The sequence below is a fragment of the Talpa europaea genome (genome assembly GCF_964194135.1).
Source record: "Talpa europaea genome assembly, chromosome: 5".
Lineage (NCBI taxonomy): Eukaryota > Metazoa > Chordata > Mammalia > Eulipotyphla > Talpidae > Talpa > Talpa europaea.
In genome coordinates, this window is record NC_140071.1 from 113,435,668 (window position 1) to 113,507,756 (window position 72,089).

Here is a 72,089-nt window from a genome sequence, read left to right on the forward strand (position 1 = left end):
GTAGGGGGGTAAGAGGATCCACCAGTGACAGAGGGGGAATAGAACCGGCAGACTGACTGAAATACTCTGCTGAGGAGAGCAGTGGGTGAGTCAGGAGAGGTCTGCTATGCCATTTGGGCTGCTCCCTGGCCGGCTGGGGATCGAACTCATGCTGCAGAGGCTGTGGATTGCTTCATAGTGCTGTGCTTAACCCCTTGCACCACCAGGGAGGCCCTCAATACATATTTTTGAATAGAATCATAGTAACAAGATAAAAATACCTATCTCTACACTATGGCAATTTTAGTTTAATTTATTTAATAAGGTAAGTGAAACACTTCCATGTTTAAAACCAATTCTTGTGAGTTGAATAGCAAACAGGAAAAGCCATCTAATCTGATGATCTGCTACTGAATCTTGGACATGGTGAGATTTCCTGTGCATCAGTTCCATTTTAATGTGCCAAATTCATGTGGGAAAGAACATAATGACTGGCCTCGCTGGTGGTGTAAGGGGTTAAGCACCGTGCTATGAAACAATCCGCAGCCTCTGCAGCACAAGTTCCATCCCCAGCCGGCCACAGAGCAACCCACATGGTGCAGCAGACCTCTCCTGTCTCTCCCGCTGCTCCCCTCAGCAGTGTATTTCAGTCCGTCTGCCTGTTCTGTTCCCCACTCTGTCTCTGGTGAATCATCTCACCCCCCACACCACTGGCCTGTACCCCAGTTCTTACATGCATAAATTAATAAAACATAATGAACACATGGACTCCTAGTGAACTTGGCTCTGAAATCTTGGAGGTCTTTTGAAATTTGGCCTCAGGACTACTATAGGGATTACCAATATTTGAGCCAGTGAGTCCCAATATTGTGCCTGCAGAAAGCTTCCTAATGTTATCAGTTGCTTATTCTGATGTGTGGAGTCAGAGATTACCAGTTTCTAAAAGCCTTACATGCAGTAACTTATTTAAAAATCCCTGTGAAGAAATATCTTTTGTGTTCCGTAGCTACATATGACATGGTTGATCATGATCACTTGCACAGAAAGGGGTAGGTCTGGAGTCCAGCCCAGGCCAGTGGCCCAGAGTCCTCGCAGGCAGCCCCGCTCTGCTGCTTCCACCTGAACTGGCTTGAGTGCCACCTCTGGAGCTCTGAACTCACTCAGACACTTTGATAGGTTGTGGGCATCCCCAAATGGCCAGATTAACTCACAGAATCACTCCTTTGCAGTGGTGCCAGATAATGGGAGGGTATTGTACATGGAACAGACCTTTTTGAAAGCAGACTTTGTCATTTTTCATGAACACAAGGCACTTCTAAGTGCTGTGTGGGAGGGAATGTGGTAGACTGATTTCATTGAGACCCTGCCAAATTCTGGTATTGTGGCTATCAAAGACGCATCATTTCCTCCAAGCATTGGAGAGGGGCTATTACCATGGGCCTGCAAGGTTCTGGTTTGTATTCTGAAGAGACACTATCTTCTTAAGTGAGATGGGGAAGAGGAAGTGTTGTGAATTGTAAATAACACTGGGTGAAAAGAATTGTTTGTAGATGGAGATGAGAAAAATAGCCTTCTCAGAACCAGGTTTTACCCCTCCCAGCCCCCACCCCCCCCCACACACACTTACTCACTTTTGCCAGAGCTCATCTTGTTTTATTTGCTAAGTTTACTAGCAGGAAAGAGAGGAGTTTTTTTAAGGCTACCGTTGCCCTTCCACCCAACAAATAAATACCTCCTGGATTAAATATTAGTAAATATATACAGTGGAACACCATGCCATTATAAAAAGAGCAAGATGGAGCCTTAAGGGCTGGTGTAAGATGAGCTTCAAGTTATATTTTGAAGGGGTAAGACTGCTCTTTATAGAAGAGGACAGTGATGTACCTATATCCATGTGTGCATAAATTTGTTTGAGAAAAAGGAAGAAAAAATGCATGCCTCTATCAAAGGATAGAGGCATTAAAAATTTTAAAACGTGTTTATATTTCATAAAGTATTTCAATTGTCAGCTTGGCAAAGTAGAAGAGTAAATGGCAGCAGAGAAGCAATTTCTATTAGTTGTGTATTTCAGGAGAGGGGGTTGGATTAGAGGTAGAAATTATAATTCTACCTGTTCATCTCCCGGAAGGATAATCATCTAAGGTGTCATGAAAAGCACCTGGGGTGTAAGAGAGAGAGAGATCAGGAGGATACCATTTAATGAAGTTGACAGACATTCGATGTCACTCCTCTGGTGTGGGGAGAGATGGAGAGAAAAGAAGGAACAAATACGGCCAAGAAAGGAATCCGAATTCTCCTCCAGGAAGCGCCATAAGGAGTCTGCATGTGCGGAGAGGGTTGTGAGGATGTGCAGAGTGTGCTGGGTGCCCGGGGCTGGGCCAGAGAGCTCGTGCCTCTCTGCTTCGCGGTGCAGCCCACCGCAGCGGGGCCCGCTTCCCACTGGCCTGAGGGTATCTTAGCTGTAAGCTCTGCTCTGATAAGGGGCTTGTTAAAGACCTCAAAACAGTCCTGCTTGGAGATCCTTGTCGGGTAACGCGGTGCAAAGAAAAAAAAAAAAAGCCCTTTCTCAAGGAAAACCTCACTTCGGGGACAGTGGCCCTCCTGCCAGACGCGGCTTCGCTACTGCCCTGCATACCACGCGCTCCCAGTGGCCTCCCGGGTAGATTTTGGTAGAAGCCAGGCAGGGGGTCTCAAATTTAAATGCCTTTGGGGGCTGGGCAGGTAACTTAAAAACATTCGAAACTGCCAGATATAAGAGGAAACAGTGAGAACTTTGGAGAATCAGCAAAGTGTATATTCTGACTAAAGGCATTCAGGTTCTGATTTTTAAACCACGACTGTAAGGCTCGTGCCAGACCCCTGACGGGAGCCACTGCCCAACTGGCCATCCCGCATTGGTCTCGGCAAAGTATCCGCCTCACCCTCGTGGCTTCAACCTGCTCCAGATCCCCAGCCTGTTCGTTCCCCTGCGGGCCAGCGTGGCGCGGGAGACCTCCCCAAACTTTGGCGCGCCTCCTGAAAGCGCAGTTCTCGCGCTGCATGCTCAGTGAGGCCCCCCAATATCTGGGGGTGAGGCATGGAAAACAGTCACCCGTTGACCTCGGAGTAACTTAGAGCCTGTGACGGGCTACATTTTCTTTCCGCCTGATACGTACTTATTGAGCCTGTAACTTTCTCGGCCCGGCGACTCCGGGCTGGGCGCCGTCCACGGCAAGCGCAGAAATACCGGGACCACCAAGTCTGGGCTCCGCACCCAAGCGAGGGATGGGCAGACCGCGGCGGGAAGCCCCGCCCCCACCCCGCCCCGCATGGCCCCGCCCCTGCACGCTAGACCTCAGGTCCCCACTCCCACCCCGCGCAGTCCCGGGACCCCGGGAGAGCCGGCAGTATATGGTGCTGCGTTTTCTCTGCCTGCGCGGGGCGTCCCTTGCGCGCCACCGAAAGCCCAGAGCTCGTCCCGCAGCCGGGATAGACTTTCCTTCCTGCACCCGCAGACGCCCCAGCAGCCGCCAGCACAGCCGAGGCACCTTCGCCCTGCGGGGTCCGGGCTCCTGCGCTGCGGCGCTGCCTCCGCGCCTGGGCGGGGCGGGCGCGGGGAGAAAGGAGCCGCGCGCGAGTTCTGGGCACTGCGCGGGGCGCACGTTGCGGGATGGAAAGCAGGGCGCTGCTGGTCATCGCGTTGTGGCTCTACGTGGAGATCCGGGCTGACTCTGGGGGTAAGGAGTCCACTCCCGAGAAGGAAGGGGTGGAGAATTCGGGTGCGGGCGCAGGCGTGAGGAAGCGGAGAGGACTCGGAGGGCGCATGTAGTTGGGAATTACAGATCTGGAGAGTTGAAAGTGACTGGGCACTTTTTGTCCTTTCACTGACGCATGAGGAAACTGCAATTCTCTGACCGGCTCAGGAGTACCTAGCGAGTTTGTGTCTCCCAAGCTCTCGTCCAGCTGCTAGTGTGCAGCTCTGATCTTGGACTGGGGGCTCAGCTGCAGCCTGTCCCGCGGAGTCCCAACGCCCTGGGGCTCTCCGGAGGAGGCGGTGGTAGGGAGGCGCCCGGGGCGGACTGGCAGGAGGTGCTCCGCAGGCGGTAAAGGAGGTGAAACGTAGCCTGATTGAGCCAACATCCTAGGGCACCCCCCTCCCCCCCCCCAAGCCTTGCGGGGAGCGCAAGGCATTTTCCTGGGATCTTGTGGTGCGCTCAGCTCTGCCTCAGCTGGGGTGGAGCCGAGCCCGGGGTGCTTTTCCTATTGGCTGAAACTCATGCACAGACCCACTGTACTAGGTGCGGTCCACGGGTAGGGAAACTTTTTACCTTGGTGCAGGGCGCGGCTCTCCGCAACGAGAGGGGTCTATCGGGGCTTGGACCCATTGTAAGTGACAACTTCCCTTAGTATCTCCAAGTAACATCACCTTCTCTGTAAATAATTTCATCTCTCAAAAGTGTTTTGATTTTGGGATAAGCGTGTGGTCAGAAGTTCTTGCTTCCAAAAACTTACTGACTTGGTACCTAAAATTAGTGCCACTGACCCCTCTCTTCTTTACCTACCGTTCAGTCTCCTTCAAGTTTAAGAACACACACTCTTGGGCCTCCCCGGTGGCGCAGCGGGTTGAGCGCAGCGCTGTAAAGCCGTCTGCAGCCTCTGAACTGCGGGTTGGATTCCTAGCCAGTCAGGGAGATACCCACATGGCGTGGCAGACCTCTCCTGCCTCGCCCGCTGCTCCCCTCAGCAGTGTGTTCGCTCTGTCTGCCTGTTCTGTTCCCCTCTCTGTCTCTAGTGAATCCTCTCACCCTCCTGTGCCTCTGGCCACCCCAGTTCTTGTATAAATAAAAATAAATCTTAAAAAATAAAAAGAACACACACTCTTGATGCCTCTGTCTGGCTGTTTCTCTTTCACAGTTTGCTTATACTCAGATTTCCAATCTCTGAAGGGTAACACAGTGCAAAGGGCAGAGAAAAGACTAATACCTCTGGGAAAGTTTTTCCTCTATAAAAAGAAATGAACCGCATGTCTTAAAAAAGGACACACACTCACACTCATATACAGTAACATGATCATCTGTCCTATAGTTATTGGATTTTCTTAATAATGGCTTGGTTCATCAGGACTAACTCCATCATGGGCACTCATTTGTCCCTGACAAGACCTTTCTCTCTCCCTTTATGGAGAGAGAATAAGAGGTCTGGAACATGTGGTTGTTTTGTATCCCACAAAGAAGTGAGTTGCTTTTAAGCCTGGGGTGTTTCACAGTGCAGCAGTAGTAACTGTAATCGGGTTGCCCTGAATGTAATGATGAGGTTGCCCTTTTGGAGTGTGTGACTTGCTTAATTGGATTGAGCTGTAATTGGTGCCATCAAATTCTAGAGACAGAGGCACCGTTGTTTTTCCTGCCTATCTTTGAGCTGGAAGGGTAACAGTGCACAAATTAATTAATATTGGTTATGGGGTTTGAACATAGAAGGGCTTTTTATGGAGTAGGAGCATATGTATGTCTTACAGTTATTTATTTAAAACTTTCTGGAGAGTAGAACTCCCTTGCCAATGAAAGTGAATGAAGCTTAATGGAACAGGAAAAATTGAGGGTTGGTCTACAGGTATGAATTTGAAGTTATTATTGATAGCTCAGGTGAATAGATTATTTTTGTTATAGACATGTCTTTAGTATGGTGTCATCTTGGCTTCCTTTGAATGGGCTTTCATGTTTATTTATTTATTTATTTAATGGGAAAGTGTGTCTAGAGTATGAGATAAACTATGGCAATAATTTATGAGAGATCTTCTAGAATTTCTTCTTTTGGTTATAGGGGAGACATAGCTTACTTGGAGGCTAGTCTTTACCATATTTTTTTTTTCTTTTACATAGATGTGCCCAAATAATGGGTTCTTGCTTGGATCATTGTGAATGTTGCATTAGGTCACTGTTTTCAACATGTTTCTAACCTAGTGTTTCTTAGTCCAGTTTGATAGCTGTGCTCATCCAAATAAATTGCTTTCGTTTCCCTTTTCTTAGACAAGTTCCATTATTGGAAAGATTTTTCTATTGCTTTTAGACACTTTGCTTTATTTTCCTACCTTGAGGGCAGTTATTTCTTATTGAAAAGTACTATGATAATTAACTGGACGTGACCACCTAGACAAGTAGCCACTTAGACCTAGAGTGCCATGTATGATGGTCACTTAATGCTTGTAAAAGTGCGAAGTTGTAAGCCTGTAAATATGTTGAGACATTCAGTACCAATGCTAATTCGTTTCTGAGCTCTATTTGATATAAATTAATTTCCAGGGTTTATCTTTTTCTTATTGATGAACAGATCTTCTGTTATTTCGGTAACTTATTTTGCACATTCAGGCGAGTATGTGAGAACATGCAAGATCAGTTGTTCATTTTTCCTGGAACTGTTCACATTACACACTGAATTCACAAATTCAATTCATTGGACATTTGCTCATACTCTCTTGTTTGCCCAGCAAACTAAATGCCAGTGTAGTCTTAGAGAATCATTTGTTTTTATTGATGAAAATTGAAAGCCATATTAAAATTGGGTGCTTACATAAAACAGGCACTTTTAAAGCTGGTGTTTTAGAAATCTTATCAAGTCACAGCCCTCGCATGGTGGACATGCTTTTTCAGCACTTGGTAGCTTTTCACATTCAGTTGACAGAGAACTCAGTTTTCTTTCTCTGGAGAGAGTTGCACATAGTGAGGAATCTGTCCTGTGATATTTTTAGATAGAAAAGTTTCTTGTGTTCCAAGTTTGGTAGCATGTTGAGCTCAGAGCTTCAATGAATAGTTGAGATTCCCTAATTGTAACTCATTACCTTGTTTTCTTAAGTCCCATTTTCTAAGAAGTATAGTGATGTGCATATTCTATGACATTAGACTGTTTTCCTCATTTTCTTGCCTCTAGTTTTAGTGTAGTCTTTCAGTCTTGGCTGTCCTAGTTCCAGAGGAAGTGCCCTAGAAATTGATAAAGGAAAATTAGACGAGGTCATAGATGCTTCCACCCCCTTCAGGATACATAGATGAGCTATATAGAAATCTCACTAAGGAGTATTCATTAATCAGCAATTTAGTGAAATGTGTGCATCCTATGTTTTATAAGAAATGTCAGTGGGTCCTTTCCCAAGGGAGTGAGATCATCAGATGAGGGTTCATTTGGTTTCAATGTCCCATATCCTTTTGTAAGACCTTGAAGTTGGCAATGCAGGAAAACAGGAACTCCACCCTAGCTCTACGAACTGCAGAGCTGTTGTGTCGGTTTATGACCATCTGCCCATTCTTCCTGTTATTACACAGCTTGTGAACTTTTACTGGGAATGGTGAAAAGTAAATTTACAATTTTGCACCATAAATTGCTGAAGAGGCCTTTTAAAATTTAGAGCGTGCATTGTTCATGGTTTCCCATTGGGTTTATCTCCATCACAACTACATTCATTTATTTAATTTGTTTCTAGGTTTGTCTAGTGTTCCTCTCGATCTACCCAGGCTCAGCATACAAAAAGACATACTTACAATTATGGCTAACACAACGCTTCAGATTACTTGCAGGTAAGGATTCGTTTTAGATTTAGATTGTTTTGTGTGCAAGTAGCTCACTGTTTATGGAGGGAAAGTTTGTATTTGCACATCAGAAATACAATAGAGTTGTAGTTATTATTTATACATAGTGAGGTTTCTAAGAAATGATGTAACCATGATAAAGTGAGAAAGATCTTTCTCCCCCCAAATTCTGTACTATTGTGCTGGCACTATTTTCTACTTCCCTCTATCAACACACACATGCGTGCACACGTGCACACTCACACCCAATAATCAGTATAATATCTGATACATAGTTATGGTACATGCTCAGTAAATATTAAATGAATAAATTAAATTGAGGATGTACCCAAAGTTTTGGACCATGTTTATTATCCTGGTCATCTATTTGGTCCTTTTTGAGAACTTCATTTCATAATAAAATTCTGACTGTTGTAGCTTTAGTACTCAGCCATTAACATTGCAGGTGCATATTCTGTGCAGGTAGTGGATTGCATGCTCTGAATTGATGTTCTGGAAGGTTTCTTTTCTCACTTGCTATCAAAAAGTCATGTTATTGATTTTTGTCAACTGGGGAAACAGTTCTCTTCGACAAGAAAATGTCTTTTGATTTTGCCTGCCAACCCTATTCCCCAGGAGGAAAAGTAGAAGACCTTGGTGTTTAATATAGTGATTATGAATGATAGACCTGGAAGCTCTTTGGCACCAGTGTGCCCACAGTAGAGAGCATGGGCAAAGAGACTGGTAAAAGTGATGTTGCCTCTGAGAAGAGTGCTGGGGTGTATATAAAGACCCTTGGGCAGCTTATTGCTGTCCCTTCATGCTGGATGAATACCAAGTATTCAACACAGAGACACAGATCTATTTCAGACTGTAGTTTATAAGGTATACACCTTAGTCCCTTTATCAAGTATAGGTCACCAATACTGAGCCCTTGGGAAATAGCAGTAGCAGGCACTGTTACTTTAGTGTTGCTATTTCAAGACATATTTCACACCCACCCTCAACAACAAAGGTTATTTAAAACCCCCAAAGATTCCATACTCCCTTTTAAAACTCTGCACAAGCATTTCCTATATCCTGAAAAAACTGTTGAGTGTGTTAAAAGTAACTGCATGAATATTGTTACAATTTCATGGAAATTTCCAATTCTTTGAAAGAAGAATCAGAGATGTTGCCTCTTGAGGTGAGCCACCTGCCTTGGGGCATTGTAGAGAAATGCTGAAATCAACATAATCTGTATTTTAAGTAGGTCCGTACAATGTCCTAAAAGGCTCTTAGACCATTGTATTCCCTTCCTTCCTAACCTCACTTCTTACCCTCCCTGCTTGCCCAGTCTTATCTGGTCACTCTGACTTCCCTAACCTTTCCCCAGTGTTCTAGTATCTCCTGCCTGCCCCGGGAACTTTACATTTGCTTTTCCTCTCCCTGGAATACTGTCCCTCCTGATAGTCCTATGGCCATTCAGCAAGCCTCCTTCCTCTGGATTTCCCTCCCTTTTTGCTTTTAATATTTAATATTTCCTCTAATGCATTTTATTTAATTAAAATATTCAGTTTTACTGAGACTTGCTTGCTATTTTATTGCTGTGTGCACCAGCAAGACTGAGGTTCCACAAAGGCATTGGTTTTTGTCTGATTTGTTCATTGCTAACCCCCATGTTGGACACAGAACATACTTAAATATTTGTTGAACGAATGAGAAAGTGAATTAATAGAAAACTGTGGAAACCCTGTAAGGGATCCTGAAGCGGAGTTTATATAGCTTTTTGTCTCTTGTTGATTCCCCGAGTTATTATTGGTGGAAGGCTTTGAATCTGTGTGTTGAGGAATTTTGTAAGTCTGAGAACCAAATCTTTGTTTTCCTTAGAAACAGCCCTGTATTGTGGCTTTTCACATTAATATTTTCTGGGAATTGATTTTTCAGTGGGCAGAGGGATTTGGACTGGCTATGGCCCAACAATCAGAGTGGTTCTGAGAACAGAGTGGCAGTGACCGAGTGCAGCGACTATGTCTTCTGTAAGACGCTTACAATTCCAAAAGTGATCGGAAATGATACTGGAGCCTACAAGTGCTTCTATCGGGACAGCAACAAGGCCTCTGTCATTTATGTCTATGTTCAAGGTAAGTGGTTAAATAGAATTCATTTCCCATGTTGATTTACCAGTTATAAAACACAATAGGCACAAAGAAGAATTGAGTACAACAATGGCTCACTCTAAAGGCTGCTTGCCAACAGGAATATACAAAATTCTTTTCTCCCAAGGCTTCCTGTCACAATCAGACTCATTGATTTGTTCTGGAGCTTGCACCCCCTTATATTTCTTTTGCCCAATTACTTTGGTTCTGATCTTTGTTTCTAAGGGAAATCTGTGTTCTCAATTGGTCATGGAGATTTGTAAAGCCTTCTGATATTTGAGAAAAAGCTCCGAAATCTTGAAAAGGAAGATTCAGGGGGTGAATTATGGAAAGGTTTCTGTGGAGAGATAGGTTATCTACAACAGAGCAGGAGATTTCCCCAAGAATGCACAGGGAAACAGCCAAGGGGTCTGGAGCTTCTTTGTGCACTGGCACTTCTTTTTTCTGCTTAATAGTTTATAAAAGACGGCTCCCATATTACTGTGCAAATGAAGACGCTGCTTCAAAGGACCTTTTGAGGACAGTGTTTCTTCCCTTTGCTTGTGTGACCTGAGCTCACATGCCACCTGTTTCTAGAGTTTGCAATTTGGGACTGACAAACGTGAAGGCTAGCATAACATTCATGCAGGTTAAACATAATGTTACACATACTTAGTATTTATAATATTAATTATTTTTTATTTTGTGTTTCAACAATCTTCTACTACCTTAATTTTCCCGTGAACAACCTGATTTCACTACTGAGATACCTATAATTTGTGTTGTGAGTGTTTTGTTTAGATATACTGAATATTTTCCCTTTTAGTGAAGACAAATTCTTGAGACATTTCTAACACATTTCTTTACCTCTTTATGTGACAGAGGATTTGAGACAGGTAAAGATTGCTAAGACTTCTTTACCAGAAACATCTTTTATAGGATAGGGATTTCATCAGCTTTGGAATACACACTTAGGTATCTCCATCCATTTACATTTCTTTTTTCTTTTTTTTTTAAAGATTTATTTATTTATTTATACAAGCACTGGGTACAGTCAGAAGTGCGGGAGGGTGAGAGATTCACCAGAGCCAGAGCAGGGAATAGAACAGGCAGACGGACCAAATACACTGCTGAGGGGAGTGGCGGGTTGCGGCAGGAGAGGTCTGCGCGCCATGTGGGACCCTCGCTGGTGGCCGGGGATCGAACTGGTGCTGCAGAGGCTGCGGGCAGCTTCACAGCCCAGCGCTTAACCGCTGGGCTCTGGGAGGCCCATCTATTTATATATCACTAGTGCGTATTGTATTTCAACAGTGGGGAACCCATCAAAATAGAGTATGTTACTTCTGGATTGCACAGTATTTAAGAATTATTTTTTACCTAGGATAAGCACAATCCAAGGTAGTATTGTGTGCCCTTCTCCTCCCCTTGCAGAATTTCAAAGAGACAAGACTCAGATCTTTGAGAACTTCTGACTTCTTTTGATCTGGCAGTCTTGGGAGATCAGGCTCTCTCAGAAGACTGCAAGGATTTCCTGCCTTAAGACTGTCTGGAAATATTACAAGATGAACCTCTCCCTTAATATCTCATTATTTCCTTCTCCCAAAGTCAGGAAACTTGGAGACATGTGAAAATTCATTTCAGGAGTTACAGTAAATATTTTATTTTGAGAGGATGGGAGATTGTTTTGGTATCTTTTGTTTATTTCCTTTTTCTCTTTTTTTTTTGAGTTACTGAAATAGAATTGATTTACTGACTACCTTTAGTCTTGCATCAAGGAGTTAATTTAGCTTCCCAAGGTTTGTTCTGTAAGCAAGCTATATACTATCTCATAGCATGTGGGTGAAAGGTAGGTAATTATTAAGAAGTAGCAATCTCTAGCACTGTTTGTTTATTTGTACAATACCTGTCTTTGGGTATACCATCAAAATCTTGTCTAAGCCTAATAATGTTCTAGGAGTTGAACTCTTCAAGGTTTTGGTCATAAAGTTCAAGGTGGGTAAGAAAACATTGAAATATTCCCTGTTGATGGCCCTTAGAATGTCCCCTGTGGTCACTATCTTACTTCCTTAGTTCTCTGACCCATTCCCTCCAGCAATGAATGGAACCAGGATGTGGGTCCTGGCTGCATAAAATAAGGGCTCTGGCTAATGGCTCTGGCATGTGGTAGACTGGATTGACTGCCTTTCTGTGCTTTCTAACTGGGAAAAAAAAAATCAAACTTCTGCTGTCGCAAGGAAATCAGCTGCTTTTCTCCCCTTTGGCTTAATTAACTCTTCACAATGACCAATCATCTTGAAGAGCTCTGAAAATGCCTAATCAGGTGTGCTGGACACAGCAGTATGAGCTGTGATTATGTCTCTGAGATTTCAAGCTTGTCTTCACACCACATCATCTCTATTTCTGGGCCATGGAGTAGTTCCCCAGAAGTATATTAACACTGCATGAACAGTGCTTGATGACATTAAATCTTTTCTTGTTTTCTTCTCATTCTTTGGGATGGTGACTTTTCAAATATTTTGTCATTGAAGATATTAATGACTGCTGAATCTTAATATAATGTAATAATGACAACATTATTTTATAAAGAATATCATATATAATCTTCACAATCTTCACATGTCCACATAAGACTTTTCTTGCATAATTGAATTAAAAATTGTTAGTTATTTCTTGCTTATTTTAAAGATTCTTTGGGATCCATTAATTCATTTTCATGGCATTTACATTATTGACCTAAAGAGAAAGGGAACGTGAAATTTTTAAAAACATCAATAAAACATCCATAATAAGATTTAACTTTAAATTTACATTAAAATTGATGTATATGCACCTTCACATTGAAAAAAATGTAATGATCAATCTGTCTAAATGATTCAATATATTTAGAGAGATTAATATTTATTAATAACATTAATATTTATTAATAATCAATATATTAATTCTTCAATATATAAAAAATAAAAAATATAAAAAATATATACTACTGTCTTATGATTCTTGTGTAGAAGTCAGTCACATTTGAGGAGTTTCCTTTCAATTTCTCTCTCTCTCTCTCTCTCTCTCTCTCTCTCTCTCTCTCACACACACACACACACACACACACACACACACACATCCTTCCTGTAGCATGTCCTTGGAACCAGCAGACTGACCTGTGGATTCCTTTGCTCAGATGTCATTCCCAATCATTCACTTCTCTGGTTAGAGTTTATGCATCTGAGAGATGACCAGCTTTCCTAGTAAATGTCATTAACTAATAGAATTAAATTTTCTTCTAGATTATAGATCTCCATTTATTGCTTCTGTTAGTGACCAACATGGAGTTGTATACCTCACTGAGAACAAAAACAAAACTGTTGTGATTCCATGTCTTGGGTCCATTTCAAACCTCAATGTGTCACTTTGCGCAGTAAGTTACAACTTCTTCAATCATCTCTTCCGTTTTCATAATTTTATCTAATATTAAGATAAGCAGCCTGTTTGTAGCATAATATCAGCAGTGAATTTTAAAGATCCTTTAGGAAGGGTCAAAATGACAATAAATAAAACTAATTTGTATTCTTAAAAGTAAAGATGAATTCTTTAATGATCATCTGACATGGGTTTCATGTTTGGATAGCATTTGATTAAATATTTTATATTTCTTTTTACTACCCAGAGGTACCCAGAAAAGAGGTTTGTTCCTGATGGTAACAGAATTTCCTGGGACAGCAAGAAAGGCTTTACTATTCCCAGCTACATGATCAGCTATGCTGGCATGGTCTTCTGTGAAGCAAAAATTAATGATGAAAGTTACCAGTCTATTATGTACATAGTTGTGGTTGTAGGTAAGAGGACAGTTTCTTTCCATGTCACTAATATCAGGCAATAAATATTGGATTCCTAGAGAAGATCCTGGAAATTCAATTACAGAATAAAGGACAGGGGATTTGAAAAATATATTAACTTAAGATATGGTGTTGGACAATCCATTACATCTGTTCTGTGCCATAAACTTCCATGCAGACAGGGTTTTCTCCTTTCCTGCCAATATAGGATGAAAAAGAATGCTATTACAGAAGTATATTTTATGGAAAATTCAATGTTCAGAGCATTGCTTGGCACCAGTTCTTTTAATTATACCTATTTCATGCAAGTCCAGCAATTTACTAAAGCTGGCCCCATGACTGTTGACTGCATGGCTACATTTTTGAGATCCTTTCAGGTCTGTTTGTAAATATCTACAGGCCATTTTTTTTTTAAAGATTCATTTTTATTTATGTGTACAAGAACTGGGCTGTAGGCCAGAGGTTCAGGAGGTGAGAGGATTCACCAGAGAGAGAGTAGGGAGCAGACCAGGAAGATCTACTGAAATACACTGCTGAGGGGAGCACCAGGTGAGACAGGAGAGGTCTGCTATGCCATGTGGGTCAGCTCCCTGGACAGGGATCAAACTCATGCCTCAGTGGCTGGCAATAGCTTGATAGGGCTGAGACTTTAACCCCTGCACCACCAGAGAAGCCTCTCTACAGGCCATTTTTTGGGGGGGCGGTTACTAAATATTGATTAGGCCCATAGGGAAAAGTGATGTGTCACATTTTAAAGTTGCATCATATTCAGAAAAAGTTGTGCCAACCTATGGATTTGTTTTTCCTCTCACATTCTGTTTTTCAATGTACTTGCTTCAGGATATAGGATTTATGATGTAATTCTGAGTCCCCCTCACGGAGTTGAATTATCTGTTGGAGAGAAACTCGTCTTAAATTGTACAGCAAGAACTGAGCTAAATGTGGGGATTGACTTCCACTGGGACTCTCCTTCTTTGAAGGTAACACTAACAATTCAAAGCCAGACCTCTAAATACTTTGATAATAAAATCAGTGGAGTTTGCTTGAGAAGATAGTGGCCTTTCTGGCCAGATGATCCAGATGATCTGTAAGGGTCTTAACACACACACACACACACACACACACACACACACATTTGAAAGAAATTCAGATTATACAACATGCATAGAGAAAAGGAGACAATGCCAAGAACTCCATCCCACACTGCTATAATCAGGTTGGCAGATTAGTTTTCTCTAGGTGATTACATCTCTCCCAGTTGTATTATTTCTCTGTTCTCTAAAACCCTTGATCTACATTCCTTTTAAGAGAACATCTCTTCAGAAAGTGGCATGAGACACACTTCTAAAGCACTGGTCACATTTACTTCTATTTTTCAGTTCATAGCCATCTCCTTACTCTCAGAGATTTTAAAAATCCTAATTCAGTTGCTTTCACTTATTTCTCCTGAAACCAAATATATTTGCTCTCTACGTAGGTTAAAAATTCTGATATTCCTATCAATAGTATTAAATAGTTCCCCAATGGCCAAGACTTGATTTGGTGGGTTTCTGGAAACTCCTCTTGTGTTATGCAGGACTTTGAAAGTTCTACAAACTCTTTTTCAGCATCAGCATAAGAAACCTATAAGCCGGGATGTAAAAGTCCAGTCTGGAAATGAGATGAAGACATTCGTGAGCTCCCTCACTATAGATGGTGTCACCCGCAGTGACCAAGGCTGGTACACCTGTGGAGCCTACAGTGGGCTGATGACGAAGAGGAACACCACCTTTGTCAGGATCCACGGTAAGCTAAGATGACCTCTGGACTTCCCTTGTGCCTTGAAAAATGAGATCATTTATAAAAATAAGTCAATTAGTGATTCCTACTTTGTTCATCTAGAAGACATCTTTGAGCTCTTGCTAAGCAGCCCACGTTAGCTAGAAGTCAAAAGCATAGCTTTGGATTTAGAGACATGGGTTCCCATCTCAATTTTAACAATAAGGTCAGCTAATATAATAAGCCACTAAATATAAATGTGTTTGTTGGTGCTATTACTATTGCTATCAAAAACAGAGCATTGTCATCTAAGATAGTTTTAAAATTTTTATTTTGTTGCAACACTGAGAGTCTTATTTGAATAAGTATGGACTTTGCAATGGGGGAAAACTGGAAACTCAGAAAGTGTTCTGAGGGGCTTGGAGCAAATCATTTAATTTTTCATTTATTCTCTTTCACTTGAATATATGTTTCAGTTTAGAATAGACATTTGTGTTCTACTTACATGCCTTGGTAGGATTTTGGATTGTATAATGAGAATTCATACAAGGGTTTTGAGGAGAGAGAAACATACTCTGGCTTTTTTTAAAAAAAAAAAAAAAACAGGGTTACTCTGCTTGTTATGTGGAATACTTTAGGGAAGTAAGGGCAGAAGTAGGGAGGTCAGTTAGGAGATTAATTACAGAAATCTAGGAGAAAGATAGTTAGTTGCTTGGATAAGAGGCAGTATCAGTGATAAGATGCTAGATATGTATTTGAAGATAAAGCCAATGGAATCTGCTGAGTGGTTCAGTGGCTATGGGATGCAGTTGATGAAGAATGGAAGATGACTTTTGAGTTTTTAGTATGAGCAAGCAAATGATTTAGGTGGTATTATTTACTGAAATAAGGAAAACTGAGAAGGGACTAAGATTTGGGAAATCTTATGTATGTTAATTTTGAGAAGATTATGTATGTTAATTTTGAGAAGATTTGGGAAATCAGTATGTTAATTTTGAGACACCCTTAATCATCCAAGTGGTAATATTTCATATATAAATGTAGGACTCAGAGAAGTCAGGGTAGGAAATACAAATTTAGAAGAGACATAAGATGATACTTTAAACCTGAGGCTGGAGGAGGGTGAAAAGAGATTTGAGGATTGAATCCTGAGACTCATGGGGCATATATAGGGTGTCATAGGAACAGAGGAAAAGGAGAACCCAGAGGCCTCTGAGTAACTTAGAGAAAGCTTCACAGAGGAACAAATGCTTGAATTGAGAGTTGAGCAGACGCTAGACTTGCAGATTGCACAGGGAGAGGGAAAAGCAAATACAAAGCCTAGAACTGTCACAGAAGGTGAAATGTGACCTATAAAAGGGAATGTGGAGAATCTCTGAATTACAGCAATGCAGAACCCAAAGTCTTTGGCTCTTCACTTGACATGAAAAATTAAACCAAATGACCATTTACAGTAAGTTGACATTTATAAGAATGCTTATTTTTGTTTTCTTTCAGAAAAACCTTTCGTTGCTTTTGATAGTGGTATGGAATCTTTGGTGGAGGCCACAGTAGGAGACCGCGTCAGAATCCCTGTGAAATATCTTGGTTACCCTCCTCCTGAGATAAAATGGTAACTTTTGAAATAAATGTAGAGCATTGTTACACATGAAAGTGAATCCTTACTAATTAGAATACTAATTAGGTTGTACTAATTATGGGGATTTTTTCCCCCCATAGGTATAAAAATGGAAGACCCATTGAGTCCAATCACACCATTAAAGTGGGGCACGTTCTGACTATCATGGAAGTGAGTGAGAAAGACACAGGCAATTACACTGTCGTCCTTACCAACCCCATTTCAAAGGAGAAACAGAGCCACGAGGTATCTTTGATTGTGACTGGTGAGTTCACGCAGTTTTCCTTTTCTGTCCAAGATTTATTTGTCTTCCTAAACAGCCAGCCTATCTATCGTTCATTGAATGGGGTTCTATGTATAAAAGATCCAGATCAGTGGAGTTGAAATGAGGTGGAGAATCGTGTGCTCTGAATGTGTTTGCAACAAAGGCCTTGTATGTGGACTTTTTGATGGTCAAATGCAAGTTTAAAGTAGATGGTACACTTGAGGGCTAAATGTGGTGAAATAAGAATGTTTGTGAGGACAGCTGTCAAGCTTAAGTGGCACTGTCTTTGCTCCTGTCTCAGGCCACTGTGCACTTGACATGCAAATGTATAATGACCATACTATAAATGGTAATTTTTGTATCTCTTATTTGAATTTTGTGGGAAGTTTCTTGTGTGATTTGGTAGTTGATGAATCAATGACGCCTAGGCAGATTTCAGTTCAGAAGGTTTTCACTAGTTGACACGGTTGACTCGATTGAAGATTATTTAAGTTTTATTATTTTAAACTGGAGTTTAGGACTCTTGGTGGTCATGAGAATATATTAAATCTCTTATTCAAGCATGATTTGAACTTTGTTTTCCCAAATTGAAAAAGGTAAATAAGAGCGCCATGATCCAGTAAGTAGGGGAAGTGCTATTTTGATATGAAGCAAGTGTCTCGATTGGAGGGACTTCTAGGAACCTTTAATATGCTAGTGTGCTGCTATATGTTGCCATTCTTCAGGAAGAGAGAGTGTTTAGTGTCTCACAAACTTGATCAGAGCATTCCCATTCATACTCATCCCAATAAATCCATTAATATCTTTTCTCAAATACAGTTTGGAAAATGCTTCTCTGTTGTCATTCTTTGTTGTCCTTTTTGGTGTGGCTAGTTATAAAACTTCAGGGTTGTCTCTTGTGACATTAAGGTGCTTTCCATGTGTCCTACCACCACCATGTATGACTGCTGAGCTTTGCTTCATTTCTTTGCTGGGAAGTCAGCGTCAGAGATAATAGGTCACTGAGAAGTTGCTTAGGAATAGGGAGGGAGAGAATAGGAGGGAGAGAAGCTGGAAAGCTGCCAATTAGGATGAGGAGCTGAAAATGAAGAAGTAAAACCAGAAAATATGGCGGCTGGCCCATCTCGCCAATCCTTGAAGTCATGAAACATTTGCTGCACCCAAGCATTTACTCTGTTGTGTAAAGTCAACCTAAAAATGAAGTCAAGGTTTCAAAGTATAATCTGAGACTTTAGGTTGATAGCCATGAGAAAATAGTTTCACATTAATGACTTTGAAGCCAAAAAAAAAAAGAAAAAAGAAAAAAGAAAGACAGAAAAGAGGGAGGGAGGCAAGGAAGGAAGGGGGAAAAAAGAGAGGGAGATGAAGAAGTGGCAGTTGACCTTGGACCATGATTTAACTTCTATTGTTTCATTTCTCCCTGTGGAACATGGAGAACAATAATACTGGTTGTGAGGATTAAAGGGATCAGTGGGTGTTAAGCACTTAGAACAATGCTCAGCACTTGGTAAATGAAATTATGATGTTAGGTATAAGGATTTGCTTTCTTTCTTGCCTTTATCTTGTGAGCTTGGGAGAACAGGGAGAGTTTTTCCTATAATGTAGATAAGAAAACTGAGGCATGGGATGATGAGAAAACTGAGGCATGGGATGATGAGACTTGCACAGTGTCCCCAGACTTATTATTTATTATTATTAGCTCATCATCACTGCTATGAGTATCATTAGAATGCAGGTCTCATATCTCCAAAACCAAACATTCTTTGAAAAAAGCATGTGGGAGCAAAATCACATGCTGAGAAAATACAGGTTTTAATTGTTAAAAGCTTCTACTTTTCATTCCTCAAAGTTGATGGACAATTCAAAAGTTGTTTTTTCTATCTCTAGTCCCACCCCAGATTGGTGAGAAATCTCTCATCTCTCCCGTGGACTCTTACCAGTATGGCACCACCCAAACGCTGACGTGCACAGTCTATGCTGTTCCTCCCCCCCATCACATCTACTGGTATTGGCAACTGGAGGAAGAGTGCACCTATGAGCCCACGTAAGTAGGGTCACACCCGCTTTCCCCCTGCCATCTTGTTTTTCTCATAGTCAAGCTATGATGACTGTATTGTAAGCCAACAGGTTCTTCCTACGAAAGTTCACTCTCAAGTGGAACTCATCACCTCCTCCCTGCTGTCTAAGGCTCAAGTTTTAGGGGCTGTCTTTCCTTGAGATCTCTTGCTTGGAGATTAGCCAGCTGTCTCTCCAGGTTAGCCCCCAAGTTTATATAACTCTCTAAAGGCAGGCCTTCGGCTCAGTTTGCTGCTAATTGCCAATCTTTGGCTTTTCTCCTTATACTCCTCAGCTAGTGAATACTACTTATCTGTAAAGAGTCACATCTCAGAGGAAATGCTGATGGGTGCGAGGGGGAGATAGACCAAGCTGTAGCTTTTGGAATCTCAGGCCCAGCTTATCTGGTTCTAACACAAATCCAGACATCCTTAGGAAAAACAACAACAACAACCCACCCACCTCCAGTCTAAGCATTGCACTTCCTGTTGTTGTTTTTGAAATGGCCACTACTAGTTTCTTCCTCAGATGCTGACCATTTCCTATACAAAGGACACAGTCCCAGGGAGATTACTTCCAGAAATCCAATGGCTTCTTAGTTTCCTTGCCTTCCCTTTGAACTAAATTAACTTGAATTGTCTTGTCGATCCAATTTATGAATGGAGATTTGTTCCCAGAATAACTGCTTCCCTCCTGTATCCTGAATGAATCTACCTAGAACCTTTTCCTTTATCACTGAGGCCTATTTTTAATTGGCGCCACGTCTTGTAACATGGCGGGGTGAGTTGAACGTTATTTCTAAGAACAGGATGATCAAAGTCATAGTCATTCCTGACTACTGATTTGAATTAAAGAAAAATTTAATCATAATATGATCTGTTATCTCTCTTTTATAGCCAAGCTGTTTTAATGACAAACCCATATACTTGCAAAGAATGGAGAAATGTGGAGGACTTTCAGGGGGGAAATAAAATTGAAGTCAACAAAAATCAATTTGCCTTAATTGAAGGAAAAAACAAGGTGTGTTTAAAATTCTTTAATTTGAAAATCTCTCTCTCTCTCTCTTGCCTGGAAGGATACATGGTTCAATATTATATGAATAATTTTGAAAATTGATGATCAAAATAATTGGAAGAACAGATAATAATATAAGTCAGTTTGAAAACACCTTTGACTTTTAAAAATACAATTGACCTAGTGATACCTTATCAGAGAAAAATGAAACACATATGCCATTAAATTTATACATCTGTTGTTAGATAATTCTGACTTTACAAACATAAGAAGATGCATATACTGTCACGTTAAAATACATTATTTATTTCATGGTTTCTAAAGCCCACACTGTATAATGTATGAATGAAGCTAGCAGAAATGTACTTGCAGATATTGGCGTGTGGACAGTGCAGTGGGATGAATGCAGCAGGCAAGGGGTAGTGGTTGTGGGGACTGCTGGATTTTAGTCTGACTGCATGAGCATAAATTCAACCTCTATTGTTCATGGTATTTGTTTCTTGCTTTTGCAGACTGTAAGTACCCTTGTTATCCAATCAGCAAATGTGTCTGCATTGTACAAATGTGAAGCGGTCAGCAAAGCTGGCAGTGGAGAGAGGGTTATCTCTTTCCATGTGACCAGTAAGTACTGCTCTGGGGTGGGGGGGTGACCTGGAGGACGGGCTGGATCTCTTGTCAACTGGGTGTTAAGCTGTCTGATGTTCTGTAGTGCTTGCCATCCCTGTGAGTGGCCTGGGATTGAGGAAGAGTAGGGGGGCGGTTTGATAATTGGCCCTTTTGTTCACAGATTCAAATGCCTTAGTTAGCTCCTATTTCATGAGAAGTTAGTACACTGAAGCTGAGTTCACTGCAAAGAGATTGGTTTCATTCATCCTTTTTAACCACAATTCCTGTATCATATATATGTCTCTGTCATTAAAGTCTCGCACAGTGGCTTGATGGGGTTCGGCCAATAGTGGGGGCATGCTGGGCTGGGTTCTCTGGGGCATTTGCAATGACAGGAGGGTGCCCTCCCTGTGCTATTGATTTTGTCTCCAGTCCAGTTTTATGGCAAAGTCTTAACTGACTGGATTGAATAAAACATTTTTGTCTGGGTAAATGCATTGTAATAATAGTGTTGGTATCATTGTGTGTTAATGAGGAGCTAATTTAAAAAAACCTATGCTATAATTCACTATTTTTTTTTAATTTTAGAAAATCTTAAACAGTAGGTTTAGAAGTCAAAGTAGAAAAATAGCTGAGGAATCCATTACATTTCTAGATAACATAGTTTGGAAAACGTTACATTTGGGTACCTGCATTGTCTGGATTGGTTGTCTGAGATTGTGAGCGCATCCCTGGTCTGGGTGCTTTATTGAAATCTGAAGGCAACAAGAAGATAATTAGTGTGCATCATCTAACCATGAGTTTTACATTTCAGGGGGTCCTGAAATCAGTTTGCAACCTGGCACCCAGCCAACTGAACAGGAGAGCGTGTCTCTTTGGTGCAGCGCAGACAGGACAACATTTGAGAACCTTATGTGGTACAAGCTTGGCCCACAGGCTCTGCCGATTCACGAGGGAGAGTTGCCCACGCCTGTTTGCAAGAACTTGGATGCTCTTTGGAAAATGGAAGTCACTATGATCTCTAACAGCACAAATGATGTTTTGATCATGGAGCTCCAGAACGTATCCTTGCAGGACCAAGGAAACTATGTCTGCTTTGCTCAGGACAGGAAGACCAAGAAAAGGCACTGTGTTGTCAAACGGCTCACAGTTCTAGGTAGGGAGGCAACTCTGGATCATCCACATGCAGTTGGGATGCCCTGAATGTAGTGCTTTCAGGCGTTGTATGAAGATTACTGTCCCCTAAGAGCTTATGACGTAGGTGGTACCCACTTAACTTATTCACTGACAGCCCTTCAGGCAGAAAGAAGCTACTGATAGTGAAGTGGGGTATTAAAAAGAGAAAATAACATGGCTCTTTCTATCCTCAATGAGGGGACAATTCACTAGTGTCTGCAATTTATCAGCCTGAACCAGGGGACTCACTGCCTTACTCTTGGACATTCATTTATATTAGAATACACATATTTGTAGCATGCATCCTCTAAGCTAAGAGGATGCTAGAAGCTCATAGAACAGATAACCACAGGGCAATGGCAGCACAGTGAGATTGCTGTGTCCATGAGGGCAGAAATTGTTTTCTGTTTTATTTCTTGCTGAGCTCTAGTCATAGGACATGGTGGAACATAAGAGGTGCTCAGTAAGTTATCTCTGGCTTGAAGATACAGTGATGGGGCCACATAGGGCCATGAGAGCATATGACAGGTTGTATAGTCAATGCTTATACCTCTGGGTCATCCCATGAGGTCCAGCATAGCTTAAGGCCAAAGAGATGATAACTTTAAAGAACAGATAAACTTGCAACTTCTCCATGGAGCCATTCTCTACACGTGTCTCAACTTGTGTGTTGTGCAAAAGCTGTGAGGCCACAGCTCTGTCTCTTGAGAAATCAGGCAAATTTGGGGCTGTTCTCCTTATTTATCTTCCTCCTTGTTTATTTTCTCTTGTTTTAGTGCCACTTCCCAGTTTTTAGAATGCATGTGTTTTCTGATTTTTACTGCTAGGAAAGGAAACTGCCTAGAAAAACTCATCTATACCAAAGTTTTAGAGAAATGATATCTTTAGATATATTTTAGAGGCATCTTCGGATAGGCACAAGGAGAGGGTTTGATAGTATTATGACTCAGGTGGGAAAAGGAAAGATACTTTTTGGGTGAAGTCATCATCTCCAGGGCCCTTCAAATCATATCACATATATAACCGTGTTTTACTATTCACTTGTTGGGTGGGCTGGTGTCAAGCTAATGGAAGGATTCAGAGAGAGATCTGGAGGATCTGGTCCAGCAGCTCAGGAAATGTGTCATAGTGTGTGGCTTTGCTTCCCCAAGGATTCCTAAGTTGTTTTCCAAAAATTATTCTTAGAAATAGACTAGAGCCCAGTTCATTTGCTTAAACACCAGTGTAGTCCACTGTGGACTGAGTGGATTCTTTCAGCATAATTCCTTTTGGGGTTCAATTGGTTTGGACAAGATAATGCCACAGCACTTTGATGATATGTAGGAAAAGGGTAAATCAAAAGTTTCACTGTACATTTAGACAACTGTCCATGGCATTTTCTTTAAATCTTTGACTTTCCTTGGGACATTGCTATTTGGTTCATGTTTTAGTGAAAATAATGCTGAGCTGGTCTTTTAGTCTCAAGCAGATTCTACAACTTGTTTAGTTACAGGGACTTGGACAAATTGTTTAGCCCCCCTGAACTGCAATATTTCATCTGTAAAATAGAGCTTCTGCTTCTGTCCTGCCCACCCTGGGAAGGGCTGAGTGGCGGAGATCATATAAATGAGTTTCATAAAAATTGTCAAATAAATATAAAACATTCTTTGTTGAATTGTACTGAAATTTTGCACTTTTTGAGAGAAACGTATCAGAGTTCTAGGGTGTCACTGGCTAGAACTTTCATGGAAAGGAAGCTGTGTATAACTAGAGGAAAAATCCATTAAAGGTGGCAACTTTTATTTTCTGATATGATTTCCAGCTTGAGTCACTCGCACGTATGTTCAAAGATTTCAAATTTCAGTAATCTGAGTTGTCCTGACTGACTTGCTTCATTTAAGTTTACTCAGTGACCAATGGTATGTTATTAAACTGGTGTATTTTCGGCTTAATAAACCAGCAGTTTACTACAGCTACAGTGTTGTGTTTACTGACACTAACACAATTTCAAAAGTTATAACTGAATGCTCGATGGTTTTCTTTTGTGTGCACAGAGCGCATGGCACCGGTGATCACAGGAAACCTCGAGAATCAGACAACAAGCATTGGTGAAACCATCGAGGTTTCCTGCACTGCGTCGGGGAATCCCCCTCCACAGATTACCTGGTTTAAAGATAATGAGACACTTGTGGAAGACTCAGGTGAGCACAACATGTCTATCCTTCCTTGGCTGCAGAATTTTCCTGGAGACGTTATTTAAAACCTTTATTCTTTCTTGGTTTGCTTTTGGTAGGGGAAAAAAGCAAAGCTAATGTCTCTGATCTGGCTCATTTCACAGACCTGGAGTCAGAGCTGTGTTGAGCCAGGGGTCAGATGCGTCAGCAGTTGATCCTCTTGGACTCTTTGAAGCTAGATAACAGCCCAAGATAAAGGGCAGCATTTATATCTTTAATTTTTTTTTTTTCTGGAACGCTCTGTGAGACTGCATCGTATATAATGATCATCTTTCTCTTCTCTTAGGCATCATACTGAAAGACGGGAACCGAAACCTGACGATCCGCAGGGTGAGGAAGGAGGATGAGGGCCTCTATACCTGCCAGGCCTGCAGCATTCTTGGGTGTGCGAAAGTGGAGGCGTTTTTCATAGTCGAAGGTCAGTGGGGATTCATTGACACATCAGGCAGCTTTAAAAAATTATCCTGTATCGGAATCTAGAAAACTTAAATAAGGGACCAGGAAAATGAATAACTATAAGAAAGTGAAAATCAAAATCAACAAAAAACTATGAACCAGAGACACTTTTAGGGAGGCGGGGGCGGGAGGGGAGGGATTGGGGTCAGAATGGGAGGGCTGCAATTGTATGGGGAATATAAAAATAAAATTTATTATTTTAAAAAAAAACAGTTTATGTCAGAAGTGCTGTTTTTACATTTAAACTAAATATATTTGTCCCATTCTACTTAACTGTATAGAAGACAAAAACAATAGGATTTTATTTCCTTGTTCATTTATATACCACCTGTAGTAATGCCATCTGCAATGGGAAGATAGAAGTCCCGGACACAGGATACTGCTCTAGATTTCTTGCAAGTTCGAGGAGAGAGCAAACTATTTCCCTACCTAGGCAACATCACACAACTAGCTAAAGTTTGTGACATTATCCTTCTAGACACAGGATTCAAAATTTAGGTGTTAGGAAATTCCAGGATAATATATATTTATTCGAAAAATTGAGAGGGCACCCAGATACCTCACACCTTGCACTTTGCACCCATTAGCCGGCATTTGTTGGGCAGTACCAGGAAGCTAAGGGCACAGATTTCCAGGAATGAAATTTGAAAGAGACATTAGAGTGCCTTCTTTGTCATTTTTTGGGGAAAAAAAAAAAGTAAGTTTAGTCACCAAAAGATCATACTAGCATACCTACACATGGAGGTGTCTGAAATAAAAAGACATTGTCATATAAATTATATTAAATATTAACGACTAAGTCATCTTTTCAACTCAAGATTTCAAACTCCAAGGAAGTTGTTTACTCGTCTATGAACGTCTATATGTAAATTTTAACTTACATATTCAACAGTATTTTTGTAAAAAAAAAAAAATTATCCTGTATCTTACATAAATTCATAGACGTTGCGTGGGCTATAGGTGATTTTTTTTTATATCTTTGTACATCTTCTACTCTTAAGCATATATTATTTTAACCAGAAAATATAATTAATGTTATTTTAACTCTGTCTGCATCATATTTCCTATCCTGAAGGGCTCATTGTGGAAAAATTCTTAGTTGAGAAGAAAATATCTTTTCCTGATTCTTTGAGCGGTTGAATTAACTTTTATGGAAATAATACCTCTATATATTGAAAAAAACATTAGAATTACTGCCGAGTCATGAAAAAAAATCAGTACTAACCAGATAGTAAGAAAGGTTGAGAATTTTCATTGATAAAAGTAAGATTTATTTGTGAACAATAGACTATTGCTTCTTTGACATGGAAATTTTGAGTTTTTACCTAAATGTGAAAGGAAACTTGCATGTATCTGCAGAGATCAGTGAAAATTTGGTATTTTTCTCATATGGGAGGAGTAATTGTGGCAGAATATTTTATCCCCAGAAGTTTATTCCCTTTTTTAAAAAAATAACTCATCTGGGGAACAATGAAACTGCAGTCTGGGTGATGGGATGGTATTCAAGGGGGAGAGAGAGGGATGGTGATGGAGGAATTGATGCCTTTCTGTGAACTCATCCTAACTTGTCTCTCAAAGTCTAGATAGCAATCTCTTTAATCTGTCAAATCCATGTGCCAAGTATTGCGTCTCAGTGCCTTGACATGTTTTCAAGTCTATAGACTTTTACCATTTCATAACTGCACTTGCAAATAAAAATTTCAAGTGCCTGCAGTAAGCCATATTTCAAGTGATGCGGTGGTTTTATTACTTCCAAAGCACTTCGTGTTTTAGGGCAAACCCTAGGGAAACTTGCAGTTCTCTTCCCACTGATGTTTCCCCTCTGCTAGCTTTCTGCAGCTGGTACCAATGCCTAACTTGGTAACATTGGTACAGAAGTTATGTTTACTACCGGAAGAGAGTACCTAGAAAGAGAGAGGTGGATATTTAATTCTCCTACTAGGTTCCCAAAGGCTATTATGGGAATATGAAATACAAACTTATGTAGGCAATCAAATTTTTGAATTTTTTTCTTTGTGTAAATGGGCTTTTAAATTTCATTGTATAAATAAAGATAACTTCAGTAAGACCACCAGAGAAACAAAATCTACTTCCAGATATACTTGGTGCTTATCTATCAACTTGGTGCTTAACTCTCATTTTGCTACTAATTAATTACTTGTCTTTGGACCTTACAGAGGGCCTGTCTCACAGCTTGTGACTGCTGCACTCAGCCACTGGGAGACCTGAAGTGATAATTGCTTCCTTATCACCTCTTTGCTAATCACTCTTAGTTAAAAGCCTCCTCTGGTGTTTAATTCCTCCCACTCAGAGCTGTCCACTGGAGCCCTGAGCTTCTGCAGCTTTTCTTGCTGACCTTCTAGCTTTCCCTTTTCTCTTTCCTTTCATGAGTAGATTTAAATTCATAATCCCTGGCTATGTAGGATGTGTTCATCTTGGTTCTCTCTCTTTCCCTTATTTGGGTTCCTGTCATACAAGATAGGGGTAGGGGTCGTGTAATGGTTAACTGGTGTTGGACAGACATTATATAGCTCTTAACCATTCTACCAATTTGCTGTGTGTTCTTGATGAAGTAAGTTAACCTCTCTGAACTTGTTTCACCATCTGAAAACTGAGGGTTATTAAAAAGATTAAGCGGGATGGTATATATAAAGTGATAAGCACCTCTTGGGTTTCCAGTAGTTCTCTGGGCAAAGAACTACATTTATTTCTCTGATTTCTTAAAACCCTTTCTCAGACTCTGTACAGACATGGACTATCTGTAAAACCAGACATTTATTTTCTTCACATGGTATACTTCTCTATAGAGCATGATCTATTTTCCTTGCATCAAAGACTGCTCTTCTTCCATACATTTTCTATGTTTGTTATTTAAAGCATTAATATTTCTAACCCTAATTACTTTAGAATTTTAATGCTGGAAGTTTTCATGAGCAATATTTTGTAAACTTTGAATATCCATTAAGAATTTTAGAGACTCCATGTTAGAAGATGGTGTCCATTGCTTCCAAGTTGATAGCTTGAGATCTTGCTTTAGTGTTGAACTTTGTCACTTTATAGCAAATATTGCTGTTGACGGTGATTCAATTTTGTATTTCTAGGTGCTCAGGAAAAGACGAACTTGGAAGTCATTATTCTAGTGGGCACTGCAGTGATTGCCATGTTCTTCTGGCTACTTCTTGTCATTGTTCTTCGGACCGTTAAGCGGGTAAAAAGATAATTTCCCTTTTGCCCCATGCATGCTGATTTTCATGATTAATGAAAGCTGACTGGGGCTCTTTGAGTTGTTTCTCTCATTGTGATTGATTCAATGGTGCAATTTTATTTTAATACAATAACATTCCTGCCCATTTTCTTTTGGCTGGACCGCCGGGCTTTAATAATAGGAGTCCCTAGAGGAGAAAAGGGCTTGAACTGTCTTGTGTCATTAAGATTTAAGAACTTGATTCTGAACTCATTTGGGGGTTGAGTGGACATTGAAGCAGGAGTATAATAGGACTACTCTCAAACTCCATGAGTTTTATTAGAAAATGAGACATCAGGAATGGGGCTTCCATAAACAACAATAATAAGCAAACAACAGCCAAATGGCAGGGATGTGTGACTGGAAGGAATAATGCTTTCCAGGCCAGTGAAGGAGAACTGAAGACAGGCTACTTGTCCATTGTCATGGATCCAGATGAACTTCCCCTGGATGAACGCTGCGAACGCCTGCCTTATGATGCTAGCAAATGGGAGTTCCCCAGGGACCGACTGAAACTAGGTATGTTTTCAAGTGATATTAGTTTGATATTGGGTTAACAGGCCATCTTCTCCTATAGAATGACAAGAAATCAAGTCTGTTCAAATGTCTGCTTCTGGTTTAGACATAATTGTTCCATTCCCTTGAATTTGAGTAGTCATCCGTTTAGTCAGTTAGAAGTAGGTTGGTTCTCTGTATGATCATCCAAAGCAGAGCATTTGGAGAGTGAAGGGGGAAGTATTAAATAATCAAACAAGGACAAGGGAGTAAACTGGAGGATGTGTGATCAGTCTTTTAGTGAGAATCTCTGCATGTTACTTTGGTAGTGTAATGTTCTGTGTTTGTTCTGTTCGTACTATCATTGTTGACTATAGGTAAACCTCTTGGCCGTGGTGCCTTTGGCCAAGTAATTGAAGCAGATGCCTTTGGAATTGACAAGACAGCAACTTGCAAGACAGTGGCTGTCAAAATGTTGAAAGGTAAAAGCAAAATTATATGGTGATGCATCTCTGATTCATCTTGTCTTTAAATATGATGTAAGGCTTGTGTCAAGGCTCTGTGGTTAGGGTATCCACCGGCCAATGATTCAGTCAGCTTAAATGTGCCTTAGTGCAAATTGGAACAAAGTTCATCTTTTTCAGGGTTATGGCATGGACAGCAAAGTTGAGGATGGATTTCAGCCTCCAACTTCTTCACCTTGTGTGGAGTTCTTATAGAGGGCACAGCCTACATACACTATACTTAGTGGTCTGGCGACAAGGAAGAAAAATACCTTGGTTATATTGAAATTGTTTCTTAATGTATTACAGTGCATTAGTTAGCTAATTATAAACCATCTAGAAATATGGAAAGAAATTTGATATAACTAAAAATAGTAGAGTGCAAAAACAATTTGTTCCCTAGAATTAGAATATGAAAAAGATTTTCACTTAAGAATCTGCAAAATAAGAATGGGTCTACTAGGAAAAAATATTATGAGTGAAAATTAAAAGATTAATTTTTATAAACAAATTGCTAAACATAATAATATTACACTTCTTGGATTGCCTTTTAAATTTGGCAAAGTGATGCATCTAAAGCTCTTTGCTCCAATTGGAATGTGCTTTCGTGGATGGAGATAATGACTGTTTGCCAATAGGTCTTTGCACTTTGAAACCATCTCTTTCCTTTTGTCTATCCTCCTGATGGGTATGGGGTATGTAACTTTGAGGTGGCTCTGGGGCCTGAGGTGTGGACCATGTCTGGAAAGTGTACCAGTCTACATAGGATCAAACTCACAGTCTTAGCCTCATCAACCTCATGTGCCAAATGGCCTTGCCAGCTGGCCCTTGTTAAGATTCCTTCTAGGCACAGATTCACTAGAACTTCAGCACAGCCTCTAACACATGAGGATATTTAATACATGGTGTTGCTTCCTTATAAGGAAGCACTGAAATAATCAGGCCCTAAGAAACATAGTAAACCTGATATGTGAAAATCCAATTTGTTAGAGAAAATCTGGGCCTCATTCCATTTGCAGATGTATGTCCCATTTTGCAACAGGCTTCACAATGGACTCAAATATCAAACCAAATTCTAGGTGCACTTAAAGTAAGAATTAGATTTTGTATTAGAAAATGTAATTTATACTTGACTTTTAGGGAAATGGACCTAGTCTGTAAATTGGTTTACAGTTCTATACATTATCTGGAAGTAAGTTGCACAGATGTGTTCAATAAATTATTGCCCTTCTAAGGCAATGCCCACATGCGTGACTTCCCTCTTTGCCCTGCATTTGTAGAGGGAGCAACACACAGTGAACACCGAGCCCTCATGTCTGAACTCAAGATCCTCATTCATATTGGCCACCATCTCAATGTTGTCAATCTTCTAGGTGCCTGCACCAAGCCTGGAGGTGAGTAACTATGATGGTCCTGGTTGCTTGATTTTGAAATATGCTTCTTTGCTGGAATTTGAAAGAACCCACTTATCTCCCATGGCCTCAATTTCCTTGACTTGGGATGCTTTGCCAGATTCTTAGATATAGTATGTTTCATGGAGGTTAAATGGGCATTGAACATTATTAGGTGACTGTGTTGAAAAAATACATGGGGCCTCCTCTGGTGGCGCAGGTGGTTGTGCATAGCACTGTGAAGCTGTCCGCAGCTTCTGCAGTGTGGGTTCGATCCTTGCCAGCTGGGAGATACTCACATGGCATGGCAGACCTCTCCTGTCTCGCCTGCTGCTCCCCTCAGCAGTGTATTTCAATTGATCTGCCTGTTCTGTTCTGCTCTCTCTGGTGAATCCTCTCACCCTCCCTCACATCTGGACTGTACCCCAGTTCTTATATCCATGAATAAATAAAATCTTAAAAAAAAAAAAAGGAAAATACATGGGCTAATTTCTTCTGAAATTTTGATTAATCTTGTGGAATTGCCTTTTGGAAAAGAAAAGCTACACTATCAGGGGATTAATACCAGCAGATTTTGTTGGCTTTGTCCTCAATGAAATGTTGTTGCTTCTGTGATATTTTCTGGCTCATCAATATATTAAACGTCAAGTGAGATACATGACTGAAAACATTTTTTTTCCTGACTTGCTATTCTATCTTCAGGGCCACTTATGGTGATTGTGGAATTCTGCAAATTTGGAAACCTGTCAACTTACTTAAGGAGCAAGAGAAATGAATTTGTCCCCTACAAGGTATGTCATTTCCTAACTAAATGCCGCTCACATTGTAAAATGGAGGAAAACTCAAAGTAGGTACAGGTTAAGTTTTTTTTTTTTTTTTTAAGGATTTATTTATTTACTTATACAAGCACTGGGTACAGTCAGAAGCGCGGGAGGGTGAGAGAATTCACCAGAGTCAGAGAGGAAAGCAGAGCAGGCAGACTGACAAAGTACACTGCTGCGGGGAGCAGTGGGCGGCAGGAGAGGTCTGTGCGCCATGTGGGACCCTCACCCAGTGGGGGCTGGGGATCGAACCGGTGCTGCGAAGGCTGTAGGCAGCTTGGCAACCCAGCGCTCAACCACTGCGCCACCAGGGAGGCCCGGTACGGGTTAAGTTTTTAGTTGGAATTCTTGACTGTCGTAACTTTTTCTTTCACCTTTTGAAAGGACATATGCTTCTTATGTTTTGTTTTGTGACTTTAAACTACTGACCCATTTATAGATGGTGCCAGGAAAGGGAGAAAGGGATGTGTGATTGAGGAAAAGGACAGCTGGAGGGAAGGACAGCTCTGGTTTAACCTCTGTCTCCCCTGGCTAAATTTGGCCTTATGGAGTGTAAATCCCTCTATAAAGAGCACCCTAATGTTGGAAGTGTGCCTCAGTGAAACTTGAAACAAGGTATTGATCTCTTTAAGCTAAAGAAGGAGCTAGGCTTTATGGAAAAAATCCATTCTGTGGAACACAACCCAAAGACTGTGATCCTGAAATTGAGCCCTTCTTGTCTGTTTTTTAATAGTTACAGTTCTTTTCATAGTTTACTATATTTTCCAGATCCCTCTTATATTAAGGAATGGTTCTTTTGCTTCTTTGTAGAGCAAAGGGGCACGATTCCGACAAGGGAAAGAATATGTTGGAGAAATCACAATGGATCCTAAACGCCGCTTGGACAGTATCACCAGTAGCCAGAGCTCAGCCAGCTCTGGATTTGTTGAGGAGAAATCCCTCAGTGATGTGGAGGAAGAGGAAGGTTTGTGTCATTGTTTCCTTTACACCTAACTCATGAATTGTAGGAACAGACAAAATGGCAGGGTGTTAGGAGGAATATTGTCTTGGGAAAAGTCCAGTACTACCTAATATCTGAGAGGGACCTGAATTTCTAGAGTGCCTCCGTTTAGTCTCCCCAAAAGTGAAGTAGGCAAACTGTAAGTAAGCAGAGGACTAGTCTGTGAGGCAAAGCATGGCTTGCCTGAGAAATCTGAGTACCCTGCGAGGGCCAAGCAGTCAGCAACAAACAAAGCATGCTCTTAAAATTTTGGCTCAGCATTTACTAACAAGACAGACTCAATGTTATGCTCCAGGAGAGCATAGTTTCCCCATTGCTTTAAGCAGTTCAGCTCCACATTAATTTGCTTCACCAGCAAAGCAGACATCTTTCTGTTAATCATACCAGCCTTCTCCAAGGCAGTTCAGCAGCCATCTGCCATTTCCAGGCCCCCGACTCCCATTGGCTTATCAATTCTTTCTTGCAAGCATACTTTCTCAGAGGAGTCTGGCTAAATACACTTTTCTTTATCCAGTTATGCTTTCAATGACATTTTAGGGCTCTTTACAAAGGAAGCGTGTTCCCAGTCTAACTTCCAGCTCTAGGGTACCCTGTATTTACTTCCTTCAGAAAGAGCAGAGACAGCTTCATGGAGGTAGAGATGGGGCTTCCTGTTATCTGGCACCCCTTGGGACATGAGCTTTGAAGAAGCCAATAACATGAAATAGTAGAGGAAACTCACTTCTGTTTTCCTTGATATGTGGCAACAGATAGGACTTCTAATTTCTTTAGAAGCCGAGTAGGCAGTGTGAGGCTGTGACTTAGTCTCAAAGAATGTGGGAAAGTTGCCTAGAACTCACATAATGTTCCCACCCTGGGTACCTCCTCTTTCTTTCACAAAATGGTGGCCAGCGAGCTGGAAACTCAAGAGATTTAGGTAGCAAACTGGTATGGAAAGGGGCTCGGCCAGCAATTTTGTCTCCATTTCTTCATCTGGGAAATGAAAAGTGTTTCAGTGATTGTTCACTGAGGTCCCTTATCCCTAAGCATAAGAAGTCATTGAGAAGGCTCTTAGCCTTCTAAATGCAAGATGATTATTACAACTGAGTTTTCTCTAGTGTTTGTATTCAGGAAAGAAGTCATATTTTATCTGACCAAAATTAGAGATCGTGTTGAAACACCCACTAATGTCTTAGTGTTTACTTGTACCAGTTGTACAGAAATAAATACCACCAATTTGCGTAAACTCATTTTTCTCTCCATGTTCCTGTCATCTCTCATTCATATCTTTGAAGGAAAAAGCACGCTCCCAGGCCAGATTGAATGTGTTTGCAGTTCTTTCTCAGCTTGAAAGTGAGAGAAGTAAATACATTTCTGGTATTTTTAGTTATCCTTTGTAGATTATAGTTTGACCTTTGGCCTTTGTCCCAGGACAGAGTGTGGAGAGAAAAGAGTCAATGACCCTGGATATTGTTATTTTATTTTTAGAGCTCTTGATATGAAACTATTGTTTATCCCTCTGGGTACACACACACACACACACACACACAAGTTTAATAGTAAATTTGAAAAATGTTCTCTTCTACTTACTGTTTGTGCCAGTTTTACCTCCTGGATTTGATGGTTTGATTTGGCGAAAATAAAAAGCTATTATTTTTGCCTAAGAGTGTGGTGAAGACTAAAAATACTGCAATTCAGTAAATTTACAGAAGATAGAGGCATTTTCTCTCTGCTTTTATATCTCAAAATTTAATTCCCAAGTCAAAATTATTACGACTCTAACAAACTTAGAAACAAAGGACTGGTGGGTGGAATTACTGATCTCTCTGGCTTCCTAATTCCTCTGACAGTTTCTGAAGACCTGTATAAGAACTTCCTGACCTTGGAACACCTCATATGTTACAGCTTCCAAGTGGCAAAGGGCATGGAGTTTTTGGCCTCACGGAAGGTAAGACATCTCCAGGGGAAGCAAAGTATCTCTTCAGATCATAGATTTGGAAATCCCAAGTCTAGTGCCTGCCACTGGTGCTCATTTAGGACTATAATTCATGCATCCCTCCCACCCCAACTTGGGCTGTTAACAGCTCCCTAGTAGGAAGACCCATTTCTGGTAATAAAGTGTATATAAAAATTTCGTATAATTAAGTCATCTGCTAAATAACCTCCTGAGCACCTACTAAGTGCAAGCAGTCTTCTAAACATCAAGGCTACTATATGAATGAACAGACAAAACTCTCCACTTTCATGGTTTACATTCTAGTGAATGGAGCAAATAGTGACCCTACTAACTAGTGAAATGCAGAGTGAGATCAGAGTCATGGTTAGGGGGAAAAATAAGCAGGAAATTGTCATAGTATATCCAGGAGCACTGTGTTTGTGTGTGCATACACATCTGTGTTTGTGAACATCAGTTTTAAACAAAGTGGGCAAGGGAGGCTTTATAAGAATGTGACATGTGCTTGATGACCTGGAAGAGGTAAGGGATTGAGCCTTGCATAAATCTTGGTGTAAGAGAGTCTATTTTTAATTTATTTTATATTCATCACCACCCATCCAAAAGTATTTGTTAGGAGTATAATTAGAAACCAGGAAGGATGGGCTTCAGATGAGAGCGATTAAAAGAGCTAAAATTAGAAAAGTAGGCCAAACAAAGGCGGAGGTGGGGACGTGACGAGTTACAAATATTCCTGAGGTGGTAAACACCGCAGGGGAAGTGAGGTTGACTGCAGTCACTGCTCTGGAAAGGGTAAAGTGGGTCCTTTTACATTAAGCAAGAAAAATTCCAATTGAGTTTCAGGAAAAATCATCAGTTGATAAAATGCATTTGTCCATAGCCTTCTGGGGGAAGACAGACTTAAAGTTTCTGTCTTTTCTATATTAGAGTGAACTTCTTAACACACTCTTTTTTGAAAGTTCAAAGCTTCCCACGCCATCCAGAGATTGCCTTGGGGTTTCAGATGTTTCTGGAGCGTTTGTGTTCTCTCTTCCAAGGGGAAGGGAGAAAATGTCGGTCTTAAAGGGCTCCCCCCAAAAGAAAGGCCATTTTTGGAGATTTTGATTATATTTTATTATTATTATTTGAAATCAGAGTCTATTATTTACTCAGGGTTCCTTTTGGTGCCTAGCGGGTGACTGGGGGAGAAACCTTCCATGTCTCTTACATCTGCCAGTTGATTTCTTGAATATTACCTGGTTGTTGGGCTCAAAAGGAAATGCTTTGGCTAAGGGGTAAATAGGAGGGACTGTCTCTTCTTTGGAGTGTCCTGTTTTGCTCAATCACGCTGGATGGTGTGCTTCCAAATATGCCCCACTTAGAGGAAAGTGCTCTACAGATGGGAAGTGTGGGTGGTTAGCAATGCCAGGTTCATACTACCCCACAACCCACACACAAACACTGACTTGACAGTTCTCATGGAAGCCTTTCATTCATTTCTAAATATTTCTTTTTTGATCATAAATCGATCAAGTGGAGCTAAAGGTGCTTAGTTGTACAAAGTTAGATGAAATTAGAGGGCATACTGAAAGGGAAACTCAGGAGTACAAAAAGAATAGTAGGAAAGATTAGGAGAATTTGATTTTTCTTTGTAGTGCACCATAGAACCAATCTGGTGAGAAACTGAACTTGCTTTAATAGACCTTCATGATTATCCAATACATTGAAAACAGGATGAGCCCCCCTGGGATTGTTTATCAAATCCAGTCCTGCTTCAGTTACATATGGATTGGGGAAACCGACAAAGGCCACCAAGTCTACGAGAGCCCCCTGTTTCTGATTTCCGTGTATTCATTCAAATAAATGCCATTCTGGGGCCTCTTATATGGTGCCAGGTGAAAGGGATGTGTGGATGTGACCAGAAACACATTCTTAATTGTGTCCAAGAAGAGTCTATTTATGACCCCGTCATCATCCTATAACCTAATCATTTATCTGCAACCCTTTATGGAATAAGCAGATGCGTGTCTCAAAAATATTAACCCAGTGCTTGTTAATCTGCTGGTTTTCTGATGTGGAATTTTTTTAAAGCATGAGGTCACAGCAGATGTGGAAGAAATCATCTGTGTCAAGACCTAACACACACATGATTCTTTTTGCAGTGTATCCACCGGGACCTGGCGGCACGGAATATCCTCTTGTCTGAGAAGAATGTGGTTAAAATATGTGACTTTGGCTTGGCCCGGGATATTTACAAAGACCCAGATTATGTCAGAAAAGGAGATGTAAGTCTCAAAGATGAACCCAGTGATACACTGAGTTGCAGAACTCAGACTCCTCTTAGCAAGCTTCGGGACCTGTGTTCAGGAACAAAGGCAGTGTTTTCTTCAGATATCTGCTCAGCTGAGTTCTGATCACTTGTCTTCTATCCTCTAGGCTCGCCTGCCTTTGAAATGGATGGCTCCAGAAACAATTTTTGACAGAGTGTACACAATTCAGAGTGATGTGTGGTCTTTTGGTGTTTTGCTCTGGGAAATATTTTCCTTAGGTAAATCACTTCTCCTTGACTCCCCATCCAGAATCCAAATAGAATAAAATCAGTGGCCCAAATATGCCTTTTCTTCTTTTGTATTCCACTTCTATTGAGTGAAACTTACTTGAAAACTTTAGGTTGTAAAGTCTAAAAAAAAAATAATATAGAGAGATGATGAGGATGTTCAAGAATCAGGTTCAGGACTTTATACAAAAGAAAAGAAAATAATATCTTCCCTGTTTTACTCCAGGTGCATCTCCATATCCTGGGGTAAAGATTGATGAGGAATTTTGTAGGCGATTGAAAGAAGGAACTAGAATGAGAGCTCCTGATTACACCACACCAGAAATGTAAGACTAAACATTTCTTTCTAGCATCTGTCTTTGCTCACAAAAATTCTCCTCAACTAGCAAATCTTCCATTATATCAATAGATACATCCTTCATGCCCAGTTTGTGTCTTCCTTCCTCCTTGAAGTATTCCTTGATAACCTCACAGATTCAATCATCTATAACAGATTAGCACAGAGTCATCTCTTCTTGAAACAATAGTACTTTATTATCTATTCTGACCAGTTAGGTTTTTTAAAAATATAATTAATTAATTTATATATATTTTACATCATTGTTCATTTTTGTACATTTGCTTTCTCCTTTCAGGTGTAGTTCCCATCTAGAATTCCTACCACCAGTTCACCTGTGTACTATCACTGTAGTCCCCTGTGCTCTTACCTCCCCTGTTCTGAGTCCTCTCTCTCTCCTCTGCAGAATGTGTCTGATTTATAGTTGCTTGCCAATTTTTTAAATTATTTCCCCCCCAATCCCTTATTGGGTTCCCCTATAGTCCTCCTATATGTGAAACCATCCAATATTTTTCTTTTTTCCTCTGACTTATTTCACTGAGCATAATCCCTTCTAGCTCCATCCATGTTACTGTGAATGGCCTGAGCTTATCTTTTTTGATTGCTGAATCGTATTCCCTTTTGTATATGTACCATATCTTCTTGTTCCATTCAGCTATTTTTGGGCATTTGGGTTGTTTCCATATCTTATCTATTATAAATAAGGCTAAAATAAATATAGGGGTGCAAGTATCCTTTTGAATTAATGTTTTTGTGTTGTTTGGGTAGATTCCTAGGAGTGGAATTGCTGCTGACCAGTTAGTTTTAATTAGCTGTTGATTTGTAATATTTCCTTTACACACTTGATCCTCCAAGTGTGGGGTACTACACTGCATACACTTGTGTCCCTCTTTTTTTTTAAGATTTATTTATGCATAAAAGAACTGGGGTACAGGCCAGAGGTGCGGGGGTGAGAGGATTCACCAAAGGCAGGGTGGGGAACAGAACAGGCATATCTACTGAAATACACTGCTGAGGGGAGCAGCGGGTGAGTCAGGAGAGCTCTGCTGTGCCATGTGGGTAGTTCCCTGGCTGGGGATCAAACTGTGCTGCAGTGGCTACAGATAGCTTCATAGTGCTGCAAGTTAACCCCTTGCACCAACCACCAGGAGGTCCCTTGTGTCCCTCTTTTGCATCAGGGTGGACTCTCTAAATGTTTACTCATTCAGGTGCTTATTTTCGGCATCAGATCAGGAGGAAGGGGAGAGTTAATGTCAGTGTTTTTCTTCTCTAGGTACCAGACTATGCTTGACTGCTGGCATGGAGAGCCCAATCACAGGCCCACATTTTCAGAGTTGGTGGAACATTTGGGAAATCTGTTACAAGCTAATGCTCAGCAGGTTTGTTTCACACACAAAGTTTCTGTGAGGTACATAGGTATTTCTGGCGCCTCTATTGCCTAGACCTTCTCCTAGCCACAAGCTGTCTTCTCAGCCACTAATAAAGAGCCATGTGCTTCCAGATCTGAGCAGTTATGCTTTTCTAAGAGCTGTCATCATCCCTTTACACAGATGAGATCTTTGTGTATAACCTGGAACAGATCCTTCTTATTGGTACCTATATTTTAGTAAGTCTTCAGATACTCTTTTTAAATATATATAATCTAGTTGATCCGCAGAATATTAACCATGGGCAGAATTTCAAGGAATTTATATACATTTTGCAGACAAAAACACCTCCGAACCAGGCGACATAGACCATATTTTCTGGCTAAACCCTTAGGCCCCCATAACTTCCATTGGAGAATGTTAGAATTGTAGCCTTTACCCTGAGGAAGTTATTTAATCTCCAGTCAATGCCTCTTACCACAATGAATGGAAGCCAATTTCCTTCTGCCTTTCTTTTGAACAGCTGGAGGACAATGGGTCAAATCTGTTTTTACCAATAAACCTTCCAAACATTTAAAGCTATCAAATTGCTCTTTATTTTTTTGTCTTGCTGAAATAATGTTAAATTGTGCAACCTTTTCTCAGAAGACCCATTTTCCCTGCACGTTTATTGCTTTCCTCTAGACTGTCATCGGTGTTTTCATTACCTTGAAATGTAGAGGCTAAAATAGGATGCCATACCCTTCAAAGGACCTGGCATGTGTCGACAGGGATTTGCAAAGAAATGGCTTATCAATTCTGCAGCTACATGGAAGACTACAGGCTTCCATGGAATTTGCAGCCATGTACTCTGTAGCCACGTACTCTGTGGTCCCCTCCCCCATTTTGGTCTTTGTTAGTGCCTTTAATATACTTTCATATATACACTTCTTTCGAGGCCCCTTTGTTTTTGACAAACCATGTTTAATGTTGTCTTGAAGGACCATGTTCAGATATGAAAGTAACATACCCACTAACCAAGGAGCCCCCTGGTCTTTGTGTTTCATGAAAAGGCTCTCGGAGGACTGAAGCCATAACAATAGCACTCTGTGTTTATTGTTTCAGGATGGCAAAGACTACATTGTTCTCCCCATATCAGAGACTTTGAGCATGGAAGAGGATTCTGGACTCTCTCTGCCTACCTCACCTGTTTCCTGTATGGAGGAAGAGGAAGTGTGTGACCCCAAATTCCATTATGACAACACAGCAGGCATCAGGTACTGTATATGGCCCCATCCTCTAGGGAGAGGTGCTTCAAGGTCATCTTGGGGAGGGGGTGGAAGGAAGACATTTTATAAAGCTCCTGTATCTCATTTCCACATAACCTTAGCCCAAAGACTAATATAAAGGGCAGTGCTGGGGCAGAGGTCTGGGTAGATATGTTCATGCATGTCTGGGGTCCACATTTCTGCCACCATTCTTCCTTTCAGAATCCTGAGCCCTGCAGCTGCAGACAGCTGGAATGCCACAGTTTGTTAATCTCCAGAAAAAGAGAACACTTTTACAAAGACATCTGCATTTAAATTGCCCCCATGTACTCTTTTATTAACGTGAATTAGATGGCTTAGGAAAAAAAAATCAAGAAGGGAGAGCTCAATACATTTATGAAAGAGCAGTTGCACCTCCCTGGCTGGGATACAGTGTGCCGTGGGAATATGGCCTGAGTTAGACGGGACAGCAAATCTTCCGAAGTCCCTCCCAAGTCTGCTTTTCAGCATTTTATTAACATAATGGGACTTCTGGGCTTCTTTAAAAACACATGCACTGCAGTCCTTTCCCAAGCTTTAAAGGAGCTTTCTTTTTTCTCTCTCCTAGCACCTGCGCATCAGGAAGGAGTTGAAACTACTTTCTACAATATGATAGTAAAATTGCCTTGCATTAAGCCTGGGATTATTTCACTTTGTTTTGTTTCTTTCCCCACCCCTTTGGGTGTTTTCCTCCTGTAACTAGACCCCATGACAGTGTGGGCCCAGCCTGTCCTCTTGAGTACTTTGGCTGCAGGGAGGAGCATGGAGCTCTAGCACTTGGCCAGGTTGCCAGAGGGCAGGTGAGGGGGCAGCCTGGACAGTTGTCCCCATGCATCACACAGGCCAGCTGGGACCCTGCATGGAGAGAGAAGAAAGCTCAGAGTGTTTAGAAGCCAGAAGGGAGCTGCACACCCATTCACCTGTGTCTAGAGTGTGGCATTTTGCAAAGAACTTTTCTGTATATTATCAGATTTGCCCACATGGTAACTCTCAGAGTTAAGCAAGATAGGGGTTGTTATGTTTGATGTAGCTGCTGAGACAAGACTCATTGGTTTAGAGTTTTGAGTTGAATAGAACTGACTTGCACTCCCCGGTCTGCCTCTTTGCTGCTGTGTGACCTGGGCAGGTCTTCCAACTTTCCCTTCACTTTTCTTCTCTGTGAAATGAGGCAAGGTCACTAGTGATCTCAAAAATTATTATTTTGAATTATTTGAATTATATGATATAATGTATCTCTAAGGGTCTGGTACTTAGAAAGCATCTAGGGAAGGATAGCTCTCAGGTGTGCTGCTTAAAGTCACATCCCTAAGAAGAATCTAGTTCCTTTGTTAGCTAACTCAGGGCTGTTCTCTCCTGTAACAAAGGGAGGAGGGATATCCTCAGAGAGAAAGAGTAGTTACATGAAAGCCTACAGTTCCATTCCCATGTTTAGAAATTCCTAGTTCAAGCTCAGCTGGTGTTGCTATTGTTCCCACAATGCTGTGGCCTTCTCTTTTATCTGGAAATCACCAATTGCTCATGAGCTGTATTCCTTGGGTTTCCTGTGACCAGGTGGAATGAGGACCTAAGCCGGCGCAGCCTCTTGGCTGCCGTGAACGCTTTGCATGTGGTTCAGAGAGCTGATGAAGTCCTGTTGGTGGTAATGGAATTGCTAAATGTGGTGCTGGATCTAAAACAGGGCTGCTAACATTTACTCCCAGAAACACCAACAAATGTGACACCACACTCCCAGCACAGGCCTGGCTCCTATTTTGTCTGTGCTTTTTGAATTGGCCTTTCTAGTCCAGTTTCTCTTTCATCCAGCCATAATTTAAAAAATAAGATGGAAATTGGGATCTTTTGTCTGCAATTCCTCCTCCTCTACCTCCAGCTTTTCTCCTTTTATAAAAGTAAGACTCCACAGTCACCTTTGAGTGATCTGGGTTAAAAGCCAAACAGAATGGAGGCATTTGCTCCCAGGACCATCATTTTAATGCTCTCTTGTGGTTCTGCTCCCTGGGGAGAAAGAGATGAGGCTGGAGCCCCTCTCAGAGCTCCTGTCCCCCTCTCTTTCATGGTGCAAGTCAAGTTGAAAACTGAAGAGTGTTCTCACTTGCTTCTTCTTTTTAATCTTCAGTTCCATTGAATTATAAATAGAGCTGGACAGAGACATCAGTGTGGGAGCCAGCCTCCTGATTTGTTGTCCCTTTAAACTATTTAAAAAATATTTCTTCTGTTTATTCAGAGAAGAGACTGAGATGTGTGTGGGTGAAGGGTTGAGGGAGAAGGACCATGAGCGTCTAGACTTAGCTTCGCTTCTAATCTCCCCTGTGAATCATTTCTGGCCTCAAGTTTGCATGCTTCCTGCAAGAAAATACATATTAATTGGACTCATCTTTCTTTGAGGGTAGTTTGGGGACCATCTGCAGTTGCTCTAGCATTTCCCCTGGGAGTTTCACCTCCCACTGCAAGCAGATTATCAAAGATTTCCTTTCAGTTCTTTCCCAGAGAAAGGTTCTGGCACATACCATTTTCTTCATTCTGGTTAATTGCTAGTGATGATTAAATGTGCCTTGTAGATTGATGCCTGGGACAGCCTGCTGGCTTAGATGCTCCTGAATTTGGCTTTGATACTAGGCTGCTTGAAGCAGAACTGTCCTTTTTTCACCTTTTGTATATCTCAGACTCCCCCCCACCCCAACACACAGTCCATGCACACATTTGACACACTTGAAGGAATAGTGATGTGCACACACTAGGTGCTTAATAAAGACTTGATCATTTGCCCCACTTCTTCCTTTTCCTTCTTGGTGCCTTTCTAAGGGAGTTGACATGGAAGAGGATTTCAAAACAATTCTGCTTGGGTGTTAGAGTCTGAAGACTTAAGTTTGAGTCTCAGTTCTGGCCATCTATCCTGAGGTCTTAGCATACTCATCTCCATGTGGGAAATAATAATTTAAAAAGAAACCCATTTTGCAGGAGTAGATGTAACAGTAACTGTGAAAATGGTTTGTCAAATGGGAAGGGTCACACAATTTTTGGAATTATTGGACTCAGAAGTCAAGGAACTGTCTTTTCTAAGGCGACTGTAGTATTGTCCACAACACCAACTCTTGCTGATTCGACACCCTAAATATCTCTGGCACCTGTCCACTTCTCCAAACCCTGTGGGCATCATCTTTCTTCAGCCAAGCTGCCCTACTTTCTTATTGATAAATGGTCTGGCCCCTTAATTAGTCTCACTCCCTTTAGCTTCACCCTTCTCAACCCAGAGGCATCTTTCTAATGGGCTTGACTTATCTTGTCACTCTCAGCTTAAAATCTTTCAGTGGCTGCATTGCCCTCAAATAGTCCAGCTATGCCAGTTACGTGATTGTGGATAAGTTCTTAACCTTTCTATGCCTCATCTTTCTCATTTATAGTTGGCATAATAATACCCATCCCTAGAGAGGGACTGTTTATACACATGTGAGAGACATGGTTGAGGAGCATGTAATACACTGTCTGAACATAGTAGATTCTCCACTGAGGATTCCTGAATGAAAGAAAAAATGAACAGTTGATGCTGGTGCCAGTAGTTTCAGGCCCCTACCACTCTGAGGGACTGGACTTGGGCGAAAACAGACTGTGCTCTCTCTTTGTCTATCATGTCCTCTTTCTGTGGTGTTTCCTGAGTGAGGGTGTCACTGTGAACCTTATTCTCTCTTTTCTGTAAGTTGTGGGGTTGTGGGTAGGAAAGGGAGACTTGGTTTCCATTCTCGTCCTTTGGCCCAAGTGAGTCCTCACTCTACTTGATCACAGAAAATACAAGGAATGTGTGACATGCCCAGAAGGCTGGAATTGGCAGTGAAGTGTGTATTTGTTGGGCCTGTGGGCTTTTCTTCAGAAAGGAATTTCCCTTTTCTCCTCTTGGGCTGTCAGTGATTTTAGCAGATCACTCAGATTCACCCAAAGTCATTGGCAGGAAGGAATACCCACAGGGAGCAAGTAATGTGTTGTCTAACAAGTCTTACTCTTTAGGCTCCTCAGGACACCAACACCCTTTGGGGTTCAAAGGAAAACAAACTTTGGTTGGCTGATAGAGCATCATCCTTTCTAATAACACTCACCACCCACCATTTGTTACCTCATTTACCCTCCAAATGTCCTTGTGTGTCAAGAAGGGAAAACTATCGACCATCTATTTAAAAAATGGGGCAACAGAAGCACAGACATACTCACGACTTTCCCATGTTCATGCAGTCAGTGGTGGACTTTGAAATAGACAAAATATGCCATGACTCTTGAACCACCGCCCTTTCCTAAGACCAGCAGCTCTGTAGGCTGAATATGGGGGACAGTGATAGTTGGCCTACCTTCCCACATCATGCCTCTGTGTTATGTAGAAGGAAGAAGTTGTCTTTATATTCTATTCGGTTCAATACCCACTACTGAAAACCCAGGGGAAATTCAGTGAGATCTGCAGGTATTTCTCTGCCCATTTTTTATTAAATGATTGTTCTGGGCATTATCTAGAAAGCCTTTCCTACCAAATGACCAGAAAGATGTGAAACACTCAGTAACATGTTGAGAGCTCAATGGAGGAATCACATGTAATCAGGAAACCAAATAGAAGGCAGTGGATTATTGTTGCCTTTAGCCCAGTCCTGAACCTCAGAAATACAATTCAAAGGAATACGGGACCCCTCAGTTAGATTATATTTTTAAGTGGACATTCATGGGAAATTAGGCCTTCAAAGTGTACTAACAGAGAAAGATTTTTTGTTTTGTTTTTCTTTTTCCAAAGGATGTTTTGAAGGTCTCTATTAAACTTGTGGTTGAAAGATAATGAACTTAGGTATCACTTGTGGTATCTGCAGCCAAATATACCGCCACTAAAATACAAATATTTGTTCTTTTATAGTCAGTATCTGCAGACCAGTAAGAGAAAGAGCCGGCCTGTGAGTGTAAAAACATTTGAAGATATCCCATTGGAAGAACCAGAAGTAAAAGTTATCCCAGATGTAAGTACATCTTTTAAAAATAGTCTTAGAAATAATATAAAGGATGAAACGTTAGCTAGATAAATATTAGCCTAAGTATTAGAGTCTTGGAAGCTTATTACAAGGCTGTCCTCGAGGGTATATGTTTTGGGGTCATTACAGAGAGGAAACTTAGCCGGGCCCCTTGGTTTTTTCATAAGTAAAGCCCCTTCTCCAAGGTTCAGGATGTCTAGCTTCATGCCCAATTTCATTCAAGAAAACTGGTATCATCGTGAAAACAGGCATGGAACTGGGTCTCTTTTTTCTTGCTAAATTGCACTCTTCTTTCAGGCCTAGGTTTACTTCGAGGAAGCAGTTGCTTCCTCTTACAGCTCACACAGTTTTCTCTCTATGATACCTTTTCCTTCTTCTGCCGGACATTGGAACATATTATCTGGTAGATGGGTTTAAGACATCAGTTTCATTAAATAGTTGGCCAGTGTGCTTACAATGTGCCATCTCATTGTCTCTTAAAAAGGACAACCAGACGGACAGTGGTATGGTTCTTGCATCAGAAGAGCTGAAAACTTTGGAAGACAGAACCAAGTTAGCGCCATCTTTTAGGTAAGGCTAAGAGAATGGAAAAGACCAATTTTAACAGGAGAATTTTGAGAAGGAACTTAGGTCTTTCAATGTAGGCTCTGAGGTTCCTTTTATTATGTCTTGATTGGTTGGACAAATTTGATCAACCAAACTAAGAACTGAAGCAAATCAAACAATTAAGTGGCAAGTCTTAAAGTCAATCTGAAATAAATTCGAGGATTGGGTCAGGCTCTGAGAATTTAGGAATTATCAGGGAATTTCTGTGTGTATTTATTGTGGCCACCGGTTATTATGTAGATAACAAAGAGGACATTGGATGTGATCCCAAGACTTACTCTGATGATTAAAATCTTTGCAGATTCTTTATGTGATGGATGCATCTGCCCTTACTAAGTGTGGTGTACAAATAAGCCAATATCTGTTTGTCAAGTTACTTAAGTATTATTGGCTGAGTTAGTAAGTACTTAATTGTGGAAAAAGTACTAAATCTGATTTTGAATAGACTTTTTCCCCCTGTGGTTCCATAGGAATTGCAGTTGTTTTGAATAGGTGTACCTGATTCCAACCTACAAATAAATGAATATATGTATTTATAAAAATGTACAGAGTAGTTACTTATTTGCTAGAGGATTCACTCTGGATAAGAATCATGAAGATTTTGATTTACTTATTATCCATCCATGATATAAAATGGGACATCCAAGCCAAAACCCCAAAAACAATAAAACATGTCATTATGCATTTTTGTTGTTTGCCTTAGACCTAAGATAAGAAGTTGTGATAGTCATATGAATGTGAATTTCGTTTATTGATTCAAAATATATTTATTCAGTAGTGCCTATGTGCCATATACCATACTGTTGCTTGAGACACTAAGTTTATTTTGTTGAGGTTGCACTGTAAGAAAAATTACATTTCTAGTTATTTGAAATAAATTTGAATCATATATGAATAGTTTTTAATTTGAAAGATTTGTGTAAAACACAGGCATACCTCTTATGACTTGAGAAAATGTAAATTGAGAAGTTTTAGATCAACACAGCCTATGTTCCTCAGCTTTGACATGATTAAAGATGATTCCACGCCATTGCAAACATCCTGTAGTTGCTGCTGAGTGATCAAGGTCCTCTGTCCTAACAAAGAATGTGGTTTGGAGGAGTAAAAAGCAGTTTTTGACATGTCTGGCTTGATTGCACACATGCTTCAAGTTATTAACATTTAAAGTTGCTCAAGATCTTTATTAACACCACACACACGCCTTGTAATTCCCTAATTGACAGTGTGGGGAAAGCACAAGTGGACTTTCAGAATATCCCAATTTCCTTTAATATCATGAAAGAATACCGTTTGGCTCCTATCATTGTATACAATCATGTCAATCCGCAAGGTCATAAAAATGTTCCATTGGTTGGAGCCTTTGCATAACTCAGGAGAGTTGCCTCTCATCTCAGCTCAGTTTCGAAAGGCTTGGACCTGAATAAGAGGACTTATCCGAAACTACTCATTCATGCTGGTACCTGAAAATAGACCTGGTCTGAGTAAACCTGAGATATTGATTAAAAAGTGGGAGCAATAGGGGCTGGTGTCTCCAGGGAGATTGCAGCTCACTCGGGGTGGGAATGGGCTGAGGGTAAGGAGCAGAAGAACCGCCGGTTCATTTGGTTGCCATTTCTTCCACAGTGGACTGATGCCCAGCAAAAGCAAGGAGTCTGTGGCATCTGAAGGCTCAAACCAGACGAGTGGCTACCAGTCCGGGTATCACTCCGACGACACGGACACCACCGTGTACTCCAGCGAGGAGGCCGAACTTTTAAAGCTGGTGGAGGTGGGACCGAAAGCTGACAGTGCAGCCCAGATTCCCCAGCTTGACTCGGGGACCCCATTAAGCTCGCCTCCTCTTTAAAAGAAGCCACCCATGAACCCCACTCCTGGAAATCACATGAGAGGTGCTGCTCAGATTTTCAAGTGTTGTTCTTTCCACCACCAGGAAGTAGCCGCATTTGATTTTCATTTAAAAAACAAAACAAAACAAAACAAACAAACAAACAAAAAAACCCCAAGACCTCAAACTTCAGGGAACCAATCCCCTAGGCATTTCCTGAGAAGATGCTGGTGACCCAAGAATGTGTTTGTCTCCTCCCAGTGCTGATCTAATTCTCTCTTTCATTCATTCAAAAAGCATGTATGATGCCTCCAATTTTGAGTCTCCCCACGGGTTTGAACAAAGAAGCTCAAGAAATAGCTCCATCCTCAGAGACGTAGCAGTACCTGGGGAGTGGATTCTTCTGCAAAACTAGACAAGAAACCAGGCCTTGCAAGTACTTTAGGCGTTGAAGATTGGAAAGACCTCCGGGGCTCTGGGGGTGAGTCCACCTAAGAAGCTTCGTATAGAATATGGGTCCTGCACCGTCTGGCATGTGGAGTTGGGATGGATAGAAAGGAAGATGTTGACTTGCTTTGAGAGCTCGCTGGAGCCTGCAAGTAGCTGTGTTGGCTGCCGTGGAGGTGGACATGAGGTCTGTTAGGAAATGTAAAAGCATCAGATGAGGTTACTCGTTTTAGAAGTTTGCGTGCTTTTCCCAGTTGGGCTAAACGAGAGTTCCTTATGCTGTTTCCGACTCCTAATGAGAGTTCCTTCCGGACTCTTACGTGTCTTCTGGCCAAGCCCCAGGAAGGAAATGATGCAGCTCTGGGTTCTTGTCTCCCAGGCCAATCCTTTATTCAGACCACCACAAAGAAAGGACATTCAGACAGAGGCTCCCTGTCGTGTTGAAGTGTTCTGACTGTCTAAACCGGCTTCTGGTTTCTTCTGGATGAATACCCACATGTCTGTCCTGATGTGATATGTCTGGGCCTCAGTGCAGTCGGTTCCGTATCAAGCTGTGGTGTCAAAGTGTCAGGAGAGATTTTGCTTTGTTCTTTCTCCCCTCTCCACACCCTTCCTCCTTCTACCCCCCAACCAGTCAGTGTTTTAGTAATTTGGCCTCTACACTCTAGTAGAAACTAATTTGGTTTGTGTACTCTCTGAATGATTATTAGCCAGATTTCAAAATTATTTTATAACCAAAGTTATAACAACATCTATTGTATTATTTAGATTTTTAACATGTAAAGCTATTTCTACTGGTTTCTGCCCTTGTTCTTTCCTTTTTAAAAAAGAAAATGTATTTTTCATTTGGTACCATAGTGTGAGATGCTGGGAACCAAGACTAAAACATACTATGGCGCATCTATTTATAGTCTGTTTATGTAGAAACAAATGTAATATATTAAAACCTTCTATTATATATAATGAACTTTGTACTATTCACATTTTGTATCAGTATTATGTAGCATAACAAAGGTCATAAAGCTTTTAGCAATTGATGCCATTTTAGTAAAAAGCATTAAAAACCTTGAAGGGATCCCTTTGGAAGGTTGCGGGACTCTTCCTATTGTTTCTTTCTCTTCTAAAATGAAGGCCGAATCAGATATCATTTCCATGTGGTTGTTTTTCATTTTCACTTGTACCCTTAGTCTTCATATAGAAGTTATTTTATAAAAGGTTTAGAAAACGATAACTGTATTCTTAGTAAACTAATACAATGTGTAATATTATCCAACTGTTTGGAGGTAAATACTTATGACGAGTCATAGCTGCTTCTCCCCCTCCAGTCCTTCACACACACCTGCACCTGCAATGTATCTGAGCACTTCTGAGCTGCTTAAAACATGGAGTGAAAGATATGGGGTGAGTTCTCAAGCAGTATTTGTGGGTCTCCAGTAGAAGCCAAGGCCGGTGAGAATAACCAGCCATGAAAATCGAAGGCTGAGAGACATGTTGAGAGGTGGCCAGCCCAGGCAGCACCAGGGAGTCAGGAACACATTATAGTTTTCAATAATGTCTTCCTATATACTTGCAGTGTCAGGACATCAGAGCCAACCTTGTCATTTTGATTGATTACTTTTGCCTGAATTCACTAAGTGCAATTTTCTAACAAATCCTGGGCAACTTGGTGGCCCCACTCTTTGTGATATTTTTAATATAAGATTTTAAAAACGTTTAGATAGTCAAATAGGCCTATCATTTTTTATGGCTTCTCAGGGTTTAATTCGTATTGAGAAAGGCCTTCCTAATTCTAGCCCCCCAATTTTCTATTTTTCTTCTTCCTTTTATCACATTTTTTTCTTTTAGCACAATAAATCCGTGTGGAATTTATTCTTGCATATGGAGTGAGGTAGGAATCTAGTTTTGATTTCTTCAAGCACTTGTCTAGTACAGCAGGATCGTTTATTCACTACACCTCCTCTGTGTCTGAGGAAATATGCGTTGTATCATATTCAAGTCCTATCATCTCCCTGAGGCATTCCGCATGCCTTTATGAGGGAGAAGAAGATTGCCATGGTGTGTGTAACTGACTCACGGGAACAGCATTCACAGACTGGCCGCTGACTGGGATAAGAGGAGAAGGAGGGTCTTCTCTCAGACACTGTTACCTCTAGCTCAGGTCTGGCCTTGTCTGTTTCTGTTGTAACAGTGTTGTACCATAAATGAATGGAAGAAGGGCCTAGGTCTTTTTTCAGATAGCGAACTCACTGAAAAATAGAATTTTCTTCATTTTAGGTAAAAGAGATTTTGTTCTCATAAGCGGCCCCTGGCACTTTTTCCAATGCCAGGAATTTGGATTCAGTCTCAACTTCACACTTTATAAAGAAATACTTTCAGCACCTCAGGCGAAATGATTAGAAGGTGAGGTTTGGCCCCTCTCCTCTTTTCTGTCTCCACCTCCCTTGGTCCTAGTGCCTTTCTCTCCTCATTTGCCCCTGTGTTAAAGAGAACTCTGTGGCTTTTTAAAGTGCTTCCTGCATGGTGTTATTTTCAAAGCTTAACTGGAGGCATTTATTATGTTTTTGGTGAGGCCACACTATCTCCCTTTGGTTTCTGGTCTCTCCTCTTTACTTGCTTTGTTCTTTTCCCTCCTCTCAAGCTCCGCTGTCTCTTCACCATCCATTTTATCTCTTTCCATTTCCTTCTTCTCCTCTGTAACCTCCACCCAACCCCCACCCCAAGCAACTTTTTTTCCTCAGCTGCATCACAAGAGAGATGAAAGTGGTGGGGAGATTTCAATTCTTTACTCCTAGACTAGGTTTTCCTGTCAATGTACATTGATGGTGTCCTCTTCAATGAAAGAACAGCAAGGCAAAAATCTCTAACCCACAACTCTGTAACGAATCAATTTTCCTGTCTCCTAATTGGTCTTTATAACGTTCACAAGATTATTTATCAGCAAGATGATAAAATGTAGGTAAATCCAGAAAGCTAAAGCCTTCAAGAGAGTAGCTTTTCCTGCACATTTTTCCATTTGCCATGGGCACGTTACATCTGTGCTTTCTTGGGTATGCAATAAGCACTGCTCAAAAGGGCTTCTAATCTGTTTTTATAAAATTGCATTTTCTACATGAGTCTCTTCCATGGAAGGGCTATGACATAAGTGAAAATTGGTGTAGTCTTTGTGAAAGCAATTTTAAGTCCAATTTTGGGGGGAAAAGTTTACAGCATGCTCCTAGTTGATAAAGAGATTCAAAAAGTAAAATAAAATAAAATCATTTACTATGATTTTGATCAGAACAGAGAGAAGTAGAGGAATCTGGGAAGAGTAAGCCAGAAAGAAATGTAACAGCCAAGTTGGCCTGAAGTTCTGGAGCTAAAGTAATAGAACATACCAGCCTCAGCCGAGGTCTGACTCAGAGATAAGGGCTCTGAGTTAGGAAAAAGTATTCTAATGAAGACTACTGATAAGACAAGGATTATAGTAAACTGTGATTGATATCAAGTGAATGTTAGTGAGAAGACATCAAACTGTACCTTAGATTTTATTTTCTTTACAACATATGACCTTTGTGTAACTTCCTGACACCTGAAAACACCATTAAATTTAGTAGCTTCACTTAATTTTTTTTCTTTAAAAATAAAAGAATAAAGGAAAATTACGTGGCTTAGTTAATTATTTTAGCTTCACCTGGTGTTTATTCTAAGTAATTCTATGATCAGTGTGCTTTACCAGTACTGGTGATAGCCTACCCTCATTACCTTAATTACTGGATATGGTGTAATAGAAGGAAAAGGGAAGAAGAAACCTGGACTTGGCTCCAGCTTTGCTCCATTCTTTGCTCTGCTTGGCTTCTTCCTTTTTCAGACAGTGACATTTTAGGGTAGTGAATTCAGGAAAGTGGGTTGAGTTCTTCAGTGTTGTAGATACCCTCACTGTCTGACTCAGGCGGTGGCAAGTCGCAGGACCCTGGGTGTAGGATGACTCATCATGGTACTGCTCTGCAGGGGAGGTCAGTGGAGCCTGCTGCTGTGCAGGGGAGGCTCTTTAAGCTGGAATGGCTTATCCTTAAGGGGAGTGAAAACCATTCATTGTCGTGGAAACACAAGTGGAAATGAAAATGGTACAAGGCAGAGAGTCCAGACCACATAGATGGAAAACAGTAACAACCCACAGACATCGCCCAGATTAACCAGAAATCTAGCAAGACCGTCCACAGCAATCAAGTACCAAAATTCAACCCTTAATGCTACATTGTATGGAGTATCATTTTATTACTTCTTTATAATGTTTTTATATTTTATTATACTTACAAATGCTTTTGAAAAGTTCATCAATATTAACTCATTCAATTAACAGGAGCCCTGAAGTGAAATGCGGGCATCACAGTGAGAGCAGAAGGCAAATCAGGGGAGGATAGAGAAAAGGATCCTCACTGATGGTTTCCATAAGTGTGCGGTAGGCATTTTCTGTGTGTTGGGCACCTTAGCAGCAGTAGCCAAAGCTGTTTTCTTGGTTGCATTGATTAAGGGTTATCAACAGTACCATAAGAGGAGAAACTCCCAACCCCATTCCAGAGTTCTCCATATAGCCTTATAGTCATGCCTTAACGAATTAAGCATAGTTCTCACTCTTAGCAGAGTCATTCTTTATTCAATCATTTCTCAGTGAAGATCTGATTTCTAGAGCCCTTTTTGGCATTTATTACACAGAGTCAACCATAGGAAAACTTACCCTGACTTCAGAGTTTGCACACTCAAGGGAACACCAGGGAAGAAGCTATTTGCAGATGGCTGAGGAAGTCAGGCAGGTTTGTCTTGTGTTACAAAATTTGAATTTCACTTCTAAGCACTGATAGTTCTCCCTAAGAATTACCTGTTAGCAGGTATTGTGTGGCAACACAGTAGGAATCTTTGACTTTATCTTAAATAACATTATGTTGACCTTTATACTACTCTTCAGCATTTTAATCTTTTGGGGATGAAAATCCAAAGGACGGAGAAAGAATAAATTCCATCACTGGCATTAGTTTTACTAAAGATTCTTCTGCAGGGATTGTTTTTTACATGATGATTCCCTCTTGGGCATTTCCAAATATTACCAGGTAACATGCAACATTTCATTAGCACATCTGTTTCACAAATCAGAGTGTACTCCTGTATAAACCACATTGAGAATCTTTGGTGCAGTCAGGACTTGAAATTTCTTTTAGTTCAGTCATCGGGGATAGATCATGATCTAGTGCTCTGCCTTCTCCCGCTGTCCCCTTTTAATATGGTTGGCAAATTGCCTTGAGGACCTGTCGTGAAGGGAGAAAAAAAATCCTTATTATCCTTTTATCACCGTATTCATCAGTGAATGTCAGTGTCCTGCCTGCCTAACTTTGGTTCCTGGAATCTCATTGGAGGAGAGCTTCCTGCTTCTTTTTGACTGCGGAACAAGACAAGAGGCTGTCATGTCAGAATATATTCCTGAGTCAGATCTTACAAAATTAGTTATTAAGGCTCACTTGACAACACGAGTTAATTTTAAATGACATATATTAAAGCCAGTTTAATCATAACAGGATAGAATTTTTAGATAAATATATTATGGATTTAATTTTCATTATGTTTCTCTATTTATGGTGATAGAGATTTCATGTAGCTCTGCAGTCACCCAGACCGAATACCTTGATGGGCAGAGAACTTACACTGCCTATCACCTGCCCAACATTGAGTTATGCTCTCCTCATATATTATCTCATTAAATCCTTGCCATGGTCCCTTATATAAGGTGCTATCACAACATTACAATGGAAAAGTGGTGGATAAAAGATTTAAAGCCCCAGTAGACAAAATCATATTAGGATTGAATTCTGTCTACTTATGCCTTAGGGACACATTCATATTTGAGACAGGAATCAGGACGGGATCTTTTATCCTGATGGAGCAGTAAGTGGACTCATTATCTAATAATTCAACCATCCAAATAAAAAGTACATGTAAGGTGGTCTGGTCCCTTTAAGTGCTTTTGTTAATGTGTTGACTTGATGTTCAGATCTTTCAGGAAGCTGTAGCTATAAGTGTTCATTAGAAAACAACTAAATTTAGCATTTCAGTAAACATCTCTCTGTGTTGCTTGCTATCTGTATGGCCAAGGTCAAGTTTCTTCACCCCTTTGAGTATTACTTTCCTCATCTGATTAAGGAGTAAATGAGATATGTGTGTGATGCATGTAACATACTACCTGGAGATGGAGGGTATTTAATAAAGGTTAGCTATTATTATATTTGTATGATTATGCTGCTGATAGTAAAGTTAGGAATTTTTATAATTTGTTGAATGACAATTCTCAAAGGTTGTTAGCGAATTTAGCATCAACAAAGTGAATGGAGATCTCCAATGGAACATTCTCCCTGGTCCCTTAGGCTTCCATAGGGCTCTTAGAGGATGAGGAAGGCATTTCTGGATGATATGTCCCTAGGATGACCGATCATGATACAGGCAGGATTCACAAAAGAGGTCACTGGTCAGAATGCAAAAGTTTGAATCAAATACATTAATTTGATTTTTCTGCGCAAACATTGGGATGGGGCATCCCGGTTTAGCAACAGCTTTAAATTGGCTAATGAACATCAGTTTGCAAAAAATCAGTAAGCCAATAGCCAAATGCTAAAAGTCAGTTTGTGAAATGCTCGGTTTGTTAAATGATGAACTCATTCAATTACATTTATCAATAAACCACAATCTATTACTAGGAGTTAGTTATAAAGTTTACAACAATTTATAGTGAAGATTTCTGTGAGGTTCTGGTAGACTGGTTTTTACTCTGTCTTCATAGCAGAATTTTTTGGAATATTCAGTTTTTCAAAAGTTGAGGGACAAAGATTTATGAACAGATTTAATCATTTCAGATGACTAATTAAAATTCCTCAATTTCAGCACAAGGTTTATTATATATTTGCTATTAATATGAAAATTCTGTAGACAGAGCCAAACTAATCACATCAATATGAAATGCTAACTGCTTCTTATCTATTGCTAGAAACACAAAATTAAGGCTCATATGCCAATTTAGGCTTTGTTCAAAGAATGGGAAAAATGTCCAAATATTGAAAAACTTAAATGGCATTCAAAAATAATCAAAAGAACTCAAAAGTGACTGTAGAAACTCCACGTTACAGATGGAATTCCATTATAACATATATGAGAATACTTGATCCATCCAGACAGGACTCTGTCTATTTTGTTCACTGCTTTATTTCCAGCACTTGACAATAGTAGGCATTCAGTATCTATGAAGTGTAATGATAAAATTGCATTGCCTTGGTGGTTAGAATTTTAGCCAATTGGCTGTCAGCAAATTGACTTTTGGCATGTTAGCCAGCTCTCAGCACCAAGAGCAAAAAGAACCCAAAACTAAAACATCACCAAACAAACCAAAATGCAGGGGCTTTTGTTAACTGTGTCATAGGTTATGTTGGGGCTTTCAAAGAGGTGAGGAAATTTTTAAGATGTGTAGTTAGATAAAAATATGGAGAACAAGGAAGAGGATTGTCCATTGTCTCCAAGCTGGTCAGCTAGATTCTGATTCCTTTTTTGTGTCCACAGTTAAGAGGTAACTTGATGAGCACACTTTGAAGAAGATGACCAGGATGGTCTTCCACAAAGCATGATGGGGAAACTAGGAATAGACTGGAGAAGATTTAAGGTATATATGTAAGGGATGCTTTTAATATATGAAGAGACTTCCATGGAGGACACTCAGAATTCCTTTTGTCTTTCTAGGGAGCAAAGTTAGATCAATGGACAAAAAATGTGAGTGTGACAGAGGCTGGGCCATCTGTTTCTCAATAACATAACCTTTGCTTTGTGCCTTGTGGATTTGCCCTTCTGTGGAGTAAGTGCGCATTGCTTGGTGAGGTTGTCAGAGAGGAGTTCAGTAGTTATAAAGAGATAATGGTTCATAACAGCAGTTGGATCGGGAGATTTCCTTTCGGCTCAGCATGTCAAAAGTCAAAAAACTGGGTTCTTCACAAGGGACTATGGTGACAGTTCAAGGGTGATGTGGTGGTGGGAGAATAATTATGGGAATTATACCTGAGGGTGGAAATCAAATATTGTACAAAAAATGAACAATGATGTAAGAAAATAATTAATTAATTAAAGAAAAAAAACCTGTTAAGAACCAAAAAAGATAAAAGAAACTGGAGCTCTTGAGTGAGAGTGTTTGGACACATTTATTAGCTGAGTGTGATCATGCACAAGTTACTGCACCTCTTCAAACCTCAGTTTCCTCATTCATAAAATGAAGACAATAGCAGTATATACCTCATGAGATTGTTGTCAGGATTAAATAAAGTTCTGGAGGTAAAGCACTCACTACAATGCTTAGCACATAAAAAACACTCAACAAATACCTTACCTAACACTATGAATTAATAAAGAAAAATGTACCGTATCTACCCTTCTTTATTCAAGAAGTAGCAGCCAAGGTTTGAGTCTCAAATCATTCAAGTAGGCAATTCTAAGGGCTCACCAGTTTCTCCAGAGGTCAGGAAAGTTATTTTTTTGTTTTCAAAATAGCTGCTTCCAAAGAAGACGCCCAAATATATACACAACACTTCAGTTTTTGTGGTGGAGTCCAGACTTCTGCTTTGTTCAGGGGTCTGGGCGGAATGGAGACAGGAAGAGGCGCTGAGACACAGTGGCCAAGGGGCTGGAGTTGGGGCTGGCCCTGTGAGTCATGGCTGGAAAGCTCCAGGCTCCTGGGCTTCTCATGCTGGGAGACATTTCCTGCTCTTTGCACTCAGAGGTCCCCTCCCCCAAGATTTCTGAAGACCAGGTCTGTAACTGAATTGCTATAACCCAAGGGAAGGAGTGCTCTTAATACCTGCCCAGCCTGGAAATCTCCCCAGCCTTGAGAAACTGTGTGTGAGGCAGGCACGGTCTCTTCTGGGGTTACCTGGTCATCTCGGCAGGAGGAAGTCGGTAGCATTGATTTGTTTCCTTGGAACTTAGCTAGCTGATGAGTTAAAAGTCAAATGTTAATACCAAAATTGTCCTACCATAGCACTCCAGAAAGGACAAAGACTTCACTGTGACTTGGGATAAGGTGCTCGCTCCCACAATCTCTCATACTTGTTATATGAAGGTCAACCTTGGGGGTGCTGCTCTGCTGGGGAGAGGAGCTGATGTGGGTCTTCTCATTCCAGACCTAGTCCTTTGATAGATTTATGGATGATGGAAGATAGGAAAAAATCTCCTTCCCTGGCTGTGGCCTCCCAGGTTGGTTCAGGTTGGGACCCTGTTCAGGCCCCTTCTCAGGCTGGCAGGCTGATTAGGCCCCAGACTTTCCTGAGGTCATTTGGAAACTATACAGGCCCTCCAACATATGGCTCTGATAAGGATCTCCCTCTCAGAGATAAGGAGCTGTTTAAGGGAATCTGAGGAAGCCAGAGGTTTGTTTCCATGAAGCTGGACAATGTAAAGTATAATCCCTACACAGATGTAATTAGCTGTTAAGCATATTAAGTCATGAGGAAGGGGTACCCTGCTGGGTCATAAATTACTGCAAGTCCACCCCAGGGAGCCCAGGGCAGGTATCTTTTCCTGCCAGATTGTTAGAGTAAAGGCTGATGATGGATCAAGGGGTTGGCTTAATGGTGATTTCAGCAACTACTAGGCTCCACAGGAAGAAGGATCTGGGGGAGCCACTGCCCCCGTTAACCAAAGACCCTTGGATATTTTGTTTCCCTAATATTGGTAGGGTGAAAGAGTTGTCTTGGAAGAAGTCACGTCAGGGCTCAGTATGGTAGATGTTCACACAGTGTTTTCTCTGAACCTCAAGGTTTGGCACTCTAGTGGTCAGGGGCCAGATGATTTTGGTGAAAGCCCAGTGTTCCTACAGAACTGCTGGGTGGATGCATGACAAGGCCTGACAGTCTGTCAAATGCTGGAGACTCTAAGTCTCATTTTTGGGCAAGTAGCTACTAAGGGCCTCTCCTCTCAATGGCACTTCCGTAGCACGTCCACTGATTCAATATAATTATTAAAATGGCGACAATAATAATTGAAAATTATTTTTTAAAGATTTATTTACTTATGCATATAAGAACTGGGGTGTAAGCCAGAGATGCAGGGGGTGAGAGCATTCACCAGAGAGTGGGGAGCAGAACAGGCAGATGTACTGAAACACACTGCTGAGGGGAGGAGCAGGCGAGATAGGAGAGGTCTGCTGTGCCATGTGGGTTGCTCCCTGGCTGGCTGGGGATCGAACTAGTGCTGCAGTGGCTGGCAGTAGCTTAATAGTGCTATCTTAACTCTTGTGCCACCAGGGAAGCCCCAATAATTGATAATTATTAAGAGTTTACTTACTTGTATTAAGTAGAGTACTAAGTAGTTATATTTCTTTAACTAATGCGTTTCTTTAACAACCATATGAACTAGGTACCAGCATCAGCACCAATTTATAGGTGAGAAAATTGAAGTTTATAGGCAGATTAACTTATTTGAACAAGGCTATACAATTGACAAGTCCTGGATCCAGGTTTGATTTCAAGCCCAGAAGTTGATTTCAAAAGCTTACTCATAACAAATATTTTAGGGTTCACTAGTAACATCTGTTCGTAAGCCTTATGGAGAAAGGTGTCACTCTTCAGACTCCATCAGTATCAAGATTAACCAAAAGTAAAACATTAGAAAAATATGTCAGTAGGGTCTATAACAGTATGCCTTTATAGCCTCTCTTGTCTGCCTGGTCTAGCCTGATTTTCAGAAATTCCTCTGTGACTTTTCTGTCTTAGTTGACTTTATGTTGTCTTGGAACCTTTTTGAAAAGGTAAAAGAACAAAGCCATCTGTGCAAAGCACTTGTAATATCTTGGACTGTCTTCAAATTTTATGGTAACAGGACTTTTCAAGCAAATTATCAGCAGTTTGGGCTGGATACTGAGGACAGCTCTTCAAGTTAAAATTTGTGATATTAAGTCAAATCTTGAGAAATCCTCTTTCCTTTGACCTGAGCAGCTAACACTCCAATAGTCAGGTTCTTGGGAGAGTTTGTGTGGCAGGACAGAGAAGGTTCTTGAGGGTGGGTGACTGATACATGACCTGGGTGAGTTGGCAGTCTCTTTCTCCTCTGGTCTCCCCTGCACATCTTCTGATAAAAAATATATGAATAATGAATATTTGAATAATTTCAAATACTTGAATATTTGAAAACATCTGATCTGAGGATCCAATTTGCATTCACTGCAGACACAAATTGTGACTTATGTGCTTAGTGTTGTAACGCAGTCTTTCAGATGTTGGTTAACTCTTCTATTTACTGACTTATTGTGGGAAAGTTCTAGAGACTAAATCACTCTAAGGAGATGCTTTAATGATTTCTTTTAAATAACTAGAGATTTCCCCACCAAGCACCTAATTCAGTCATTTCAGGCTACTCCTGGGCAACCTTTTGGGGCTCAAGTCCACAGTCTTCCTCAGGCCTTCCCTGTACTCTAAAGTGCTGAACCCAAACAAGGGGACAGTGTGATGGTCTCAAGCACTTAGTGCACCAGATGATGGAGGAGTTTGTGCCACAGACTTAGGATAGCAAGAAAGTAAGTGACTTTATGGTCAGCAAGGATCAGGTGGGTCTGGAGTAAAGAGTGACCAGGTCAGCCAGGCTATGCTGAAAGGAAAAAACAGCTCACTCCGTATCTTATCAATTGCTATTTTACGTGATTTAAGACAGCTCAGTATTAATTTTTTTTTTTTTAAGTGTGTGTGTGTGTGTTGGGGGTCGGGACTGGTAGAGTGGGCAGGCATGGACGGAAATCTAAATGCAGTGGTTCTCATTTCCCCAGCCTTTGGGAAGATAACGTCCTACCAGGAACTGTGTGGGGCACTTAAACTAGCTTTGCCCTAAAGCGAAATAGTCATCACAAAGAGATCTTTACATTTTCTGATAAAGCTCTCCCTTTTACCTACTGGCAGAAACGGATGAACATTACATTTGAGTTAAGTGTTAAAAGCAGCAGGGAGCGTTGAGATAAACCACTGCAATTATTAACTTGTTTGCTGTTTAATGGCACGAAAGCCGTCAGTAGTGCGGCTGGCCGGACTGTGTTCCCACAGTGATCCTGCCATGTTGTGAGCCCGGCTTATTGCGTTTTATTGGCAATGCACAGCTTGTGTTGATTGTGCTGCCATCCCTATGAAAGGCTAGTTCCCTAAAGGTCAGGGCTGTCTTTCTTCAGATCAGTTTGCTTCTTAGCGCCTGGTTAGAGTGGTGGGCCACTTTGAAAGTTGTCATTCTTATTCGAGGCTCTGATTATTTCCCACTATTTACTTCAAGAGATACCAGCACCTCCCTTTGCCCTACACTGCTACCAACCACCAACTGCCCAGACATGACGCTTTTTTTTTTTTAAGATTTATTTATTTATGCATACAAGAGCTGGGGTACAGGCCAGAGATGCAGGGGGTGAGAGGATTCACCAGAGACAGAGTGGGGAACAGAACAGGCAGATGGATGGACTGAAATACACTGCTGAGGGGAGCAGTGGGCGAGTCAGGAGAGGTCTGCTGTGACATGTAGGTTGCTCACTGGTCAGCTGAGGATTGAACTCTTGCTGCAGAAGCTGCAGATAGCTTCATAGTTTGTGTCTTAGCCTCTTGCGCCACTAGGGAGTCCCAAACATGATGCTTTCTGATGGGTGGTCTGAATAGAGTCTCGATGCTGTGGCAAATTTCTTTTCCAAGGACTTGTTAAACTCCTCTTTAAAGCAGATACTATTTAAAATTAAAACCACTTCTTGCTAAGAGTGATTTTATGAAAATCCTTGCATGTAAAAGCTTTTTGAAATGTTGTGGCAACTTACAGAAGCAGAACATATGAAGATTGCGGAACCCTGTCCCTTCCAAGAAAAAACATAAGCTATTCAAACACTGAACTCTTGATAGTTGTACCTAAACGCCAACATTTACTAAAATACAATGAAACTGTGTTTTATTAAAGTTTATTGTACAATGACAAAATTATACTATTCTTGAAATTAGAAAGTAATTTTTTATAGAATGCTTTGTCAAAGACAAACATTTTTATAAAATGATTGAACAGTCATCTACATCTTTATTCTTTATAGTCACAAATGTGCAAAGTCACCTGGTGACTAACAAAAAGACTTTGGGTGGCTTTTCTTAGGTCCCCAAGAAACAGATGGCAGTGATGGTGCATTGAGAGAGCCCTCAGTGCCAGAGGAACCTATGGGGGAGACCCCAAAGCAAATTCCTGCCTTGAAGGTTTTAGGAAAACAAACTTAACATGGAGATGTCCTCAAAGATGTCTTTATCAGTGAAAATGCTCTCCGATTTGGGCCTCCCTGGTGGCGCAGGGGTTTGAGCGCAGCGATGTGAAGCTGTCTGCAGCCTTTGCGGTACAAGTTCGATCCCCAGCCTGCTGGTGATGGGATTGCTGGGGGATTGCTAAGGGGAGGGAGGGCATGGAATCCTATGCTGTCCAAACACTAGCAAGGATGTACAATAATGGCACTTAAATAACAATTAAAAAAAAAGGAAATTGGGGTTGGGATGGCAGAAACTTATGACTTTGCCATGAAACATTTGACTGTGTGTCTGAATAAACTGGGGTTCATTATGAAGGAAAGTGAAGCATGGATGAAATGGGCCATTCACTTACTCACCGGAGTATCAATCACTGTGAATGATGAAGAAAACAGAGTGACATCTTTGATATTATTTTTTTCTCCCCCCCCCATCTTGCAAAGGTATTATATGTTCTTTGTGCAAATTTTTGAAAATTCAGGAAATTAAAATCATGTGACTTTCTAATTAATAACATTATTAGATTTGGTTTCTACCCATGCATGTATTCTAAATATAAATAATATTATATGTACATATAAATAAAATATATTTAGAAACTATTTTGTATACACATCCATATACTATATACATATTCTCATATACTTATGTGTTTTATACTGTATATACATATACCATATAAGATACATACATATTTAGAACATGTCTATAGTAAGATAAAATATATCATCAGAAATCAAATATTAATAAGATAGAAATATTTTATGTATATACACATGTATATTACACTTTTATATACACACATACATATACATGGATACATGTTATAGATAAAATGGGATTATACCATTTTATAAATTATGAAATGGTGCATTGTAAACATGTTTTTTTCACTAAAAACATACTGTAAACATTTCATTTCATTACATTTCTTCTTAATTCTGATTTTTGATTGTCACCGTTACTCAGTTATTGAATGTACTGTAAAAGCCAGTGCCCTGTTGTTTGACATTTGCTTCCTTTCCACGTTTTCCTCTTTATAAATAGTAATTTGATAACATCATTGTGTCATTTATTTTTCTTTCAGAGCTCTATTCCTAGAGATGGAGTGGTAGACTTAAGGTTTAATTTACAAACCTTTAATAACTGTTTACAAATTTTAAATTTAATTTAAAAATCTTTAATATCTATTGCCAATTTGTCAACTGATATAAATAGTGCAACACCTTAGGAAAGCAGTTTAGAGAATGCATTTGATCAGTGGTATCAAAAACCTTTAAAATATTTATACTCATTAATCCTGATCCTGGGAATTTATACTGATGAATTAATCTGCTATAAACAAAAAGTAGGGCAAGGCTATTTGTACAAAGATGTTACTGGCTGCATGCTTTCGTAACAGTAAACTTTGGGGAGCAATCTAAATGTTTCAGAAGGGTCACTGGAGATAATCAAACTCCTGTTTTTCACTTGTGGAAAACTAACATTCAGAAATTTGAAGTGAGTTTGCTAGGATCACACAGAGAGGATGGAGGGATTTTGACTCCAATTTCTGATTGCAGCAGCAGACTTGTAAAATTTCCATTTATACCACTCAACATGTCACCACCTTTTCATAATGAATATTGAAGACTAAATGACCAGATCTTCCTTTTGGGGAAAAGAGAGCACTTCAAAGTATAATTTAAATATTTTTGCCAGTATAAGATATGCAAAATATATTAATTTTACAAATGTGAAATCTTATCAGATATTAAAGTGTTGAAATTTATTGTGCCATGACAAAACTATACTATTATTTCTAAAATTAGAAAACATACAAATTCTTCCTATATAAAACAAAATTTGAAAACAATGCTCTATAAGAAAATCTATTCTGAACAATGTCAAACATCACCATTTCTAGCTTCCTCTCCATAACATAGGAATCAAAATGTATTAATTTAAACTCTCTGTCTCCATCTTACATGTTAACTAGAATTTGAAATCCCTAAAATTCTTTAAAATTGATTCTTATTTAGATTTAATGACATATTTACCATTTTTTGGCTCACCATTACTTTATACATTCATTACTGATGTCATTTTCTATTTGCACACATTCTTTTCCATGAGGATTTATGCATTAAAAATTTCTTCAATCTCTTTTAATCTAAAGATGACTTTATTTCACCTTCACTTGAATGATAGTTTAGCTTGGTATGCAGGTCTTTCTTAACTTTTAAAATAAATATTATCCCATTATCTTATGGTACCTATTGTTGCTGATGAGTTTGCTGTCTAATTGCCATTTCTTTGGAGATAATGGTTTTTCTCCTATACAGCTTTAAAGATTTTTCTTTTTGAATTTAATGTTTGTAGTTCAACTACAGTGAGACTTCTTGTAGATTTGTTTTTAATCTGTACTGCTCAAGTCCTGGGTCGTATAACCTGAAGCCTCATTTATTCCTTCATTTACAGAAAATCCTCAGTGATAATCTTTTTGAATATTTTCTCTCTTCTATGCACTATAAATTTTCTATTACATGGATTGGAGATTGGAGATTTTCATTCTATTACTACGTTTCCTTGGTTTTTCTTTTACATTTATCATTGTGTTAGTTAACATATATATACTTTAGTTTCCACATTTGTGACTTGTGAATTAAGTAGTTCTCACGGGCCATGGGTTTATGGAAGAGAACAAGGCAGTAGGAAGCCTCAAAAATTGTCTCCAGTGATCTTTAAGGGGTGAAGGAAAGAGGATGTGAGAGTCATGTGGCTGCAACATCTGTCCCCCCATTGCCTCCTAGGGTTGGCTGGCTAGGCGGGTGCCCCCTTCTTCCGTCAGGGTTCCTAGTGCGGCCCTTCTGAAACTGTGCCTCCATCAAAGAGGTCAGTCTCCCCCAGTAGAGACCGGCTGTTCTCCCTTTCAAGGGATCCCAGTAGCTGTGCTGCCTTGCTAGAACCTCCAAACAAGCTCTCAAAGAGTGAAGGAAGGAGAAGAAAGGAAGCAGAAGATGGAGAAAATAGAAGAAGGAAAAGGAGAAGAAAAAGAGAATGAAATTATTATCCCCTACATTTTCTTTGTAAATAAGACATTCCTGCAAGTCCATTGTGCAACAAAAATGTCAAGGCAGAATGTAGCAATGAGGAATGCCCATGCATGCTCCAATCACATGCTTGGAGATTTACCCAGAAGGAAGATGAAATCTCCAGCACATGTTCAAATATATAAAGAGAAGTCCACAAAAGTGAGCAATTGCAAAACAGGTCAAAGTTAATGTTTCAAAGCATTATTTGAGCAACAAGGATGAATCCTATAGATGGAGTGTTGAGCGAGAGATACCAGTGACAAAAGAATAACTTTGGTTGGGAGTCTTATGAAGTCCTCTTACATGAAGTTTAAAAACAGCAAATCCTTGTTTGTCTGGTTAGTTCAGTTGTTTAGAGTACAGTACTAATAATAAGAGTTGGCAAGTCCATAATTATTCATATATATGTGTATACACACATCTATGCACATATATACATTTATGTGTGTTTGTGTATGTATAATGCACTACATCTATATCTATATAGTAAAGAAGAATCAGGAATTTTTTTTTTATCATTAAAGATTGACTAGTGATAACCTCTGATGATGAAACAGGGGAGGGCCTCCCTGATGGCCTAGGAGTTAAGTCTCAGAGCTATCAACACTGTTGCCTGAGTTCAATCTCCAGCCACGTAACTAACCCAAATATGGCGCAACAGACTTCTGTCTCACTTGCTGCTCCCCTTAGCAGTGTATTTCACTAAGTCCTCTGCTCTGCTCCCCACTCTGTTTCTGGTGAATCCTTTCATCCCACCTCCATACATACATCTGGTGTACACCCCAGTGTCCTCTATGCAAAAAAGGAAGCAGGGGAATGTGATTGGGGAAGTTATGTAAGGGACTTTTGGGACGGTGGCTATATTCAATTTCTTAAATTAGTTAATCTCAGAAGTAAATCTCTTATGGAATTTGGATATTAACTTTATAATTATTATTTTGTCTATACTTATAAGTCTCATATGCACTATTCTGGATTGTAACACATTTTATATAAAGCAGAAAACATGGAATTTTATTTTTTGACCAATTTTCATATTTAATAGTATGACATGTATTTTCAGGAATTTAAAATATTCAGGATTTATATTAAATCCATGTGAAATGAAAGGTACTTGCAACAACTTGTCATTTTGGCTGTATTCTAGAAGTCATTTGTCCTAATTGAAGTCTATAGGTAGGTAGATATTCATTTCTCAGCAAAGGTCTAGCTCAGCAAAGGTTTTCAGCCTTCCTTTTTAGCTAGAAGAGAGAGTAATGAGGGATGGAGGGATAGTGATGGGGAGTGGTGGATTATACTGAAGACATTTTAGATACCTCTTGATTGTCTACAGGATGAGCTTTGGCCCTGGGCTTCTCCTCATGTCCCTGTACAACTGTGATTCTCATACTATTGTTTACGGAGGCTTGTGACCAAAACGGGAACACTTAAACATATCCAGTGTTCAAATAGATGTCCAGTGGGGAGTGGACCAGGTTTCTGGAGTGTCCATTAAGGGCATGGAGAAACAACAAACCCAAGGAGCAGTCTTCTTACAAAAACAGATATTAAAAAACAAAAACAAACTTAAAAGCTACGCTGGGTGGAGAATAATAATACAGGGGCAATCACTTCTACTAGAGGTAGGAAGCGCTTTCTGATTTGGACAGGCTTGTATTTACTAGAGGGGGAGGAAGGGAGAGGCGAAAGGCCAGGGAGGATGTGCTTCCTTCCTCCTTTTAATTGTTTAGGCAGTTTCTACACACACTCCTTGGTGTGTAGTAGGTGTTTGCCAAGAGTGGATTCTCCATATATGCACATGGGGAAAAGCAAGCTAACTAGTTGCTAGCCTTTCTACATTTAGTTATGTGTTATAGTGCATAGAGCACAAGAGCTAAGTGTTGTAAATAAGCTTTGGAGTTAGGCAACTTGTATTTGAATGCTCTGGTCTTACTAGAAGTATATCCTTTGGTAAATTATTAATCCTAGCTAGTTTTCTCATCTCTTTCTTACCTTTCAGGATCAGCGCAAGGATTGACAAAAGAAGTTATTTAACATAGCCTCTAGACTTATAGCTCTTGCTCAATAAATGATAGTAGCATGAGTAGTAGATAGTATTAGTAGAAATGTTTTTTTTTTTTTCACTTACTGGGAAAACATATTAACTATTTAGACAAAGACATAAAAGTCCACATTTAATCGACTCTTTGCTAGGAAGTTGCTCCTTTAGTGGTGAGTAGAGAGGGTACAGATACAATGTGTGGACCATTTATTTTGAAAGTTGTCCCAAGATTTCTGACAGAAGGGTTCATCTTTCAATCATTTGCTTGTTCAATAAATGTGCAGCATGGCTTTACCTAGTGCTAGATACTGTATTAAGTGCTGGGGATGAAATTGTGACATATTTCTGCCTTCATGGGAGTGATAATACAGAGGATTTTCCCTTTTTTGGAAATTATCTAGCAACTATATCTTGTAAATCCTTAAAGATATTCACTTGTCAACCTTATCCTTCTGACAGAACTCTCAGTCTGAGTGATTTTGGAAGTAAATGCTTACTTTATTTGGGTATCTCTAGCTCAATCCCAAACAGATCACTAACCATGAACAGGCCATGGCAAAGTCATGCAAGGAAATCTCCTACATCTTCAGGAACCTGGACATTTCCGACCTATTCTGGAAGGATTTGAAAATACTTAATATAGATATCCTGCAAAAATCTATTCTACTGGGATCTTTGTTTCGCTAGTATTTACAGAAGCATTTCTTCTATCTCTAAAGCAAGAATCACAACAAAAAAGAGGGAACAACTCCTATATATCACTCTCTGCCTCTATCTCCTCTTCTCAAGAAATTTTTGGCTTCTTTAAACATAAAAATTCTAGCACTTCAGTACGAAAAATTTTAAGCTACAGCACAGTTGAGAGAATTTTACAGTGAGTCCCTCTGTATACCATCCACCTAGTATTTGCCATTAACATTTAACTATATTAGCTTTATCATGTATCTATCCATCTTTTGATCCTTCTTTGCAACTATTAATTCATCTTTTTTTGATTCTATTGCAGAGAAAATAGCAGATATCAGTTTGCATAATATTAGTAGAGGGAAGGATTTGCTTGCAGCTTTTTCCTTTTATGTAAAATATACAAAAGAAAGTTTAGTATTTGCTGATTTTGACAATTCATAAACTTGCATACCTCAAATAGCCTTCAGGATATAGTTCACTACCATCAGGAAGTTTGTTTTATGCCTAGGAAGTTGTTGTATGCCCTGCTCAATCAATCACTGTCAATTCCCACCCCATTAATATTTTATTGTGTATATCAGTAGTTCATTCTTTTATATTACTGAGTACTATTCCATTTTATGAATATGTCACTGTTTATCCATTTTCCTATTGAGTACCAGGATTATGTTCAGTTTTGGCTATATAAATAAAAACACTGAATATTTTTGTACAAATCTTTTATGAACCCGTTTTCATTTCTTCTAAATAAATACTTAGGAGGAGAATTCTTTGGTCAAAGACAGGCATATGTTTAACTTTAAAAGATATTGGCAAATTATTTTCAAAGTGAATGTATCAGTGTACACTCCCTCAATAAATGAATGTTAATTGTAGTTGACTAACATTGGGAGCTAGTAAATATTTTTCTGTTAGAGGCCAGAGAGTCAATATTTCAGACTTTGCAAACCGTGGTTTCTGTTTCAACCACTCAACTCTCCTTTTGTAGTATAAGAGCAGCAGTAGACCATTTATAAACATCAGTGATTGTGTTCCAAAAAAGATTAATATAAAAAAAAAACAGGTGGTGAACTGACTTTGGTCTGCTGTTAGCAGTTTGCCAACCCACTTCTATGTTCTCACCAGCATTCAGTGTCATCTTTTTTCATTTCTTCCAGATACTGTGATATTTCTTTTCTTTTCTTTTTTTTTTTTGATACTTTTTTTTTATAGAGGCATGTTTATTTATTTTATTTGTTAGTTTGTTTTTGTTTGTTTGTTTATACATGCACTGGGTACAGTCAGAAGCGCAGGAGGGTGAGAGAATTCACCAGAGCCAGAGCTGGGAGCAGAGCAGGCAGAAGGACCGAAGTACACTGCTGAGGGGAGCAGCGGGCGGCAGGAGAGGTCTGTGCGCCATGTGGGACCCTCCTCTGGTGGCCGGGGAGCAGCCGGGGATCGAACCGGCGCTGCAGAGGCCGCGAGCAGCTTTGCAACCCAGCGCTCAACCGCTGCGCCACCGGGGAGGCCCGATATTTCTTTTCTTCACTGCTGTCCCTATTTCTTTTAGTTTTGTATTTGCCATTTTATTTTTCAGTGTTTGAATTATTCTCCTGAAATACTCCATTTCTTAACTTACTATGCCCTTATTTTTCTATAAATTACTTAACATACATATATAATAATCGTTTCAATGCCTTAGCTTTGGACTGGTTATTCTAATAGTGGGCCATCCTTGCATTTTTTATTGACCACTTCTATATACTAACCTGAAGTATAGGTTCTCTCACATTTTTTAAAAAAATGTCAGTTCTTCCAAGCTGCAACTTTTTATTTGTGTTGATCTGAAATGTTAATAAAGTCTCTTTTCTGACTCAGAACTTACGTAGGAGGTAGATGAAGGTAGAATCACAATGGAGTAGGTTCAGAGAAGGTGGAATATTTTGTTGGCTCTAGATCTGGATAATCCTGAATAATAATCTGAATAATCATTATATGTGGGAGAGTTTTCTGGACTCAGTTCTACACCTATCATCTTCTCAATCTATGTACTTTTATTGGATCCTTTACATTTTCATGTTCTGTTCTTTTACATTTTTATGACTCTGATTATCATTGGTATGTTAATGAATTTCAAATCTGTACTTACAGTTCAACCCTTTCTCTTGAGTTCCAGACCTACATTTTCAATAATGTATATTTCTTCTTGAAGTTCACAGAGTAGTGTGCCAAAAATGTAACACACATGAACAATCTCTCTCTCTCTCCTTTTAGTCTTTACGATTTCACAATAAGAATGTACAAAATATTTTATGTAAAATTTTACATAAAAATTTTTATGGTCATTAAAAATATTTGAGTGCCAACATTAGATTCCTAAAGGTATTGTTTCTTGTTAAAGTGTGCACATTAAAAATTAAAATAACATGCAATATTTATATAATTATGCATTTGAATTTTTTCCATTATTTAAGCCTTGAATAGCTAATATTTATGATACACATTTGAAGAGCCTATTAAATGATGTTATTGCCCAGACAAAAAGAAAATTCAAAAATAAAACAAATGACTGTTTCCAAGGAATGTAAAAGAATAGTGTGCAGAAATCAAAGCAGTATTTCTTTTTCTTTTTTTGTTTTATATATTTCTTACATCATTTTTCATTTTTGCACAATATATGTATTTTCATCTTGGTTATAGTCCCCATACAAATCCCACCACCCTTGTTTTGATCCTACTCCCTTCTCTCCCCCCTGTAGTTTCTTTGCCATTTTATCCAAAATACATATTAAAAAAACTTTGCTAACCTGACTGAGTTTTCCTGAGTTGATAAACTCTATGAAAGTAAAAGATAAGCATGAATGATATCTATGTTTCTGAAACCTGAAATGACAAGAAAATTTGTTGGGTATATACCAGCAAACAAATACATTCTTAAAAGTCTTGTCCAGTATTTGCCACTGATTTCTATGTTTTTCTCCTATTTTACAGCTTAATGATCATGCCAACAAAGTCTTGGTGTTTGTCTCAAAACCATCCTTAGGAAATTCCAAGTTCTATGCTCACATCATCTCTGAATTGGATTCACAATTGGGCTTTATTTTTCTATGATCAATAAAGTAGTCGAAAGAGTAGAATGGACATAAAATCAAAGAGTCAAAAAGACCTGTATTCAAAACCCAGCTCCAAAACCATTGCTTGGATAACCTTACAAAATACTTACCTTTTCTTCTCTGAGAAAAATGAAAATAATAGTACGGTATTACATGGTTGCCATGGCAATTAAATAAGACATTCTAGTAACGTTATACGTAGTTTGTGCTCTAATAATACTAATTTTCTTCCCTACTTCTTTTCCTTTCAGCCTCTAGGCAAGCTATGGGAAAGAGTGGTGAAAATCACTGATGAGAGCCACAAAGACATTAGTAAAAGTAAGGTCTGTGGAAATGGAGATTGTGCATTTTTGCATTTTTATTCCCCTTTATTCTTTGTTAATCCTACAGCTTGGTACTGAAGGAAAGAAGAAATTATGTTCTTCTCCTAAGGTTGGCCAATTTCAGCTGAATCCAATTTGTTTTGCAAAATTTCCTTCAAGTGGAGAGCAACATCTTGCTGCTACTTTTCTATCAGCTACTCTGAGCTCTGAAGGTGTTTGCTCTTTGCAGGAAAATTGCTTTCTGTAGGGATGCTCTGTACTGGTGGAGGGTAGAGCCTGGGAAATACTCATAGTAAAAACAATCAAGTTGACAACCAAGGATTTCACAGTGATTCAAATTTTTCTCAGTTTAGTAGCCACTCTCCACATTAAACCTAAAGGAAAAGAGAAGCTCTGTGAGGAAGGTGAATTTGGAACACAAAAGCAAAGGATTTCTGATATTAATAAACACACAACCTTTTTTCCCCCGGTGGCTCACAGGGAAATTCAAAAACAACACTGCTGTTCTGAAAGCTATTTCAGGATTCCGTACTTCTTGTTGACGTTTGGATACAAACTTAAGCAATGGTGTGCTGGTAACTGGCTCTCTGGGAGGGCGGGGATCCTATTTTCGGTAACTGCTGATCTTCATGGTGTAAATACTTCCACCATGGCCAATTAGAAGCAACCATCATGACGTCACCGAGTATGGTGTTAGGAGAACCATGAACAATCAGCTCTCCTGAGTTCGTACAAGTTGGCTCTGCCACAATGCTGAACTTGAAGCTCCTGTTTAGGAATAATAGCTATTGGCAAATTCAACTCTTGTTGAAAATAGACATCATCAAGTTCTAGAGTTCACTGCTTCTTGTTCGATGGCCTGCATTTCAGCCATTGTTTCTCCAGTCTTTTGAAGCAGCTCAATAAATCTCATGGCAGTGCACCCAGACCTTTTGACTTGATGAAGATTGATACCTTCATTAGATTTTGAAAAGGAATGCTGGGGCACTTTATTACCTGGTTGCTGGGGCCTAGTATTCTCTGTTCCATGGTCCATCTCCCCCACCTCCTGTGACACATTCCTGACAGGGCTCCAGGAAAAAAATGTTACAGCCTTGGCAGATCAACATTTTCTGATTGTGCAATGTCCTTCCTGAGAAACCCCATCTCCAAAGGCAGTCATTCTGAAATAATAGCGAGAAATGGGGGTACAGGTGGGCCACTGGGAGGGTAGATAGTGAGCCAGGTCAGAATAAATCTATGGAATATAGCATCCAAGTGTATCTCACTAGTTTTATGGATTTAGAAAACTGTCAAAAGTTTAATCAGAAAGGAGGTATGAAAGAATGGTTACTTATCCAAATATTCCATTTTAATTTTGTTTGTTTTTTTGTCTCTTACAACGCAAAATTCTCATTTGATCCTCACAGCAGGCTAATGATACACAATAATATTATTGTTAGTATTCTAAATGGCAAAATATATTACATATACTATGTTATGTTGGTTTAGTATGTAACATCATAAACATTAATAATAATGTGATAGATGAATATTTTCCCCTTAGAGATGAAGACACCAAGACTCAGGGAAGATAAATGACTAGCTTAACAGTCATCTTAGTGACAGTGGAGGAATTTGCACTTCTAATGTCTGATGCCAGGCTAGAGCTCTGTCTGTACCAGACATTGTGTATACATGGTGACTGGAGGTTTTATCAGTCAATCTCTAGTTATTTAATTACTTGTGTTAGAGTCAGAATTGTTAGAACACTTAAACAAGTCAAGCATTAGGCTACTGTCTGAGAAATTTCAACAGGCTTCTGGGGGCCGATGTTCTCCAGCGTGTAGTTCAGTAACACCTTACTTATCCAAGGTTGGCAAGAAAGGGGGGCATCCTGCAAACATAAAATGTTTATGTAATTGTTCATATACCTTAAGCTTTCAAATTTTGTATGGAATCTTTCAAATTACATTGCACGTCTTCCTATGTTCTTAAACATAGACTGTCAAACATAACTTATTTAACCTTTCCTTGTTGACTTAGGACATCATTGTAAAATCTCAAACCTTTTAGACTTTGATTTACTATCCTTTAAACTCTTCATTGCAAGATTCCAGATTGCTGTGCTATTTTTTTTTTAAAGATTTCTTTATTTATATAAGCACTGGGTATAGTCAGAAGCTTGGGAGGGTGA

At 40.0% G+C, this 72,089-nt stretch overlaps 1 protein-coding gene across 1 annotated transcript; it reads left to right on the top strand.

Moving 5' to 3' along the window:
* The first annotated feature begins 3,613 nt into the window (after positions 1-3,613).
* On the top strand, positions 3,614-47,234 carry KDR (kinase insert domain receptor). The gene is made up of 30 exons (XM_084233591.1): positions 3,614-3,695; positions 7,430-7,523; positions 9,441-9,637; positions 12,910-13,040; positions 13,290-13,458; positions 14,299-14,438; positions 15,066-15,243; positions 16,714-16,828; positions 16,936-17,099; positions 18,987-19,143; positions 20,051-20,174; positions 20,681-20,789; positions 21,589-21,930; positions 23,984-24,130; positions 24,450-24,581; positions 27,721-27,827; positions 28,247-28,382; positions 28,736-28,840; positions 30,142-30,255; positions 30,955-31,043; positions 31,884-32,037; positions 33,903-34,000; positions 36,148-36,270; positions 36,422-36,533; positions 36,769-36,868; positions 38,153-38,258; positions 39,351-39,502; positions 44,415-44,514; positions 45,011-45,096; positions 46,756-47,234. Exons 1-30 carry the CDS (start codon positions 3,629-3,631, stop codon positions 46,976-46,978), a joined length of 4,071 nt encoding a protein of 1,356 aa, XP_084089717.1. The 5' UTR covers positions 3,614-3,628; the 3' UTR covers positions 46,979-47,234.
* The last annotated feature ends 24,855 nt before the right edge of the window (positions 47,235-72,089 follow it).

What these genes read in the sequence shown, in the direction of transcription:
- KDR (XM_084233591.1), top strand. Translation starts at nt 3,629, where the DNA reads ATGGAAAGCAGGGCGCTGCTGGTCATCGCGTTGTGGCTCTACGTGGAG. An exon ending in CACCTTTGTCAGGATCCACG is followed by an intron (nt 15,244 to 16,713) that starts GTAAGCTAAGAT and finishes GTTTTCTTTCAG; the next exon opens with AAAAACCTTTCGTTGCTTTT. An exon ending in GGCGTTTTTCATAGTCGAAG is followed by an intron (nt 24,582 to 27,720) that starts GTCAGTGGGGAT and finishes TTGTATTTCTAG; the next exon opens with GTGCTCAGGAAAAGACGAAC.